The sequence below is a fragment of the Rana temporaria genome, chromosome 4 (assembly GCF_905171775.1).
Source record: "Rana temporaria chromosome 4, aRanTem1.1, whole genome shotgun sequence".
Lineage (NCBI taxonomy): Eukaryota > Metazoa > Chordata > Amphibia > Anura > Ranidae > Rana > Rana temporaria.
The window spans coordinates 438,140,963-438,211,932 of NC_053492.1; the positions used below are offsets into that span (position 1 = coordinate 438,140,963).

The following is a 70,970-nucleotide window of genomic DNA, read 5'->3' on the forward strand; positions in this document are numbered from 1 at the left end:
AGATCCGACGGCATAAGAGACTTACGCCGGTCGGATCTAATAGAAATCTATGCGTAACTGATTCTATGAATCAGGCGCATAGATACGACGGCTCAGACTCAGAGATACGACGGCGTATCTGGAGATACGCCGTCGTATCTTCTTTGTGAATCTGGGCCAATATGTTTTACTTTCTGCTATAAAACACACCCAATTTTTTCAAAATTGTCAGTCGTTTTTTGCTTATAGCGCAAAAAAACCCCAGAGATGATCAAATACCACCAAAAGAAAGTTCTATTTGTGGGAAAAAAAAGACATCAATTTTATTTTGGTACAGCGTCGAACGCAGTGCCGTATCGCAAAAAATGGCCTGGTCATGAAGGGGTAAATCTTCTGAAGTGGATATTAATAACTTAAAATACGGTGTCGCTGAAAATACCCTGCACTTTATTTGTACCTCCACTATAGGAACTCGGCAGCATCCTGCAGTTGTAGTGTCACATCACTGATAGTCGGTGATTAGTGTGACAGCTCAGTGTCTGTCTCTGACCTGCCCCAGACAGCCTGCTCCCTGCCTACCTCTAATCTGCATTAGACACAAGTGCTCCTCCAACTGACTCACTCCATATTATCTGCTTGTCACCGCTGCAAGCTCTCCCTGTGCTCCTGTGACAGCTCAGCCCTTCGGAGACTGTCTGCTGCCACCAGAGGTCCTCTTCTCTCTGCCTGCTGAGTGTGACTTTAACTCCACACCACCTTATTACAGCCCAGAGATGCTGCTTTCTTCTTTTTTCTTCTTGGATCTCACTTCATCTCTTGCAACATCATGAGCCTCAGGAACTGAGAGCGCTGCCAGCGCTGCTCCGGCGGAGGTCGTGCCAGGCCAGCCACGGTGCCAACTCTGAGATCAATATCGAATTTGGAAAGAGCAGACGAAACCAAAACCCTACATCTTTTTTTTTTTATTTCCTCCCCTTCATCCCTGATCTGATTGTTGTGTCACAAGTAAGTAGCATATTCTTAATATTCACTATTGAGCCGATCGGTGTAGAATTGTTGAAAATGTTTACTTTAAAATGTAGTTTATGGGGGTTATTTACGAAAGGCGAATCCACTTTGCACTACAAGTGCAGACTACGGGGCAGATCCTCAAAGAAATTACGCCGGCGTATCTGTTGATACGTCACGTAATTTCAAATTTTGCGCGTCATATCTTTGTTTTGGTATCCACCAAACAAGATACGACGGCATCTGTGTTAGATCCGACAGGCGTACGCCTTAGTACGCCGTTGGATCTAAGGTGCAATTTTCCGGCGGCCGCTGGGTGGTGTTTCCGTCGTATTCCGCGTCGAGTATGCAAATTAGCTATTTCCAACGATCCACGAATGTACGAGCGGCCGTCGCATTCTTTTACGTCGTTTCCGTTCGGCTTTTTCCGGCGTATAGTTAAAGCTGCTATCTGGTGGCGTACTCAATGTTAAGTATGGCCGTCGTTCCCACGTATAATTTTGAAAATTTAAATTTGTTTGCGTAAGTCGTCCGTGAATGGGGCTGGACGCCATTTACGTTCACGTTGAAAACAATGACGTCCTTGGGACGTCATTTGGAGCAATGCACCCTGGGAGTTTTGACGGACGGGGCATGCGCAGTTCGTTCGGCGCTGGGACGCGCTTCATTTAAATGAAACACGCCCCCTACTCGCCGCATTTGAATTCCGCGCCCTTATGCCGCTAGAGATACACTACGCCGCCGTAACTTATGGCGCAAATTCTTTCAGGATTCAAACCAACGCCAGGTAAGTTACGGCGGCGTAGCGTATATCTCAGATACGCTGCGCCGGTGCAGATCTTTGTGGATCTGCCCCTACAAGTGCAAAGTGCAGTCGCTGTAGATCTAAGGGGGACATGCAAGGGAAATAAAAAACAGCATTTTAGCTTGCACATGATTGGATGATAAAATCAGCAGAGCTTCCCCTCATTTCAGATCTTCCTCTCAGATTTACAGCGACTGTACTTCCAAGTGCAATTTCAAGTGCACTTTGCACTTGTAGTGCAAAGTGGATTTTCCTTTCGTAAATAACCCCCAATGTGTCATAAAATCTGTCATAAGAGAAACATGATCAGCGGGGGGTGCTGACCCGCTTGCCGCCCCAGACCAAGGATGCCGAGGTTGCCATCTGATTTTTATTTGACTTTCCCGCATACTAGCTTCTGATCAGTGGCTTAAAGAGTATGGAAACCAAAAGGTCAACTTAAAAGCCAGGAAACTGGCATTTTTAGAAGGAAGACAACCCGAGGGCATAACTACTAATCATGGGGTCCCACAGAAAAATGTTGATGGGATTCCTCTGGCTAACCTATTGGTTGAATTAGATGGACTTGTGTCTTTTTTCAAACAGACTATGGGCCAGATTCACAAAAGAGATACTCCGTCGTATCTCTCAGAGTATCTATGTGACTGATTCATAGAATCAATTACGCATAGATATCCCTAAGATCCGACAAGTGTAATTGTTTTACACTGTCGGATCTTAGGATGCAGTACCGCGGCCGCCGCTGGGGGGAGTTCGCGTCGTAAACCAGTGTCGGGTATGCAAATTAGGAGTTACGGCGATCCACGGCGGTTTTTCGCGTTCGCTACATTGCCGCTAGTCTAGTTTCCCGTCGCAAAGTTAGTCGTCGTTTTGGGTGCCTTAACTTTACACAGCAAACGTATTGCTGTATAAAGTATGGCCGTCGTTCCCGCGTCGAAATTTAAAAATTCACGTCGTTTGCGTAAGCCGTTCCGGGAATACGGAATTACGATACGCGCGTCGCCGTTCGGAAAAATGACGTCACTGCGCGCAAAGCACGGCGTGAATTTCGAAATGGAGCATGCGCAGTAGGTCCGGCGCGGGAGCGCGCCTAATTTAAATGGCACACGCCCATTTAAATTACGCGGGCTTACGCCGGAGGCCGCCGGCGTAATTTTTCGCGCAAGTGCTTGGTGAATCAGGCACTTACGATGAAAAATTGCGGCGGTGTAACGTATCTACGATACGTTATGCCGCCGCGATTCTACCTGAATCTGGCCCTATATAACTAGGTAACCTGCATGCTTGCTCCTGATCAGTGACATAAAGAGTAAGAAAACCAAAAGGTCAACTTAACAGCCAGGAAACTAGCATTTTCCAAAGGAAGACAACCAGGGGCATAATCCATAGCTCTCAACTGTCCCTGATTTTGAGGGACTGTCTCTGATGTCCCTCATTCCTCTTCATTTGTCCCTAATTATGGTCTGATCTATATAGTTGTATATAAAATGCACTATTTATCTTTCAAAAAGTGTTTCCCAGAGCTAAACCTTTCATCCAATTTCTAAATTGTTTCTTTTGTAAATTTTAAAAGCCAATATAAAGGAATAGGAGTGGTAAAAAAAAAGTTAATTTAAATAACCTTTTTTTTTTGGTTAATTCTTCTTTAAGGGGGTGTGTCAGGGGGCGTATCTTATGCCCACATACGTTTGCCAGTAGGTGTCCCTCATTCCCATCTCAAAATGTTGGGAGGTATGGCATAACTACTAATCATGGGGCACCATAGAAAAATGTTTATGGTCTTCCCCTGGCTAACCTATTAGTTGAAGTAGATGGATTTGTGTCTTTTTTTCAAACAGACTATATGGGCCAGATTCTCATACATTTACGTTGCTCCTGGGCAGCGTAACGTATGTGATTTACGTTACACCGCCGCAGGTTTACAGGTTTACATCCTGATTCTCAGAACACTTACCTGTAAACTTGCGGCGGTGTATCGTTAAATCGCTCGGCGCAAGCCCGCCCAATTCAAATGGGGCGGGCACCATTTAAATTAGGCGCGCTCCCGCGCCGAGCGTACTGCGCATGCTCCGCCGGGTAAATTACCTGACGTGCATTGCGCTAAATGACGTCGCCCTGACGTCATTTGCTTAGACGTTTACGTAAATGGCGTCCAGCGCCATTCACTGACGTCTTACGCAAACGACGTAATTTTTTTAAAATTCGACGTGGGAACGACGGCCATACTTAACATTGGTTGCCCCTCATAATAGCAGGGGCAACCTTACGCGTCGCGTATGCTACGGAAACGACGTAAATTCTCAGCGTCGACCGCGCGTATGTTCGGGAATCTCGCGTACTTATCTCATTTGCATAGACGACGGGGAAAACGACGATGCGACACCTAGCGGCGGGAAAAAAAATTGCTTTTAAGATCTGACAGCGTAAGAGCCTTACGCCTGTCAGATCTAATGGGTATCTATGCGCAACTGATTCTAAGAATCAGTCGCATAGATACCCGGGGCCAAATGAGGAGTTACGATGACGCAAATGGTGTTGCGCCGTCGTAACGCCTTTGAGAATCTGGGCCTTTAAGTAGATAACCTGCATGCTTGCTCCTGATCAGTGACTCAGTGTGTATGAAAACCAAAAGGCCAACTTAACAGCCAGGAAACTAGCATTTTCAAAAGGAAGACAACCAGGGGCATAACTACTAATTATGGAGCCCCATAGAAAAAAAAATGATAGGCTTCCCTTCCCCCTGGATCACTTGTATGCTTGCTTATGATCAGTGACTCGGGGAGTATTAAAACTAAAAGGTCAACTTAACAGCGAGGAAACTAGCATTTTCAGAAGGAGGACAACCGAGGGCATAACTACTAATCATGGGGCCCTATAACTGATCCTCTCCATATTCGACAACACCTCTTTTACTGACACTTGTTATTTGACTCTCACTTTCTATTTCATATACATTGTCTGTGTCTTGCCCTTAATTGACACCTGACATGTTATGTGACATTGCCGAGATTTTCTCATGCACCGCTTTGTTGGACACTTGTTTGTATCAATAAAGAATTTGAAAAAATAAATAAAAATTTGACAGCCCCTAGGCATGTGCATTTCGTTTCGTTCCGAAATCGAAATTCGGACAAATTTTTCATTATTCGGACATTCGGATGCATATGAGTTCCCGAATTGTAATATTAACAAATTTACTGAACGAACGTTTTCGAATCGAAAACCCGCAGACGAAATTCGATCGAACATCGAAAACAACTTCTATTCGTATCGAATTCGAAAACAATTCGATTCTAAAACAAATTCGAATGAAAATTGAAAGCAAATTTGAATCAAAATCTAAAAAAAATAAATCGATTTCTAAAAAAGAATACAATAAAAAAGAATATAAAATAATAAAACAATACAATAAAAATCAAAGAATAGTAAAGAACAGAATGGAACAGAATGTAATCAAATACAATAGAATATGACCTGGCTTATTCTATCTATCTTCCATTTTCTGAAATTCGAAATTCATATAGAATGAACTCAAATTCGAATAGAAAAATATTAGAAGAGTAGAATAATAAAATATATATATATATATATATATATATATTTTTTTTTTTTCTGCTCTATTCTTATATTTTTCTATTCGAATTTGAGTTCATTCTATATGAATTTCGAATTTCAGAAAATGGAAGATAGATAGAATAAGCCAGGTCATATTCTATTGTATTTGATTACATTCTGTTCCATTCTGTTCTTTACTATTCTTTGATTTTCATTCTATTGTTTTATTATTTTATATTCTATTTTATTGTATTCTTTTTTAGAAATCGATTTATATTTTTTAGATTTTGATTCAAATTTGCTTTCAATTTTCATTCGAATTTGTTTTCGAATCGAATTGTTTTCGAATTCGATTCGAATAGAATTTGTTTTCGAATCCGATTGAAATATTATCGAATATTTTCGAATTCGACCGGATTTTTCGAAATTCGTTAGAAAACGAACGAATTCCGAAAAACGATTTTAACACATGTAACAAATCTAACTTAACGAAATTAATTAAATAACGAATTAAAACGAAACAAAACAAATTTTTCCTTTTTGCACCTGCCTAACAGCCCCCCATCTCCTGGCTAATCTCTCAGTAGCTGTATGAAGTGTTATCTGTGACAATCCGTGTCATTCATGTGAATTTGTAGCTAAATCACAGACAGGCAACAGGAGAGATCAGCATAGTCAGTCCACTATAGATAGCAGTGCTGGGGGTGATAGTTATGAGATTTTATATTATGACCACATTTGTAATACTGTTGCACATGATTACTCAATAACCCGACAAACTTTTTAAAACTCTGGCCGTTTAAATTGGAGTTCCACCCATAAATATAACATTACATCAGTAGTTTTAAAAAAATGTCATCAGTCCTTTAAGTAATTTTTTTTTTTTTTTAGATGCCTTCAAAGTGTTGTTGCTAGGCAGAATAGTTAATCTTCCCTCTTCCTGCACCTAGGTGCTTAAGCTTCCTAACCTACACCGCACAGACTCCTGGGAATGTAGTGGGTGTAACTTTCCAGGTCTGTGCATTCCTCAGTCTCAAAGAATCATGTGACTTGGACAGCACAGGTGCTGAAACCTGATCTGAAACCTATTACACTGCTTGTGCAGCACTGAGCATGTGCGAGATCTGCAAGGCTGAAATCCAGGAAGTCATACAGTCTGGCTTCATGATGCCCACACTTAAGATGGCCCCAGTCAATTTCTATTTTATAAAGTGTCTAAATGCTGTAACAACCTAACAAAACGGACCTTAGTTTACAGACTAACTTTACTAGAATACGTTAAGCTTGCGTATTACAGGGGTATTTATATTTAAAAAGTGAAATTGTGGCCGGAACTCCGCTTTAAATGTATTTCTAGATCTACAAACCTCAGCTGTCCTATACTGACAGCACGAGGAAAAAAGAAGAAAGCTGTTTACCGGCTTCTGTTACAGGGACATTGGTCCCCTCGGTGCCATCTATAAGTGCCCATCAGTACTGCTAATCAGTGCCCACCAGTGGCACCTATCAGTGCCCATCAGTGCCATCTATCAGTGCCCACCAGTGCCACCTATCAGTGCTGCCAATCAGTGGCAGCACTGATAGGTCACTGTCACTAGTCACTGTCAGAAGTTGAAAAGACACAAGGGTTTACAACCCCTTTAAAACTCCCGAAAACTAGTTATTTTTTGTAACTTCAAGAATCTCGTGCCAAATCACTATTGATCCCAATATCTGGGTGTCAATACAAAATTATATGCAAACACCTTCTGCTAAAATCAGATTCTGTATGATAACAACCCAGAAGCAACCACAGTCCATTGAGGTCCTTGAAGACGTTTTCTATCGTATTGAGAAACTTTTTTTGTTCTCGGCAAAGGCCTGGTGTCCAGGCTGTTGATGGTTTCCCACTACTGAGTGAATATCTGCCAAAGTGTACCTATAGGGCTAGATTCATCAAAGAAATTCTAAGCTGCGCCGGCGTATCTACTTTCTGTATTCAGAAAGCTAGATACGCCGACATTAGCCTAAGATACGTCTGGCATAAGTCTCTTACGCCGTCGTATCTTAGGGTGCATTCTCACGCTGGCCGCTAGGTGGGGCTCCCGTCGTTTTCGGCGGAGAGTATGCAAATTACCTAGATACGCCGATTCACAAACGTACGTGCGCCCGGCGTTCGTTTTTTACGTCGTTTGCGGAAGGTTTTTTCGGCGTAACGTTGTGCCTGCTTCTATGAGGCGCACTCAATGTTAAGTATGGACGTCGTTCCCGCTTCGATTTTTTTATTTTTTACGTTGTTTGCGTAAGTCGTTCGCGAATAGGGCTGGACGTAATTTACGTTCAAGTCGAAACCAATGACGTCCTTGTGACGTCATTTGGAGCAATGCACACTGGGATATGTACACGGACGGCGCATGCGTCAATCACGTCAGGTCAACACACATTAACATAAAACACGCCCCCCCCTTACACATTTGAATTACGCGCGCTTACGCCGGCCCCATTTACGCTAGGCCGCCGCAACGTACGGAGCAAGTGCTTTGTGAATACTGCACTTGCTCCTGTAAGTTGCGGCGGCGTAGCGTAAATACGATACGCTGCGCCGCCGTTAGATTGCGCGCCCCTACCTGAATCTAGCCCATAGTTGGTAAATTTCCATCTAAAAAAAGTCAGAAGCGTATTTTTATGAGATCTCCTAGAACTTTGTGTACTTTGACAGCAAGAGCGGAAGATAATCAGCGTTTTGTTTGTATTGCGCTTGGAAATAGGTCAATCTGTGACAGATATAGATGGTTTAATCTGCTTGTTGTATTGTGTTCAACACATTGTTTTTCATAAAGAGGACTCAGAGGAAACAAGGGTTGGTTTCAGGATAAGGACTCATTGTCCACGACAAAGACGCCACTCTTGTTCACATTCATTTATTAGAAGTAAATAAAATTCCCCAACACTCACCCGCTAGCTGGCAAGAGGGCATAATTAAAAGCTGCTTCTAATAGATCAATAGAAGGGGTTGATTTACTAAAACTGAGTGCAAAATCTGGTGCAGCTGTGCATGGTAGCCAACCAGCTTCTAATGCCGCGTACATGCGATCATTTTTCAGCATGAAAGAAAACTTTGGGCCAGATTCAGAAAGAATTACGTTGCGCAGCGGCGGCGTAACGTATCCCATTTACGTTACACCGCCGCAGGTTTACAGCGTAAGTGCCTGATTCACAAAGCACTTACCTGTAAACTTGCGGCGGTGTAACGTAAATCCGCTCGGCGCAAGCCCGCCTAATTCAAATGGGGCGGGCACCATTTAAATTAGGCGCGTTCCTGCGCCGAGCGTACTGCACATGCTCCGTCCGTCAAATTGCATTGCGCTAAATGACGTCTCAAGGACGTCATTGGTTTGATGTTAACGTTAATGGCGTCCAGCGCCATTCACGGACGCCTTATGCAAACAACGTGAAATTTAAAACGACGGCCATACTTAACATTGGTAGACCACCTAGGAGGCAGCCTTAACTTTACGACGCATACCGCTACAGAAACGACGTAAATTTAGATCGACGAGCATCGCGGACGTTCGTGAATCACCGTAACTAGTCATTTGCATATTCTACGCCGACCGCAATGGCCTCGCCACCTAGCGGCCGGCTTAGAATTGCAGCCTAAGATCCGACGGTGTAACACAAGTTACACCTGTCGGATCTTAGGGCTATCTATGCGTAACTGATTCTATGAATTAGTCGCATAGATACGACAATCGTATCTCAGAGATACGACGGCGTATCAGGAGATACGCCGTCATATCTCTTCTCTGAATCTGGCCCTTTGTTTTTCAGCATGTCTAAAAAACAAAGTTTTCCCAACTTCATCATTAAAACGATGTTGCCCACACACCATCATTTTAAAAAAATGCTCTAGCAAAGCGCGGTGACGTACAACACGTACGACGGCACTATAAAGGGGAAGTTCCATTCACCTTTGGGCTGATTTAGCTGATTCCGTGTTAGTAAAAGACGATTTGCGCTTTTCTGTCTGTTACAGCGTGATGAATCTGCTTACTCCATTATGAACGGTAGTTTTACCAGAGCGAGCGCTCCCGTCTCATAACTTGCTTCTGAGCATGCGCAGGGTTCTTTCGTCGTTTTAGCCCACACACGATCATTTTTTACAACCCGAAAAACGACATAGTTTAAAAAGACGTTAAAAAATTCAGCATGTTCGGGAAAAAAAATTGTCGTTTTTCAGAACCTGAAAAATGATGTGAAGTCCACACACGATCATTTTAAATGACGTTTTTGAAAAACAACGTTTTTTCATGCTGAAAAATGATCGTGTGTACGCGGCATAACTTCTGCTTGTTTAATTAGGCTTTGAAAAGAAACTGAAGGCTGATTGGTTCCTATGCAGAGCTTCACCTGGTTTTGCAGTGTGTTCCAGTGTGTTTCTTTAGTGCTATGTTTGTACTGTTTTGTGCTGTAAAAATTCAAATTTGTCTCGCTTTTATTTTTGAGATATTACCCAGTTGCCCAACAACAGCCAAAAGACATGAAACTGATCTGGTTGGTTAGTGCCATTTAAATCTCAGCTCTATCTCCTTTTATTTTTGAGTTATTAACAATTTAATAAAGGTCACCCAGCCCCCATCTCTGTTCAGAATGCCTCCAAGTTGCCATATTGAATTGTACGTTACAGAAAATTACAGAACTTCAAATTGAAAAAAAAAAAGGTAATTTTGCAGGGCTGCTAGTAAATTTACCTGCCATGTATAGTTGCCTTGGCCAATTGTTAGGGATCAATTGATCTCACCTTAAAGGGGTTGTAAAGGTAAATGCTTTTTCACCTCAATGCATCCTATGCATTAAGGTGAAAAAACATCCGACAGCACCGCCCCCCATAGCCCCCGTTTTACTTACCTCACCCCTCAATGACGGGGGCGGGGCGGGGCCGAGTGATACAGTCGGCGGCTATGCCCACCGCTGTATCACGGGAGCGTGCCCGCAAGAGCTTTCCACCATGCTCGCTCGCTCGCATGAAGGTGGAAAGCTCTTGTGGAGGGGGAGCCATGACAGCCCCAGAAGACGTGAATTGGGGCCACTGTATGCAAAACGAGACACACAGTGGAGGTAAGTATAACATGTTTGTTATTTAAAAAAAAAAAAAATTACTTTAGTGTCGCTTTAAGTCTGGAATTGCTGCACTTCTCTCTTTTGTCACTGGGTGGCCAGGTACCTGGGGGCATTAGATAAGATAAGAGCGATGCAAGGACAGATTATGAGTATATGGGGTGTCTTAGTCAGTGGGCAGGGGTTTTCTTGGCCCTGCTGGGAGAACCTAATTATTTGGGTGGAGTCAGGTGATTACAGTTTGGTGCCATCTGGACGGCTGTCTGGGTGGACGCATTGTTGGCTTCCCAGGCTGCTAGGCCTGAGTTTGGGCCTATCCCGGGTACATCTGGCTTCTAGGCTGTCTGAGGGCCTATCCAGAAGCAAGCAGGCTACGTAGGGTTGGGACTGCACAGTAGAACCAGAAGTGACGATTCTGTTGGCAGGAGAACCTGTCGTGGTCGGAGGTTGAGGGGAAGCTGTCGCCACTAAGGGACCAACCACCTTATTACTAGGGACCACAGTGAGTAGCTAAAGCAAGTACCAGAGCAGAATTCTCACCAACCGAGGACGGTGAAGAATCGGGAAACTTCAGCAGGAGCCAAGCCAGGGACCCAGCCAGTGGAATTGACGCTTGAGGACTATCTGGAGTGCCAAGCCAGGGATCCAGCAGGGAAGCAGTGGTGACTTTTGAGGAAGATAATGAGTAAGAAGATTGGAAGAGCTCACAGGATTCAATGGCAGTGAATCAGCAAGTCTAGTGAGAGAGACTGGGAGCTCAGTGGACTAAAATCTACAAGGAGTGTTTTAGAGGAAGTAAAGGAGTTTGTTACAACTTGTGTTAGAAATTGTTATAAGACTGTTGCCATGGGAGACAGCGATCCTACACATGCAGATGTGGAGTCTTGCTGGACGTCTTTCCCTGCAAATGTTTTGGGACAACTGCCTTTACACACACATGAACTTTAAAGCGGAGGTTCACCCGAAAAACAAGTATATAACATTACATTCAGTATACCTCAAACATGTACAGTATGCCGTTTTTTTTTTTGGGGGGTGTACATACGGTATTATCGGTATTTTCCTCCCGACTTCCGGGTACTCGCTCCCGCGGGAGTGGGCGTTCCTGTGCAGTGCCGCAATGTCATCTGGGACTTCGCCCATATGATTGACGAGCCTGAGAAAAACTTCCCGCAGTGGATAAGGCGCGTCACGACTTTCCGAAAGTAGCCGAACCGCGAGTCGGCTCTATACGGCACCTGCGCAGTCAGCTCTACACGGCTCCTAGCCGGTGCGCAGGCGCCGTTTAGAGCCGACTCGTGGTTTGGCTGCTTTCGGAAAGTCGCGATGCGCCTTATCCGCCGGGGGGAGTTTTTCTCAGGCATGTCAATCATACGGGCGAAGTCCCAGATGACATTGCGGCACTGCACAAGAACGCCCACTCCTGCGGGAGCGAGTACCCGGAACCTGGGAGGAAAATACTGATAATACCGTATGTACACCCCCCCCAAAAAAAACGGCATACTGTACATGTTTGAGGTATACTGAATGTAATGTTATATACTTGTTTTTTGGGTTAAGTCTTAGTCCGTAGGGTTCAGTATTGAGTTGGCCCACCCTTTGCAGCTATAACAGCTTCTACTCTCTTCTGTGAAGGTGGTCCACAATGCTAAGGAGTGTGTCTATGGGAATGTTTGACCATTCTTCCAGAAGCGTATTTGTGAGGTCAGGCACTGATGTGGACGAGAAGGCCCAGCTCGCAGTCTCCACTTATTAGCGGCAGCACAATGACCTTCAAATCTTTCTGTTGTATGAGAAGACCCACTAACCCCAACAGGCGCACTCTTTATGTCTAGTCAAGGTTGTAAAACACGTTGGAAGCCAGCAGACAGGTAGAGTGAACAGTTCTGAGAAACAGGCTTAACCAGATCCCAGGACAATGGGCCCCTAATGTGGCAGCAGAATGCCCTGACTGTATAAAGGGACAATTACTAAATGTTTGGAAAGGCACAGGTGCGTTTGGCAAAACCCCAATAAATTGTTTAGGTTGGAGATAATTGTCTAGCTGTTCGCGTGCCACAGACTAAAGCACCGGTTCTGTCTGGTGAACATTACTACCATGCATTTGTGAACTAATAGGAGATTAGAAATGTTGTACAGTGATCTACCTCCAACAATTAGGAGCTTAAAGAGGAGTTCCACCCAAATTTGGAACTTCCTCTCAATCCACTCCTCTCCCCCTTACATGCCACATTTGGCATGTAATTTTTTTGGGGGGGGAGTGGGGGCTTCAGCACGAGTGGGACTTCCTGTCCCACTTCCTCCTTCCTGTAGGCGACTAAGCTTAATCGCCTTCAGGAAGTGGCTGCTGTAGGCGATCGCCTAGGACACGTCACAGGTCCTAGGCGATCTCCTGGCCAATTACACGGCGCGGCGCCGGGCCGCGCCGCTCGCGCATGCGCAGTGCCGCGCCGCTCGCGCTCGCGCATGCGCAGTGGGTGCCCGGCCGTGAAGCCGAAAGCTGTCACGGCCGGGTGCCCACACTGAAGATGAAGACGCCCGCCGGGGAGGGGGGGAGAGGAGCGGAGCCCCGGCCGGCGCGTCGCTGGAGCGCTGGAGCAGGTAAGTGCCTGTTTATTAAAAGCCAGCAGCAACACTTTTTGTTGCTGCTGACTTTTAATAAACATACAAATGGCTGGAACTCCCCTTTAATATAAAGAAGACAAAAGAACTTGTTGTGGATCTTAGGAGGAATAGATGCCACCCAACCCAACTGAGTCACTTATAAATAACAGAGAGTCTATGGAGAGGCTTTCTTCCTTTAAATATCTTGGCATCCATGTTTCAGATGATACCACTTGGAAGATGAACACAGCATTAGTAATTAAAAAATACAAACTACTGTACTTTTTGCGAATCTTGGAATAGACAAAGATAACAAAGGAGTTTAGTGTCTTTCTACCGTTATGCAATAGAGAGTGTTCTCATTTATGACATCATGGGTTGGTACGGCAGTGGTACAGTTGAAGACAAATAGCCAGATTCAGGTACGGCGGCGCATCTTTCCGGCGGCGTAGCGTATCGTATTTACGCTACGCTGCCGTAAGTCAGAGAGACAAGTGCTATATTCACAAAGCATTTGCCTCCTAAGTTACGGCGGCGTAGCGTAAATGGGGCCGGCGTAAGCGCGCCTAATTCAAATGAGGATGAGGGGGCGTGTTTTATGTAAATGGGTGGTGACCCGACGTGATTGACGTTTTTTACGAACGGCGCATGCGCCGTCCGTGTACATATCCCAGTGTGCATTGCTCCAAAGTACGCCGCAAAGACGTATTGGTTTCGACGTGAACGTAAATTACGTCCAGCCCCATTCACGGACGACTTACGCAAACGACGTAAAATTTTCAAATTTCGACGTGGGAACGACGGCCATACTTAACATTGACTAGGCCAGCCATTTGTTCGACTAACTTTACACCGGAAAAAGCCATACGTAAACTACGTAAAAAAAATGCGCCGGGCGCACGTACGTTCGTGAATCGGTGTATCTAGTCATTTACATATTCTACGCCGAACTCAACGGAAGCGCCACCTAGCGGTCAGCGGAAAAATTGCACCCTAATATACGACGGCGTAGGAGACTTACGCCGCTCGTATCTTAGCCTAATTTAAGCGTATCTGGTTTCCAGAATACGCTTAAATTAACGCCGGCGTAGATTCAGAGTTACGACGGCGTATCTACTGATACGCCGGCGTAAATCTTTCTGAATCCAGCTAAAAGTCACTTCAAAGGGTTATTTTTGGTGGTTTAGAGAAGCGTTGGTAGTCGGCTTTCTACTTTGCAAGACAATTGATCATTTTCAATGTATCAATAGAGCATTAAATATAGCCAAGGATCCATCTCATCCCTGTCATTGTCTATTTACCCTCCTGCCATCTGGGATGCATTATAGGACAATGAAAGCCACACAGTTAAAGCGGTTGTATAGTTCTAAAAAAATATTATTATTTTTTTCCCACCTGTAAGGTAAAAGGCATAATGAGCTAGTATGCACCGCATTACCTTAGAACGAGACGTCGGTATATCTGCCGGTCCACGCCAAGGGAGATTACATTTTCCCTCGGCGTGTCTTCCGGGTATCGCGGCTTTTTACAGTTTAGGAGATTTTTTTTTACCTACAGGTAAGCCTAATTATAGGCTTACCTGTAGGTAAAAGTTAACAATTTCCCTATACAACCACTTTAAGGCTGGTACATACTAGTTTTTTTACTGACAGCTCCAGTCAGAGCCGCTGTTCTAACGATCCAACGTTAGTACAACGATCTCCCCTGCTGAACTGTTGTACAACGATCTCCGCCGCCAGAACACTTCGATCAGCGTGCTCAGCCAATCGGGAGCTGGTTGGCTGCTGGTTTTCCAGCATGCTCATCCAACAGAAGCCAGCCAAACGAATGTTGGATGTTTTTTATTGAGCAATCCCAACATCTGTACACTAGGCATTAGGTTAAGCTGGAATTCCAGGCTATTCCTAACTATGCTAAACCCTGCCCCCCCCCCCCCCTCCCTTTAAATTCTATTCCAACTACCCTGTGAAAGGAAGATGCTAATACTTACCTATTCTCCTCTGAAGCAGTGTCTTTAGAGGAGAGGAGGGACAGGGGACAACCGATTCCTCATAGTAAGCCTGCCGGTGACATCACCACTCAGGCATTGAATGCATTGTCGGTGATCCTTCCTCTCCCCTGAAGCTGGCTACTGGATAGATCATGTGACCAGACCAGAGCACCCTGAGTGTAGGTACGTATATTCATCTTCTTTTTACAGGGTAGATAGACTAGGGTTTAGTAGAGGGGTGAGTGCAGGTTTAACCACTTACCCCCCGAACCATATTGCTGCCCAAAGACCAGAGTACTTTTTGCGATTCGGGACTGCGTCGCTTTAACAGACAATTGCGCGGTCGTGCGACGTGGCTCCCAAACAAAATTGGCGTCCTTTTTTTCCCACAAATAGAGCTTTCTTTTGGTGGTATTTGATCACCTCTGCGGTTTTTAGTTTTTGCGCTATAAACAAAAATAGAGCGACAATTTTGAAAAAAATGAATATTTTTTACTTTTTGCTATAATAAATATCCCCCAAAAATATATAAAAAAACATTTTTTTTCCTCAGTTTAGGCCGATACGTATTCTTCTACATATTTTTCGTAAAAAAAAAATAATAAGCGTTTATTGATTGGTTTGCGCAAAAGTTATAGCGTTTACAAAATAGGGGGTATTTTTATGTAATTTTTATTAATATATTTTTTTTACTAGTAATGGCGGCGATCAGCGATTTTTTTCCGGTATTGCGACATTATGGCGGACACTTCGGACACTTTTGACACATTTTTGGGACCATTGGCATTTTTATAGCCATCAGTGCTATAAAAATGCATTGGATTACTATAAAAATGCCACTGGCAGTGAAGGGGTTAACACTAGGGGGCGGGGAAGGGGTTAAGTATGTCCTTTGTGTGTTCTTACTGTGGGGGGGGGGTGGCCTCACTAGGGGAAACACTGATCCTCTGTTCATACATTGTATGAACAGAAGATCAGCGTTTCCCCCGCTGACAGGACCCGCTCTGTACCGAGCGATCGCGTGTGCCCGGCGGCGATCGCGCCCGCCGGGCACACGCACGGGAGTCGGGGGCGAGCGGGGGGCGCGCGCGCGCGCCCCTAGTGGCGGCTGAGAGAGAGGACATTATACTACGTGCTCTCGCCCAGCCGAGCCGACCTGCCGACGTAGAACGGCGGTGCGCGGTCGGCTAGTGGTTAAGTATAGTTAGGAATAGCCTAGAATTCGACTCTAAGGTTCCTTTCATAATGGGCCATGTCCATTCTGATCAGCAGAGGATCCATGAACAGATCCTCTGCTGAATCATAGGAGAATGGATATGGATTTTTTTTTTACATCTGTGTCCGTAAATTTTTTGCTAATTTAAAAAATGTGAGCTTTCTGGTCCATATCTATGGGTGGGGAAAATGAGAATTTCATTGTATGTTTTCATATAATGAGAATAAAGTCTTATTAAATTATTATAAACTACTAAGCATCTTTAACCACTTCCATACAGAGCACTTATACACCTTCCCGCCCAGACCAATTTTTAGCTTTCAGCGCTGTTGCACTTTGAATGACAATTGCGTGGTCATGCTACACTGTACCCAAACTAAATTGTTATCATTTTGTTCCCACAAATAGAGCTTTCTTTCTGGATGGGCACTGCTAGGCGGCATGGATGGGCACTGATAGGTGGCACAAACCTACTAATAGTATGTGTTGTACTAATGGATGCCAATCAGTGCCAAACAATAATGCATGCCAATCAGTGATGCCCATTGTGGGCACTGATTGGCATCCATTGTGGGCACTGATTGGCATCCATTTGTCATTGTCATCCCTGGCGGTCTAGGGTGGCATACCTGTAGTGGCCATCCCTGGTGGTCTAGTGGCATCCCTGTTGGTCCAGTGTGGGCATCCTCGAGGGGCTGTGCTGATAATCGATCAGCACAAACCCCCTCTGTCAGAGGAGCAGCCGATCGGCTCTCCTCTACTCGCGTCTGACAGACGCGAGTGAGGAAAAGCCGATTACCGGCTTTTCCTGTTTACATCATGATCAGCCGTGATTGGACACGGCTGATCACGTGGTAAAGAGTCTCCGTCGGAGACTCTTTACCTAGTTTGGTGTTGCGGGGTGTCAGACTGATACCCAGCAACAATGATCGCCCCGATACGCGCTAATGATAATGACCACCAATGTAAGGGGCCAATGTACGTTACACCGCCGCAAGTTTTCAGCGCAAGTGCTTGATTCACAAAGCACTTGCCTGTAAACTTGCAGCGGCGTAGCGTAAATGCGTCCGGCGCAAGTCCGCCTAATTCAAATGGGGCATATATCATTTAAATTAGGCACTTTCCCATGCCAAACGTACTGCGCATGCTCCGTTTTGTAATTTCCCGCCGTGCTTTGCGCAAAATGACGTCGCACTGACGGAATTTTTTGAACGGCGACGTGCGTTACGTCCTTTCCTATTCCCGTACGACTTATCCAAAAAAATAATAATTTAAAATTCGACGCGGGAACGACGGCCATACTTTAACATGGCTGGTCTAAATATTAGCCATGAAATAGCAGCTTTAACTATACGCCGGGAAAAGCCGACTAGCGACAACGTAAGAGAATGCGACGAACGCGCGTACCTTCGTGAATCGCCGTAAACAGCTAATTTGCATACCCGACTCGGAAAAACGTCGCGAACTCCACCCAGCGGGCGCAGAAGAATTACACCTACGATCCGAATGCGTACTAAGCCATACGCCTGTCGGATAGAAGCCAGAAGCCGTCGTATCTTGGTTTGAGAATTCAAACTAAAGATACGACGCAGCAAATTTGAAAATACGCCGGAGTATTTCCACTGTGAATCTGGCCCGTGGTGAGCTATAGATGCAGTAATTATTAGAAAGAATTCTCTGAGACCTAAATGCCGTTTGAAGGTTTCCTCCATTATTAAAAAGATTGAGAAAGGCTGCTTTAAAGGTACCAACAATAAAAGTACTGTACATGCAGATTTTATCCACATACGTAAACCAATGCTAATGCCAACTGCAAAATCCACTGTCACCTTTGGGCCTCTTAACAATTACAAGGTCTCCTCTAGCTATAGTTCTGTCCTTGCTTAAAGCAAAACTTCACTCTCTAAGGCTGGATTCACACTTATGCATTTTTAGTGCTTTTTGCATTTTGCAGATTTGCACTACAGTCCATTTAACATGGTTTCCTATGGAACACGTTCTGTAGTGCAAATCTGCAAAATGCAAAAAGCACTTAAAATGCATAGATGTTAATCCAGCCTAAGGCCTCGTACACACGGCCGAGGAACTCGACGTGCCAAACACATCGAGTTCCTTGGCCAGTTCAGCCCTGAAGCCGCCGAGGAGCTCGGCGGGCCGAGAGCTCCCATAGAACAACGAGGAAATAGAGAACATGTTCTCTATTTCCTCGCCGAGGTCCTCGTCGGCTTCCTCGGCTGAAAGTGTACACACGGCCGGGTTTCTCGGCAGAATTCAGCCAGAAACTCGGTCGGAAGCTGAATTCTGCCGAGGAAACTGGTCGTGTGTACGGGGCCTAAGTCAACATTGACTATCTTTAATCCTTATGCTGCTAGCATTAGTAAAAATTTAGGAAAGCAGTGGCAGGCGGTGCTTGAAATTTGGCAAACAAACCTGCCCCCTCCGGCACTCGATTGAGCGATCGGGAAGGCGGTGATCCATGGCCTTACTTTATGTGGGGAGGTGCAGGGAAAAGGTTGCCGAGTGAAGAGCTGACCCGGGGATGTTGCTTCTCCTCCCGTCCAAACAGGAAGTCCTAAGATTCCCAGGCCAATCAGGTCTCAGGACCCGCCTCCTGATTGGCCAGAAGGAGAAGCAGGAAAATATTAGCCCACACGAGCCCACCCTTTTTGAATCCAATTAGAGCTCTGGCTTTAATAACGTCCTTAAAAAAAACAACCCCATTGAAATCCATGCATCCGGCGCCCTGCATGGAGATCAGGGGCTGGGCGCGTGGATTAGGGGGGTGCACCCCTAATGAACGAGCCACCACTGTAGGAAAGTATATCATATTTACTTGTGTAGCGCTCACCCCCGAAGGAGCCGCTGAATAGTTTGGGATCGGCGTATTAAGTTACCAAATTCTCTTGTCTAAGGGTATAACTTGTGAGTGTGGATAAGGAGCGAATGTCCAGACAACAGCGTGGTTTTTCCAATGCTTTATTCCAAGGCTAACATCAACATAACACACAGTAGAGAAAAGGTTGATGAGCAAGAGGTACTGTGGTATCAGGCCTTGGATATCAAATCATGGAGAGCAAGCCTGCTCTCAGTACAGATAGCTCAAACGTCGCCACTCCCGACGGGGTGGGCAAAGTGCCCCTGGACAGGTATTTAACTTTAGCCTGGCAGCTGGTGGGTCACTTGCAAATAAAGTCACTGGGAGGAAACAGGGCCTCTGGACAGGCCGGATAGGTATTTGGAAATGGTTAAAGATTAGGACTAACAAATCCTCCCAGTAAGCACAATTTAGGGTCACCCATGGACAGTTGCAATGTACCTGTCATGTGGCGTGGTGACCGGATCCCCGATGGTACGTCCCAACCTCGCAGACAACCTCTGTATCTAGGTTCTCCCGAGCAGACTCCTCATCGTACAGCTCCCAGCTTAGGATCTGGAACCCAGCAAGCCGCTGGGGTCCCTCTCAGCATCAAGGTGAGACTCTGCCTGGTATGCAGCTCCGGTCAGGCGAGTCTCGATGGCGGAGCCCATGGATGCGCGCACCCTGAAGGTGGATGCCGCACCTGGACTTGGGCCCCACATAGCACACCTACTCATGGCCGCTGCCACAGATATACCCCCCGCCAGCATGCCCAAAAGAGTGAAAAAGCCTTCTGATTGGCTGCTGGGAAATATAGGTCCATCAGAACCCCTCTAGTGCCAACTGTCAGTCAGGGGGTGACAACACACCCCTGGCACGCAGACCGACCCAGGAGGCAGTTCTAAACTAGCAACAGCACAAACTAAACATCTGTGAGTGGGAGCAACTTAAATCTCCCATTCCACTAACTTTAGCGTAGCGCCCCACTAACTAAGAAAAAAGGGGGGCGCTACACTTGTTTTAAACTTTCTTTTACATTTCTTCAGTTAGTTACTTCCTAGTTTCAAGGCCTAGGCAAATGATGTTATTCATCCCAAAAGTCTTCAGAAGTGGAAGAGGAGATTTTTTTTTAGCTAAGCACGCCCTCCTACCTGCGTGCCAAAGCTAAGGGCAGATGGATTCCAGGAAGTAAATGCTACATGAATCTTCTGCCCTTACTCATGATGACCAGAAATGCTAGGGGGTGTTTTTAAACATGATTTCTCAGCAAAATAAAGCATGGAGACATGGATGGGTGGGCGAGCTTGCTTTGAATATTAAAAATTAATTAAATAGGGTTTGTGGTGCTCAGAAGCAGTGTAGTTCCACTTTAAAGATAAACATTTCATAGCACTTCTCAGGAAAGGCAGCAAAAAAAAGGAATGAGTAGAATGTATAGTAGGCTTCAAAGCAGAATGCGTGAAAATACTCTCAGGAATAATGTAACAATGATGACGATCTTGAGGCCGTTAATGATTTTGCATATCTTGGAATAAGCCTTATGCCGCGTACACACCATCACTTTATGTGATGAAAAAAAATGACGTTTTTAAAAACGTCACTTTAATTGACTGTGTGTGGGGGAAAACGTCGTTTTATGTATTGTAAAAAACGACCAAAAAAAATTGAAGCATGCTTCAATTTTATGTGTCGTTTTTCAAAAGTGCACTTTTTACTTCACAGAAATTGACCGTGTGTAGCAAAAAACGTCGTTTTCTAAGACGTTTTTTCATCCACGCATGCCCAGAAGCTACTTATGAAGCAAGCTTCAATGGAAAAACGTGGTGGAACGTAACCTCACTTTGCTAGAACATTGTGAGAAAACGATGGTGTGTAGGCAACTTCGTCTTTGAAAATTGAAGTTTCAAAAACGTCATTTTTTACTTCACAGAAAGTGTCGTTTTTTTTCATCACATAAAGTGATTAGAGAATGACAATGATGGAAATAGAGAGGGTTGAAAGAGAATCATCTTCAGCACCTAATTCTCACTCCTATTTATTTTTAAATTGAGATGTGTTCATAGGGAAACTAAAATTAGACTCAACTAAATCCTTATATGAATGGTGATTTTTTTAATTTATTTTTTATAATAAAGTATAGATTATAGCAGGTAAGGTTTGTGTGCTGCTGAGCTTTTAGAAGCGTCCTTAAATTTCAATCATTTTATTGCATTTCATTAAAGAGAGTTTTACAGGCATGTGATGAAAGTTTAAAAAAAAAACACTTTATCAGTGTTTTATCATAGTCACGTGATAGTGAGAGATCACACGAACACTTGCAGGCAGTGTTGCCAACCTACCAGATTGAAATTTACTGACACGGCACCCAAAATTCACTAACACAGCCAAGTTTTTACTGGCATTTCCAAAAGTTACCAAATTACAGTTGTAAGTGCAATTTTCAGTATATCGGGTAGAAATAAATACAATATGCAATTAGCAATGTGATTTAAGGTAGATTAGAAGGTAAAAAGCATATTTCTTATTTTATTTTCAATATTGTAAGTAAGTGGCTCAGGGACTTGCTCGCGTCCCACAGACCCGCACACCAGGCTCTGGCCGCTCCGCTCGGCTCCCTTGCCCCATGACCAGGGCTGGACTGGGACAAAAATTTGGCCCTGGACTTCATCCAGACTGGCCCACTTTGACAGGTCTCTCCCATGGCGGCCGGACAACTCCAGCACCCCCCCCCCCGGCCACCCTCTCCCCCTTCACTAGCCACTAGCTGTTCTACTTTATTAAAGTAGAGCGGCTGGTACTGGTACTCTTATAGGCAGTACCAGTGGGGAAGCTAGACATTATTTCACCCGGGGCAAAGAATCAGTTTGGTGCCCCCCCTATTGGACAAGATTAGGCAGAAGTGAGAAACTCCCAGGCCATAGCTGCTGAGTCAGCTGTCTGTCCCCCTCCCCCATGCCTCTCTGTCATTCCCCCTGTTCCTCTGGTCCTCCCCCTGCTTCTTTGTTTCCCCCAGGTGAGTGCTGCAGGAGGGAGAGGAGGTGAGCGCTGCAGGAAGGGAGAGACAGAGGAGCGGAGGGGGGCGGCGGTCCGCTGTCACTGAAGCCGGCCCACTGAGCCATCGGCCCACCGGGAAACTCCCTGTAGTCCCAATGGCCAGTCCATCCCTGCCCATGACATCACATGACACGATCTCCGCCAGACCCGCCTCCGCCGGGACCACCCAAACACACTGTAGCAGGCACTTGGATGGTCCTGGCTGGCTCCGGACACGAGCTGCGCATGCCCAGTTCGGAGCCAAGCGTCACAGCCATATTTTTTACTGGCAACCGTTTTCTCTTGCTGGCATTTACTGGCAGGAAAAAAGTGACAGTTTTTTACTGGCTGCCAGTAAAAATATTGATGGTTGGCAACACTGCTTACAGGTAAAATCAAACTGTATATAACATTTAATTAAGAAAATGTAATAAGATACTTAGCTATAGATGCCTTTTCCAAGGAGTCCCTCCGTTTTTACGACTTGGCAAGATGATTATCAAAGCAGACACATGCTTGTTTCAGGTCTGGTGTGAGACGACCTTATTCCAATTTTGGCTGTGGTATATACAGGACTAATAGATTGGAGCGACCAATTGTAACCCTTGGAAAAGTAGTATTATCTTTTAAAGTGGGAGCAAACTCCCATGGATCATTTTTATCTATAGGTGAGCCTATAGTAAAAATTACCTATAGGTACAGTAATTACCTCTTAAACGTGCATCGTTTAGGAGATATTTACTTGTGAAGCCACTTGTGACGTCACTGGCGCATGCGCTCTGAAGGAATGGCATGCCCGTGCCGTTCCTTCAGAGCCCTCTGCTGTAAACAGCTGCTCCCGCTCGCATGCTCAGGAGTGACGTCATCATGGCTCATCCAATCGAAGGACTGGAGCCCGCCAACCTGGAAGAAAGACCGGGTGAAGATGCAAGCCCTGTGTGTGGTGACAGCTCACCACTGGAGGGCTTCGTTTTAAGGTAAGTTTCACATAATGTGCTAGTGTGTGATGCATACTAGCAAATTACAACTTTGCTCTGCAGGTTTAAACAAAAAAAAAAGCTGGTAGTTTACTACCGCTTTAAGGAATATAGCATCCATTCCTGAAGGGGCTTGGTGATTTGGTCTGTTCGTAATGACATTCCTATAGTAGTATGAAGTCATCTAAGGGTAACCGTGCTTAAGATGCATTCTTATATATTTGTGAGCCATAATAATAATAATAAAAAATTAAATCCCCCCATCAATTAGGCATATAACAGAGCTCCAAGAGTATATGACACAAAGCCGTAAAAGGCTAATGGGTCAGGTCAAATGAGAATAGCACCAAATGAATGCTAATGGACAGGCACAAAATCTAGAGGCATAGAGAATACTGCTTGCATGGGCGTAGCATAAGGGGTTGCAGGGGTCACAATCGCAAACCCTGCCCCTAGCCCCAGAGGTCCCCTGCAGCCTGCCTGTTATATTATCCTATCAGATCCGATCTGCTCTAGGCGAGAATTAATAGAGGAGAAGAGTGCCGTCCTGTAGCCATGATGGGATCAATAGTCACCAGCTGGGATTCTCTTTACCCCACCCGTAGATGTCCGCTTATCCCACTTCCCTGACAACTGGGGAAAATACACATAACTCTGGGAGGTGACCTTCCCCAACACCTGCCAACACTCACAGAGAAATCTTCAGAAATTGCTAAAACAAATCCCTTAAAGCGGAGGTTCACCGCTAAAATGCTGTTTTTACCCTTAGAGTGATGCTTGTTGTGTCTAGGGGAATCGGCTAGTTGTTTTAAAATCAAACCTGTACTTACCTTTTTAGAGAGCGATCTTCTCCGCCACTTCCGGGTATGGGCTGTGGGACTGGGCGTTCCTTCTTGATTGACAGTCTTCCGACAGGCTTCCGACGGTCGCATCCATCGCGTCACGATTTTCCGAAAGTAGCCGAACGTCGGTGCACAGGCGCAGTATAGAGCCGCACCAACGTTCGGCTTCTTTCGGCTACTAGTGACGCGATGGATGCGACCGTCGGAAGCCTGTCGGAAGACTGTCAATCAAGAAGGAACGCCCAGTCCCGAAGACCCATACCCAGAAGTGGCGGAGAAGATCGCCCTCTACAACGGTAAGTACTGCTCGGGTTTTAAAACAACTAGCCGATTCCCCTAGACACAACGAGCATCAATCTAAGGGAATCGAAGTTAAAAAAGACATTTATGGGAGAACTCCCGCTTTAACACCTACTAAGGGGCTGCAGGCTCCAGATTTTGTGTCACATGGCTTTGCCCCCCCAGATATAAGTTGCACACCCCCAAAGCCCCTTGAACACCCCCTCCGCCCTGGATGCTATGCCTGGTTGCTGAGCTCCTTTCCCATTACAGCACCCTATACTGCTACTACTACTACTATACTATACTGGAAAAAAACTGAAGCCCTGTACACACGGCTTGACGAGATTCCTGGCAAGCTTTCTTGCTCGCCGAGTGAACACACACACCATTCAAAAGAACCGCCGTTCTTTTGAATGGCAAGAAAGCAGTGACGTCATTGACTACGACGAGCATGCACTCGTCACATTCAATGCCGTCGCCTCCATCTTGCTACACCCTACACTATGCCTTGTAAGCTACCGCGCATGCGTTGAAGTCTCATCGAGCATGCGCAGGCTTACAGGGGCCAGGGAAGCATACACACGCTCGGAAAACACTGCAGAGAATCCCGACGAGAAAAATAGAGAGCAGTTTCTCTATTTTTCTCATCGAGATTCCCGGCAGTTTTCCCGACGACAAACCATACGCACGCATAATTTTCTCGGCAAAAAGCTCTCCCGGCAGCTTTCTTGCAGAGAAAACCGTGCGTGTGTACGAGGCCTGACAGAAAAAATGTGAACGTGATGGGAGGATGGTGGGGCCAGAGATGCAAAAGTTGAAGAACTGGAGAACAATTGGGATGGTTGAAGACACAGAAATGAGGACAAAAACATTTCTTGGGTTGTAGTGTCCTTAAAGAAGTAGAGGGGTGATTGAAGCCCACCCAGGGCTTGGGTTTTGAGCTGGACATGAATGGATTGAAATTTGGCTGGCCGTTCTTGCGCGATAGAAATCGATCGGGAATATTTAACCATCTTCATACGATCAGCGGCTGCAGCCACTCTTGCTTCTGGTTTATGATTCCCACGAGGATGGGGAAATGGATGTTCCCAAGTCACCTCTTCCTCTCAAAGTTACTGCCGTTTTCTGTGGCCCTCCCATTCCTCCCTGGAGGAATGGGAGAGCCCGGGAACCACCCACGAGGAGGGAGGAGAGCACCTTTAGAGCCCTGGAAGTGATCCCTTTGCAGACTCTAAAAATCAATAACAAGTAAGCTGCTTTAACCCCTTCATTACCCCAGCATTTATAAACCTACCTTGGTAGACAAGGAGTTAAAGACACGAGGCATAGCAGACACTGGAAAACATGTTGTATTGGATGAACATAGTCTTTGTGGAAGTTTCTCTATTTATTTTTAGTGAACTGTTGTTTGTTAATCTCTCATGTTTCTCTCCATTTTACTGTTCCCAGTAGACAAAGCTAATAATCACCTATGTGATGCTGTACGCTTACCATTGGGGACTCCTACTTACCCAGCAGCTGAGGCCTCTAAAAAAACAGGCTTAAAGCTTCTTCCATAAGCTGTCTCACCACCTCCCATGAGATTTATCAAAACTAATGTTACTTTGCAAATTATTTTTATTAGGAAAGCACAGTTTTACTGCATAGGTATATGTTGTTTTTTTTATAATTAAATCTCATATATAGACACAATTCAATTGTCTTGGTGATAAGAAGAGTCTACACATTGCACTGGCCTTTGCAATCTTTGGAGTTGGGTTGTGTGTAGAATGGATGCGGCCCTACACAAACAGGCCCCACCCCCTTTTCCACCAAAGACGGGCTGTCATTATCGTAAAAAGGGAAGCCATAATTATCTACTGATGACAGCAGGTTTTTTGCTTAAAATCCAACTCCATCTTGGGAAAACGGTTAACCACTTCAATACTGGGCACATTTATACCCCCTTCCTGCCCAGGCCAATTTTTGTGCTTTCGGCACTGTCACATTTAAGCTTAAAGGAGTTGTAAATGAAAAAAAAAAAATTCACCTTGATGCAATCTATGCATTAAGGTGAAAAAACGACAAAAACAAAGAAAGAAAGGCGCACCAGCCTAGTGTGTTACCATTGACAGATTTAATAAAATAAAATGGTAATAAAAAATTACTTACAAGAGAACTGACATAGTAGGCTTGTCAACAACGTTGTGGTAGATACCCCTTGAACCGCACTCCAAAATAGGGGGGATAGAGGTGTGTCACTGCCAGCTGATGCGTTTCGAGGCAACAAGGACCTCTTCATCAGAGCGCAGCAGTCACTCATGTCGGTGAGTAATTTTTTATTACCATTTTATTTTATTAAATCTGTCAAAGGTAACACACTAGGCTGGTGCGCCTTTCTTTCTTTGTTTTTGTCATCTTCTACTAGGACATTCCCCGTCCATGAAGGGCAGCAAGGCCACTGTTACTGGTTTTGACACTGTTGGTGTGTTCCATGTGGAATATTGAATAACTGTTGGACAATCCACTCGTGCGCAGGAGTTTGTTTTCTTTCTGTATATCACTTAAGGTGAAAAAACATCTGATGTTGGCGGCCCCCCCTCCCCCTGAGCCCCCGTTTCACTTACCTGACCCATCTAAAGTCCCGCGCGGTCCCGAGATCCTCTTCGCCGCTCAGCCTGTCCGCTGATTGGCTAGAGCGGATGGATTGTGAGCAGCGCAGCCATTGGCTGGCGCTGCTGTCAATCACATCCAGTGACGTGGTGCGCCGAGGGGCGGGGCCAAATGATACAGTGAGCGGCTATGGCCGCTTGCTGTATCACGGGAGCGCGCCCGCAATTACTCACCACCATGCGAGCTCTCGCATTACTGTGGTCAGTAATTGCGGGGAGGACCAGAGACAGCCGCCGAGGGACCCCAGAAGACGTGGATCGGGGCCACTCTGTGCAAAACGAACTGCACAGTGGAGGTGAGTATAACATGTTTGTTATTTTGAAGGAAAACATTTTTTCCCTTTACAACCACTTTAAGACCCGGACTATTTGGCTGACCAATGACCAGAGCAATTTTTGAGATTCGGCACTGCGTCGCTTTAACTGACAATTGCGTGGTCGTGCGATGTGGCTCCCACATGGCGGACACATTGGACACTTTTGACGCCATTTTGGGATCATTGTCATTGATACAGCGATCAGTGCTATAAAAATGCACTGATTACTGTAAAAATGACACTGGCAGTGAAGGGGTTAACCAGTAGGGGCGCTGAAGGGGTTAAGTGTGTCCTAGGGAGTGCTTCTAACTGTAGGGGGGATGGGCTATGTGTGACATGACACTAATCACCGCTCCTGATTACAGGGAGTTGTGATCAATGTCCTGTCACTAGGAAGAACGGGGAAATGCTTGTTTACGTCAGCATTTCCCCGTTCTTCCTCTCCGTGAGACAATCGCGGGGTATCCCCCCGCGGGACCCGCGTTCGGACTCTGACTGGTGACAGTACGAAAAAAAAATTTATATCTTTTTTTTCTATTACGTTTTTTTTTTTTTTAACATACTGTGACCAGAGCAATATAATGTTACCAAAGTAACTTTCTACTACTCTGGGGAAGTGATCAGGATTTATTTTATTTTTTTACACATTATGTTTGCTTATAGCAGTGAATTTCATTGCTATAAGCAAGCATTTTACTAAATGAAACAGCAAGCATTTTACTAAATGAAACAGAATCATTTAGTCTGTTTTGTTGTGATTAGCTGTGATTGGTCAAAGCCAATCACATGGTACAGATGGGCTGTGATTGGCCTTGTCTGTACCATGTGATAAAATTGACCAATCACTGCTATCGTAGCAACACAATTGTACACAATGGATGGCATGAAAGGAAGCCACCCATTGTGTACAACTGTCATGTGACCTGCTGTGATTCATCACAGCGGTCACATGGTACTGGCAGCGAGGCGATCGGGTCCTCTTCCTAGCTGTGTATGGATACGAGTAAGGGAAAGATGGCCCCCACCCGTCACCATATCATAGCAGGGTGGAAGCACCGTCAAAACGTCACTTCCGCCCATAGCTCTTAAAGGGAATTTTTTTTGTCATTTTTTCAAATGACAAAATGTTTTATTTATTTTTTTATTGCATTTTAGTCTAAATATGAGATCTGAGGTATTTTTGACGCGTGACAATTGATACCCTACATGTCAATTTTGAAGCGTGACATGTTGGGTATCAATTTACTCGGCATAACATTATCTTTCACAATATAAAAAAAATTGGGCTAACTTTACTGTTGTCATATTTTTTAATGCAAAAAAGTGATTTTTTTCCAAAAAAAGTGCGCTTGTAAGATCGCTGCGAAAATACAGTGTGACAAAAAGTATTGCAATGACCAACATTTTATTCTCTAGGGTGTTAGAACAAAATATATAATGTTTGGGGGTTCTAAGTAATTTTCGAGCAAAAAAACTTGTTTTTAAATTGTAAACACATAGGGCCAGATTTACGTTTCTGGGCGCATCTTTGTGCGGGCGTAGCGTATCCTATTTACGATACGCCGCCGCAACTTAGACAGGCAAGTGCAGTATTCACAAAGCACTTGATCCGTAAGTTGCGGCGGCGTAGCGTAAATGGGCCGGCGTAAGCCCGCGTAATTCAAAGTAGGCTGGTAGGGGGCGTGTTGTATGGAAATGAATCGTGACCCCACGTAAATGACGTGCCTAACGAACGGCGCATGCGCGCGCATGCTCAGTATCACGTCGAATTTTCTCCCTAACTTACGCCGGCTCAACGTTCAGTCGACGTGATCGTAACCTACGCCCATCCCCATTCACGGACGACTTACGCAAACGACGTAAAATACGACGCTGTTCCGACGTTTCCGACGTCCATACCTTAACATGACTTACCCCTGCTTTATGAGGGGTAAAGTTACGCCGGTCGTACGCCTTATGTAAACAGCGTATTTTAATACGCCGGGCGCAAGTACGTTCGTGAATCGGCGTATCTAGCTCATTTGCATATTCAACGCGGAAATATACGGAAGCGCGACCAGCGTAAATATGCACCCCAAGATACGACGGCGTAAGAGACTTACGTCAGTCGTATCTTGGCAACAGTGAGGAGATACGCCGTCGTAAGTCCTTTGGGAATCTGGGCCAGAGTCTGAAAAAACAGGCACGGTCCTTAAGTGGTTGAAGGCTAAATTTAGCATGTTACATTAGCTTTGTAGGCTCCTGTGGGAAAAAATTAATATTAATTTCCTCATTATGTTTCAATTATTTGTAGTCTACTCCTATTATTCAAAGTGATCTTGAAGTTTGTAAACTTACTTTGTGATGATCCCCACACAGAGGCGTAGCTTGAAGGTTGTGGGCCCCGATGCAAAGGTTGAGCTGGGGGCCCCCACCACTTCCACAGCGCGCCAAGATACTCCAACTGGCTAAAGAATTATTTCCGATCTTTATTTCCATATTGAGAGGGTCATTCAATAGATTTTGAAGAAACCGTCCACATTTTGACATACCTCTCCAATTCTTTGAATACCTGTACACCTTGGCCCGGATTCTCGTACGAGTTACGCCGGCGTATCTCCAGATATGCCGTCATAACTCTGAGTCCGAGCCGTCGTATCTATGCGCCTGATTCTTAGAATCAGTTACGCATAGATTTGTATTAGATCCGACCGGCGTAAGTCTCTTACGCCGTCGTATCTTAACTGCATATTTACGCTGGCTTTACGCCTAGAAATATGTAAATCAGCTAGATACGCCAATTCATGAATGTACGCCCGGCCGACGCAGTACAGATACGCCGTTTACGTTGGGCTTTTCCCAGCGTAAAGTTACCCCTGCTATATGAGGCGTACATGAGGCGTACCAATGTTAAGTATGGACGTCGGAACAGCGTCAAATTTTGAAAATTTTACGTTGTTTGCGTAAGTCGTTCGCGAATAGGGCTGGGCGTCATTTACGTTCATGTCGAAAGCATTGGCTTCTTGCGGGTTAATTTGGAGCATGCACACTGGGATACTTTCACGGACGTCGGGAAAACCGATCGTGTGTACGGGGCATTAGAAAAAAGATCACATGGATTGATTTGGACCCTGTTTGTGAACCTTTTTTGCCTCTTTTTTTTACTTATATGTTCACAAGTTATATGATTGGAATATAGATCACAAGCACTGTCTGACTTTACATAGGAGGGTCTAGTTTATTTTTGGTTAGCACATGGCTCTGGCTGGAGGGTTTCTCTATTCTTGTCAATGTCTGATTCTTCAAACACGCTCAGTTAGGCTGAACATGTGGTGTTGAAGGTTGACCTGTCTGGGTTTTAAATCTCCTTAAAGGGGTAGGTATTATATAGTAGTATGCCTGGGTCAGGGCATTAGGACATGATGGGCCAGATCCACAAAGCAGTTACGCTGGCGTATCTATTGATACGCCGCGTAACTTCTAGGTTGCTCCGGCGTATCTTTGTTTTGTATCCACAAAAACAAGATACGCCTGAAGCTGGGCTAGATCCGACTGGCGTACGTCTTAGTACGCCGTCGGATCTAAGGTGCATATTTACGCTGGCCGCTAGGTGGCTCTTCCGTCGATTTCCGCGTTGAGTATGCAAATTAGCTAGATTCGCCAATCCACAAACGTACGTCCGGCCGGCGCATTTTTTTACGTTGTTTCCGTAAGGCTTTCTCCGGCGTATAGTTACCCCTGCTATATGAGGCGTAGCCAATGTTAAGTATGGACGTCGGGCCAACGTTGAATTTTACGTTGTTTGCGTAAAACGTTCGCGAATAGAGCTTTGCGTAGAATTACGTTCACGTCGAAAGCATTGGCTTGTTGCGGGGTAATTTGGAGCATGCGCACTGGGATACCCCCACGGACGGGCATGCGCCGTACAAAAAAAAACGACATTTACGTGAGGTCAAGACGTATTAACATAAAACACGCCCACGCACTTACGCCGACACATTTACACTATGCCGCCGTAACTTACGGCGCAAATTCTTTGTGGATTCAGGAAATACGCTGTAAGTTACGGCGGCGTAGTGTATCTGAGATACGCTACGCCGGACGTAAAAAAGCGCCGCGCTACGTGGATCTGGCCCCTTGTCTTGTTTGGTCTAAATAAGTGTTCTAAAAAACAGATTTTCTGTATCATGAAACAGGGTTAGTGTCTGGGAAATGGAGCAAATCCTGAACTGAACTGTCTAAAGCATCTGGGTTTTCCTTAATTACAGATGATGACAGTTGGAAGTAAATCTACTTTGGAGTTGATTGCATGTTTTATAAGATATTTTGTAGGTCAGGGGGCAGTGTAAGGAATGGGGAGGCGAGATAAAGGCGGTTAGCTGTTTTGCTAATTCCTAAAAGTGTGTGTTTTTAAAGAAAGCCCATGCAATAGGATATAAATAATGAAAGTATACTAATGCGCAAAACAAAAATAGAAATAAAAAACAGTGAGTAGCTGCCAACACAAAATACAGTCCTGATCAAAAGTTTAAGACCACTTACAAAAATGGCAAAAAATCATATTTTACATTGTTGGATCTTAACAAGGTTCCAAGTAGATCTTCAACATGCAACAAGAAGAAATGAGAGTGAGACAAAACATTTTTTGAGCATTAAATTAATTGAAAATAACGAATAAACTGAAAAGGCTGTTTTTCAGCTGATCAAAGGTTTACGACCACATGCCTTTAAAATAGGGCTGCGGAAATTAACGATTAATTGGTCGATTAATCGTTAATTTCTTTGGTCGATTAAAATTATTTTGATCGATGACGATCCGCGGAGTGAGCTCCGCGGTCTCGCCCATAGGAAAGGCCGCGGCTTCGGCCTAGCTCCGGAGCCGCGGCGCGCTGACGTCATCATCACCTGCCCGCCTGCTTGTATCTTCTTCCCTTGCGCACGTGTGTCCATCGGCTACTCTGCAGATGGGTCTGCCTGCCTGATAGTCAGGTAAGAAAGGACAACCATCTGTGTGTGGTAACATTATGGGGCAGATGTATATATTCCTGGAGTATGGGGACAGATGTGTATATTAAAGCATGGGGGCAGATGCTGTAATGTACACATCTGCCCCCATGCTGTAATGTACACATCTGCCCCCATGCTGTAATGTACACATCTGCCCCCATGCTGTAATGTACACATCTGCCCCCATGCTGTAATGTACACATCTGCCCCCATGCTGTAATATACACATCTGCCCCCATACTGCAAGAATATACACATCTGCCCCCATGCTGTAATGTACACATGGGGGCAGATGTGTATATTCTTGCAGTATGGGAGGCAGATGTGTATATTAAAGCATGGGGGCAGATGTGTATATTACAGCATGGAGGCAGATGCTGTAATGTACACATCTGCCCCCATGCTGTAATGTACACATCTGCCCCCATGCTGTAATGTACACATCTGCCCCCATGCTGTAATGTACACATCTGCCCCCATGCTGTAATGTACACATCTGCCCCCATACTGCAAGAATATACACATCTGCCCCCATGCTGTAATGTACACATGGGGGCAGATGTGTATATTCTTGCAGTATGGGAGGCAGATGTGTATATTAAAGCATGGGGGCAGATGTGTATATTACAGCATGGAGGCAGATGCTGTAATGTACACATCTGCCCCCATGCTGTAATGTACACATCTGCCCCATGCTGTAATGTACACATCTGCCCCCATGCTGTAATGTACACATCTGCCCCCATGCTGTAATGTACACATCTGCCCCCAAACTGCAAGAATATACACATCTGCCCCCATGCTGTAATGTACACATCTGCCCCCATACTGCAAGAATATACACATCTGCCCCCATGCTGTAATGTACACATGGGGGCAGATGTGTATATTCTTGCAGTATGGGAGGCAGATGTGTATATTAAAGCATGGGGGCAGATGTGTATATTACAGCATGGAGGCAGATGCTGTAATGTACACATCTGCCCCCATGCTGTAATGTACACATCTGCCCCCATGCTGTAATGTACACATCTGCCCCCATGCTGTAATGTACACATCTGCCCCCATGCTGTAATGTACACATCTGCCCCCATACTGCAAGAATATACACATCTGCCCCCATGCTGTAATGTACACATCTGCCACACAACTACTTTTAGCTGATCTCCTTGCATTGCAACTCTGCATTAGCCACTGGTAAATGTGGTGGGGGCAGTATGGGGGGCAGATGTGTATATTCTTGCAGTATGGGGGCAGATGTGTATATTCTTGCAGTATGGGGGCAGATGTGTATATTACAGCATGGGGTCAGATGTGTATATTACAGCATGGGGGCAGATGCTGTAATATACACATCTGCCCCCATACTGCAAGAATATACACATCTGCCCCCCATACTGCCCCCACCACATTTACCAGTGGCTAATGCAGAGTTGCAATGCAAGGAGATCAGCTAAAAGTAGTTGTATCTGTATGTGCGTTAATTAATCGAAATTAGTCGATTAATCGATTAAAAAAAAAACGATTAATCGAACACAAAAATTTTAATCAGTCACAGCCCTACTTTAAAAGGCCAAATCTGTGCAAAGATGTGGATTCATTGTCATTTTCTGTCAGGTAGTCACACGTTGTGATGGCAAAGGCAAAAAAACTCCCTTTTTGAACGTGGTCGGGTTGCTGAACTCCATAAGCAGGGTCTCTCATCAAGACACTGGACGATCCTCGACCCAAATTAAGGCCCTTACTGGTGCTGACTGCAGCCCCATAACCATCAGACGGCATCTGAGACTGAAGGGCTTCAAAAACAAAAAACGTCTTCAAAAACCTTGTCTCCTTGAATGCCACAGAACTGCTTGTTTGGACTTTGCAAGAGAGCACCAAACATGGGACATTCAAAGGTGGAAGAAAGTTTTATTCTCTGATGAGAAAAAATGTAACCTTGATGGTCCTGATGGTTTCCAATGTTACTGGCATGACAAGCAGATCCCACCTGAGATGTTTTCTACGTGCCACAGTGGAGGGGGCGCCATAATGGTCTGGGGTGCTTTTTCCTTCAGTAGAACAATGGAGCTTCAGGAAGTGCAGGGGCGTCAAACAGCCGCTAGCTATGTCCAGATGTTGCAGAGAGCATTCCTCATGACTGAGGGCCCTCGTCTGTGTGGCAATGACTGGGTTTTTCAACAGGACAACGCTACAGTACACAATGCCCGCAGGACAAGGGACTTCTTCCAGGAGAAGAACATCACTCTTTTGGCCCATCCTGCGTGTTCCCCTGATCTAAATCCAATTGAGAACCTTTGGGGATGGATGGCAAGGGAAGTTTACAAAAATGGACAACAGTTCCAGACAGTAGATGGCCTTCGTGCGGCTGTCTTCACCACTTGGAGAAATGTTCCCACTCACCTCATGGAAACGCGAGGCATCAAGCATGCCGAAACTAATTTTTGAAGTGATCAACAATAACGGCGGAGCTACTCATTACCGAGTTCATGTTTGGAAGTTGGATTTCTGTTTTGGGGGGGTTTAGTTTTTTTTGGAGGTGTGGTCCTAAACTTTTGATCAGCTGAAAAACAGCCTGTTTCAGTTTATTCGTTATTTTCAATTAATTGAATGCTCAAAAAATGTCTCACTCTCATTTCTTCGTGTTGCATGTTAAAGCTCTACTTGGAACCTTGTTAAGATCCAACAATGTAAAATATGATTTTTTTTGCCATTTTTCAAGTGGTCTTAAACTTTTGATCAGGACTGTATGTTCCCACACAGAGACAATGTAAAAGCTAATTAATGTGGTGCTTTCTCAATAACAGTGAGTAAATATTCTAAAGTGCTGATGCAATAATGTGTAAATGAATATAACATCCCAAAATATTCAATATAATGCAAATAAAGTGCAATATGAAAAGCATCTAAATGAAACAAAAAATGAAAAAGGTCCACAAAGTGCTTAGGGCCAAATCCACAAAAGAGATACGACGGCGTAAGTGCTGTTACTCCGTCGTATCCCTGGTCCTAACTATGGAACTGATCCACAGAATCAGTTTTCCATAGTTAGGACGAAGATCCGACATGTGTAATTGAATTACACTGCCGGATCTTAGGATGCAGTACCGCATCCGCCGCTGGGGGCATTTTGTGTCGAAATGCCGCCTCGGGTATGCAAATTAGCACTTACGGAGATCCACAAAGCTTTTCAGCTTCGTTTTTTCTCTGTAAGTTTTAGTTTGCAAACGCAAAATTAGGGCTGCTTTTACAAAGTGTAAAGTTAGTACACCTTGTAAAAACAGACCTTTCTGTCCAGCGACGCGATTTTTTTTTAAATTTGAATTTTTTTTTTCGCGCTGTATCTTTTTTTTTTTCGACGCAACTTTATTGACCCGTCGCAATCCACAAAGCTCGGCGTAACGTAATTTCGCGCTATGCATGTCTGGAAAATGACGTCACGAGCATGCGCAGTACGGCCGGCGCGGGAGCGCGCCTAATTTAAATGGGAATCGCCCCCATGAAAATAAGAACGCCTTGCGCCGGCGGAATTTAAGTTACACAGCCCAAAATTTCTAGGTAAGTGCTTTGTGGATCGGGCACTTAGGTAGAAATTTTAAGGCAGTGTAACTTAAATGGAAAAAATTAAGTTACGCCGGATCTTTGTGGATTTGGCCCTTAGTGCATAAAACTCTTAGTGCAAAATTAGTTTATATAGTGATGTCACCGTCCAAAGTGAAAACGATATATATCCAGTTCTTTAACAAATGTGCTTCCACCATCTGTGAAAATAGTGTGCTCCAGCCTCTCACTTCAGGTAGAGACCCCTACAGGTCTAGTCACCCTTGTAGTATATGTCCCATAGGTATCCAAAGCAGAAAACTCTTTCTCCTTGAAATCCTTTACCAGATCATAGAGACTCTCAAATAAAGGTAGGAAACTCCACTGGGCGTATTAATCTCCTCAATCCCTTCCACTTCCCTCCATTGTAAGCTCACAACATGAATCTCCATGTGTAGAATTCCAATAAAAGTATTTATTAAAAAGTAGTAACTCACATCTAAAAACAAAGTAATCAGCTTCACATATATCCGGGACTTACGGTCCCGTCCACGACCGGAAGTGACGTCACCCAGCTCCTCCCATACAATAGAATCAATTCACCAAGATGGATGAGTTTTTTCACCAGTGGCATGACAATTTTCTCCTAAAAATGTTCAATTCACAAACATAAATTTCATCAAATGTCATCTTTATTTCTTCATGTTAAGTAAACTTTATTCTGTATTTTTTCATAAACCTTTATTTTATCTCCTAAAGTGTTATTTTATATCCATCTAAAAAGGCTCCTTTCAATTTTTTCCTCCATAGACAGCTAACGAAGCTCTCCATTATCACCACCCTGAACCTGTGTGAAGCGGTTTCAGGTCCCATTTAGGGAAGGCTGAGCATGGTGCATATCAGCCAATCATTCTGTTTTTTTTTACTGGGAAGAACTTAAGGCCCTAGAGCAGGGGCCTGAAAACTTTTTAAACACAGGGCCAGTATTTTGTCCTTCAACCTTAGGGGGGCCGAACGGTGACCAGTGGGAGAAGAAAATGTCCTGGTATCAGTGGTATTGAACAATGCGCCTTGATTGGTATTAGGGGGAGTAATACTGCCTCATCGTTGGTATCACTGAGTCTGAGAGGAATAGTGTCCCATTGTTAGTGTCAGTCGGAGGAATAGTGCCCCATCAATAGTGTCAGTGAGAGAAATAGTTTCCCATCGGTGTCTGTGGGAGGAATAGTGCCCCATCATTGGTGTTAGTGGGAGGAATAGTGCCCCATCATTGGTGTCACAGGGAGGAAGTGTGCCCCATCGTTGGTATGAGAGGAAGGAATTATGCATCACTGTTTGTGTTAGTGGGTGGAATAGTGCCCAATTGTTGGCATTAGTGGGAGGAATAGTGCCCTGATGTTGGTATCAAATGGAGAAATAGTGCTCCATGATTGGTATCAATGGGAGGAATAGTGTGCCATAGTTTGGGTCAGTAAGAGGATTAGTGCCCCATTGTCATTGGCAGGAACTATGTTGCACTGTTGCTGACAGTGGGGGAAATAATGCCCCAAGGACAGGATAAAAGGAAGCAAAAGGCAGCAGTTTGGAGACCACTGCCCTAGAGGGATACGCCGGCGTAAATCTTTGCTGAATCTGGCCCCTTGTGTTAGAAAGAAGGTCTCTGGTTGAGTGAGGAACATTTAGGCCACCATGTAGGCAACTTGCTGGTGAGTGCTTTCCCCTTTGGGGGTAAGCAATGGACTCATCCCTGGGAGAAGGAATTTAGAAGAGGATATGTATTTTTGATGCCAGAGACAATGGAATTTTTTTTTTAATATCCTCCTTCTGTTGACTGTAAATAAAAGCACCATGAAGAGTTTCCTTTTGTTTCTACTGTGACTAAAGAATATGCAGCAAGGTGTCGACCTTGTTAAGGAATATAACCACTGTGTTGGATTTATATCAGACTCGCTCTCGGTAAACAGATTCATATTTAACTCTTCTGGTCCAGACATTCCTAATGCAAGAACTTGCAAAATGAGAGCAGGGTGGTTAGTTACAGAGAGGTTGAAGTGGTGGTGTAGAATAGTCTGACTTTGTCACACTGGAAGTTCTTCATGTCTAGGGCGCAGGTGTGGAAAACTATGTTAGGGCCTAATGTTATGACTATCAGTGTGCGGGATATTTCATCCTTGATTTGGGAAGTGAAGAGCTCCAGCTGGGATGGTCAAGAGGCCACTGCCTGGTCCTGGGGGTTTGAATTTTTCCCCATGGACCTGAAAGACCTGAAGTCCTGAGTTCGGGAAAGTAATTTCAGATTGAGCGTGAACAGGTTTGGATAGCCATGGACTGAACCATGGAGGTGCACCAAGCTATAGGTCGGTCGATGGCACCCTCCCACCCCTGGCACTTACCCCATTGAGGTGGCAGCCAGTTGCGGGCTCCTATGGGCAGTGGGCAGCGGCTCCTGTGTCTTCTCCTCCTCGGCTTTGGCGGAGGGCAGCGCAGCTCCTCTGTCATCTCCTCCTTGGCAGCATGTGGGTTTCGGGCAGCGGCTCCTGTGTTCTCTCATCCTCGGTTTCAGTGGCTTCCATCGGGCAGCTAGTCCCTCCCCTTCCTAGGCATCCAATAGGATCACCTGTCTTTTCAGCCAATGGGGTGACCGGTCTCAAGACCCGCTTCCTGATTGGTCATTCATTCGCTTTTGCCCACCCTTTTTTGAAGCCTATTAGAGCCTCTGGCTCTAATCACGTGCTTCAAAAAAACACAACCCCTGTATGTAGATCAGGGGGCCAGACAAATGGATAGGGGGGAAACGCCCTTGCACCCCTAATGGACAGGGCACCGCTGCTGCTCACAGAGCTGCATACTTAATCTGGCACAAATCTGGCATTCCCAGTGCGCATGCGCCGTAGACAACGGTGTATTCCTTTTGGCAAATATCTCCTAAACCGTGTAGGTTTAGGAGATATTGCAAACATCTACAGGTAAGCCTTAATCTAGGCTTACCTGTAGGTGTAACTTCAAAGAGAGGGTTTACAACCACTTAAATGATGACATTACTGGATCTAAAACAAGTAATATAATGAAAATTGAAAGATTTTATTTAAACATTTCATCAGCATGTTACAGAGGGGGAGAGTCATGCCTCGTACACACGACGGAGTTTCTCGGCAAAAAACAACAAGAAACTTGCTGGTTTTTTTTTTTTGCCGAGGAAACCGGTCGTGTGTACATTTTCGTCGAGGAAACTGTCGAAAAACTCGACGAGCCAAAAAGAGAGCATGTTCTCTATTTCCCTGACGGGAATGGAGAAAATTGGCTTGTCGAGTTTCTCGACGGCTTCACAAGGAACTCGACGAGCAAAACGATGTGTTTCGCCCGTTGAGTTTCTCGGTCGTGTGTACGAGGCCTAACAAATCAGCAAAGGCAAATGTAAGCAGGTAAACTTCACCATCAGTTCCCGGTCACACCTGAGCGATTTTAAAGCTTGAAGCTTGTAGCTCTAAACCGCTTAACAGGCCAAATCCTATTCATTTCAATGGCCCTTGTTCACATCTGAGTGTTCTGTCACCTGAAGCAAAATGCCTGTCACTCAAAAAAGTACATGAACTTTTTTTGGCAGATTATAAGCATTTTTGGCTCCATAGATGCCTGATTTGATCGTTTTACGAGCGTTTTCTGCTCAAAAAGCAGCTCTCCGCCCCTAATTTCCTCTCCCTCTCCTCCACCTGGTGCTTCCTATTGGCTAAATAAAATGCCTGAAACTTTAAAACGCTTGTAATACACTTCTAAAACCCTTTAAAAATGCTTGTAAAAAGCTGCAAAAAGTTAAAACAAATCCTAAAAAGTGGCAGTACAGTGCCAGTACAGGTTTAAATGGAGCCCTAAAAATGCTTGTAAAAAGCTGCAAGCTGCAAGGGCTCTCTGTGCCCATTGCAGCCGCCTCTGTGCCCATTGCAGCCGCCTCTCTGTGCACATTGCAGCCGCCTCTCTGTGCCCATTGCAGCCGCCTCTGTGCCCATTGCAGCCGCCTCTCTGTGCACATTGCAGCCGCCTCTCTGTGCCCATTGCAGCCGCCTCTGTGCCCATTGCAGCCGCCTCTCTGTGCCCATTGCAGCCGCCTCTGTGCAAATTGCAGCCGCTCCTCTGTGCCCATTGCAGCCGCCTCTCTGTGCCCATTGCAGCAGCCTCTCTGTGCCCATTGCAGCCACCTCTCTTGTAAAAAGCTGCAAGCTTGTAAAAAACGCTTTTAAAAAATGCCCTGAGAGCCGATTCACACGACATTGGAGGCGACTCGGCAAGGCGATCTCAAGACGACTTGAGAGGCAACTTGCAAAATGACTTCTGTATTGAAGTCAATGCAAGTCGCCCCTGAAGTCGTACAGGAACCATTTTTTAAGTCAGAGTGACCTGCGTCGCTCCTATTAGAACGGTTTCATTGAATAGAGCGGACCGGGACTTGCCCCTGTGTGAACCGGGTCTCTTAAGGTAAACATAACAATTACTTTTCTTTTCATTACTTTCTGCCACACATTAATCAAATTTGTCATGGTCTAAAATTCTGCTGCACCTTTTGATATTCTTGATGCTGTTTTAGGCAAGCCATTAATGATGTTTTTTTTCACTCAACCAGCGGGTTGAACCAAAAAAATGATTTGATAACCTCATCAATGCACTCAGTGTTGATGGGGGAATCCTTTCTTACAGAGCTATGGGGGTTAATTTACTAAAGGGAAATAGATTTTGCACTTTGCAAAGTGGAAATGAGGAAAGCTTCACTTTGAAAATATTATCCAATCACATGCAGGGAAAAAAAACAGTAGTTCTGCTTGCACATGATTGGATGATGGAAGTCAGTAGAGTTTCTGCTCATTTACTAAGGTTTGGAGCAACTGCTCTTGCAGAGTGCATCTGCACTTTGCAACCTAAGACCCCTTTCACACTGGGGGCGGTTTGCAGGCGCTATTGTGCTAAAAATAGCGGCTGCTGTTTCTCCAGTGTGAAAGCCTGAGGTGAAAGAGCAATGTGTTTACCGCTCCTTCACTGCTCCTTCCCATTGAAAGCAATGGGAAACCGCGGCTAAACCACACCGCTAGCGGCCGAATACCGCCATAATTCCAACGGTAAAGGGCCGCTAAAAATAGCGGCGCTTTACCGCCACCGCACCTCCCGCCCCAGTGTGAAAGGGGCTTTAGAGTGTAAGTTCCTTGCGGGCAGGGACTGATGTTAATGTGTAATAATATATGTAAAATACTGCGTAAATTGACAGCGCTATATACGTACCTGCAGAGGCGGCTCTTAGGCTTTGTGAGGCCTTAGGCAAATCTGAGACATGAGGCCCCATTCACATCCATAATGGGAAAAATAATTCAATAAATTGCATATATTAAGAGTTTTACATTTTATGAACTATGAATTCACCGTTTATAGAATTTTCTCTAACCAATTCTTTAGGCAAATTAGGTGGCCGCGAGGCCCCTGTGGGGACGAGGCCTAAAGCGACCGCCTAATTTGCCTAATTAGAGAGCTGCCTCTGAGTACCTGTAATAATAATAAATAAGTGCACAGTCTATTTGCCCTTAGTAAATCAATTGTATTCTGACAACAGGGAGAGTTTCAGCTGTCAAAACACAGTGGGGTAGATTCAGAGAGCAATTACGCCGGCGTATCTATAGATACGCCGCGTAATTGCTAAGTTGCACCGGCGTATCTACTTTCTGTATTCAGAAAGCTAGATACGCCGACTGTAGCCTAAGATACGACTGGCATAAGTCTCTTACGCCGTTTTATCTTAGGGTGCATTCTGACGCTGGCCGCTAGGTGGCGCTCCCATAGTTGTCAGCGTAGAGTATGCAAATTGCATACTTACGCTGATTCACAAACATACGTGCGCTCGGTGGTCGTTTTTTACGTCGTTTGCGTACGTCGTCTTCGGCGTAAGGCTGCTCCTGCTATTAGGAGGCGCAGCCAATGTTAAGTATGGACGTCGTTCCCGCGTCGCAATTTGAAAATTTTACGTCGTTTGCGTAAGTCGTCCGTGAATGGCGCTGGACGCCATTTACGTTCACGTCGAAACCAATGACGTCCTTGCGACGTCATTTACCGCAATGCACGTCGGGAAATTTTAGGGACGGCGCATGCGCAGTACGTTCTGCCTAATTTAAATGATCCACGCCCCCTACGGGATCATTTGAATTACGCGCGCTTACGCCGGCCCCTTTTACGCTACGCCGCCGCAACTTTACAGGCAAGTGCTTTGTGAATCAAGCACTTGCCCATAAAACTTGCGGCGGCGTAACGTAAATGTTATCTGTTACGCCGCCACAGTTTTGCACGCCCTTACCTGAATCCACCCCAATGATCAGTGTTGCCAGCTATAGCTATATACACTGATGGAGTAAAAAACCCTGACAGGCTGTTTGTACAGAAGACGATCAAGAGATGAACATCTGTACAACCAGCCTGCCTATAGATGTATCGGAATTCGGCCAGTCCCTGCTGAACTGGTTGAATTTTGATCCATCTATGGCCAGCTAAAACCTGCAACATTTCCAACAGTATCAAGAACGCTGGTTAAGTACGTGTTCATATAAATACACAGTTCATTAAAATCCAGTCTGTTATTAGTTCATCCCCCCAGTCTTTAACACCCAGCTTCTCAGTTCTGTGTCATGTGCAGGTGGTGCCACACGTGGATGGATGATAGTCTTTGACTGCGAACAAAATGGTTTATCAAAGCAGAGCTATAGCACTTGTGAGGAGCTCAGATATATATAGAAATCCAGGATTAACTGTAATTGCCAGGAGCGGAGAGACGTTCCAGACGGGGTCTGCTAACCCACAAAGAAGCTTAAAGAATCTCTCTGTATTAGATTGTTTAGTGGTTCACAGCTTCAGGTTCACAGAGTTTAATAGACCTCTAATACGTCCGTATACCATACCAGCCAAACACGTGGCATTCAGACATTTACAAACTGAAGTGCGCTATGTCGTAGGAAAAAGATTATGATTAACCGCTTCAGCCCCGGACCATTTGGCTGGCCGAAGGCCAGGCCACTTATTGCGACTCGGCACTGCGTCGATTTAACGGACAATTGCACGTCGTGCGACGTGGCTCCCAAACAAAATTTTGCGTCCTTTTTTCCCCACAAATAAATCTTTCTTTTGGTGGCATTGGATTACCTCTGCGTTTTTTATTTTTTGCGCTATAAACAAAAAATAGAGCGACAATTTTGAAAAAAATTTAATATTTTTTACTTTTTTCTATAATAAATATCCTCAGTTTAGGCCGATACGTATTCTTCTACATATTTTTGGTAAAAAAAATCGCAATAAGCATTTATTGATTGGTTTGTGCAAAAGTTATAGGGCCAGATTCAGGTACAAATGCGGCGGCGTAACGTATCGTCTTTACGTTACACCGCCGCAAGTTTTCATCGCAAGTGCCTGATTCACCAAGCACTTGCGTGTAATCTTACGGCGGTGTAACGTAAAGCCGTCCGGCGCAAGCCCGCCTAATTCAAATGGGGCGTGTACCATTTAAATTAGGCACGTTCCCGCGCCAAACGTTCTGCGCATGCCTTGTGTGAAAATTTCCCCACGTGCATTGCGCGAAATGACGTCGCCCGACGTAATGTTTTGGAATGGCGACGTGCGTAACGTACTTTCGTATTCCCGGACGTCTTACGCAAAAAAAAAACCTATTGAAATTTCAACGCGGGAACGACGGCCATACTTTAACATGGGCTGTCTAAAATTAAGCCATGAAAAAGCAGGCCTAACTTTGCGACGGGAAAAAACGACTAGCGACGACGTAACGAACGCGCGTACCTTCGTGGATCGCCGTAAAAGCTAATTTGCATACCCGACGCTGGAAAACGACGCAAACTCCACCCAGCGGCGGCCGAAGTATTGCATCCTAAGATCCGAAGGCGTACGAAGCCGTAAGCCTGTCGGATCTTAGCCAAATGCCGTCGTAACTTGTTTTGAGGATTCAAAACAACGCTACGACGTGGCAAATTTGAAAATACGCCGGAGTTACTATACGGAATCAGCTTTAACTGACTGTTACTTGTTGACCCCATGGGTCTAGATAGTGCCTCAAATGACAGACCCGGGGCTGGGTCTAAGTTATCCGTCCTGATAGATAATTGCAGTAGGAGCACTAAAAGTTGAGTTAATGATGTGTTTTTGACCTGCCAAAATTTGTATCTATGCTAGTCCTTCAAATGGAGGCTATGATCGTTTCCCCCCCCCCCCCCCCCTCTCCCTTTTTCTTTATTCTGTACACCCTATTTTTTTTTTGTCTTGAAAAAATTTAATAAAAAACTATTGGAAACGAAAATACGCCGGAGTATCAGTAGATACGCCGGCGTATTACAACTGTGAATCTGGCTCATAGCGTCTACAAAATAGGGTGTGGTTTTATGTCATTTTTATAAATATTATTTTTTTACTAGTAATGGCGGCGAACAGCGATTTTTATCTTGACTGCGACATTATGGCGGACACATCGGACACTTTTGACATATTTTTGGGACCATTGGCATTTTTACAGCGATCAGTGCTATAAAAATGCACTAATTACTGTAAAAATTTCACTGGCAGGGAAGGGGTTAACACTAGGGGGCGATCAAGGGGTTAATTATGTTCCCTAAAGTGTGTTTTAACTGAAGGGGGGATGGGACTGACTAGGGGCAATGACAGATCGCTGTTCATACTTTGTATGAACATACGATTAGTAATTTTTCACACACACAGCTCCCGGTTCTCGCTCTGTCACGAGTGATCGCGGTCATCGCTCCCGCCAGGCACTCGCATCGGCACCGAGCAGGGGGCAGGCGCCCCTAGTGGCCACAGAGCAAAATTACATTACATAACGTGATTTTGCGCAGCCAAGCCAACCTACCGCAGTAAAACCCCATTGTGAGTAACAGTAAAACAAATCTTAAAGCGGAGGTCCGCCTAAAAAATATATATAAATGGACACTTACCTTTCCAGGGTGCCTGCGATGTCGGCTGCTGAAGCCAATCAATCGCTCGTCTCTCGGCTGCCCCTGCCGCCATCCTCGGTGAGGGAATCAGGAAGTGAAGCGTTGCGGCTTCACTTCCCGGTTCCCTACTGCACATGCGCGAGTCGCGCTGCACGTCCTAACTGGTCCCCGCTGTCTGGGACCTGTGTGTTTCCCAGAAGACAGTGGGGGGGGCGGGAAGGGGCGTGACCCCCGCGGGAGTCTATTCCCAGAAGTGGGTGCAAATACCTGTATTATACCGGTATCTGCACCACCCTCCCCCCTGAAAGGTGCAAAATGTGACACCGGAGGGGGAGAGGGTTCCATTTTTGTGTGGACCTCCACTTTAATGCCTAAGCACAATTTTGAAACGTTGGGAAAACTGTACATATCATCACAAAAAAATTTGCGCAACCTTGTTTTTTTCAGGACAAATTGGTCTTTTTTTGGTGGTAAATGGTAATGGATATCTCCCTATTTTTTTTATTATTATTATCAAAGGAAAACTGAACCAAAATAGTAAAAAAATATTTATTTAAAAAATGTAGCTGTATATTTTTTGCTACTCCCATAATCCTACTTCCAAAGAACAACCCAACATAAATTCTCCTGCTCCTGATGATCGCATTGACACCACATATGTGCATGTTAGTTGTTGTTTGTACCTGTAGAACCGCCCAAAAAACAATCATGCTCATTAATACAAAAAATAAAATAAAAAATCCTGTAAAAAAAACACTGAGGCCTCGTACACATGACCGAACATGTCTGCTGAAACTGGTCCGTGGACCAGTTTCCGCGGACATGTCCGACCGTGTGTAGGGCCTAGCGGACAGGTTTCCAACAGACAAAACTTTCTTAGCATGCTAAGAAACATGTCCGCTGGAAAGCTGTCCGTCGAACATGTCCGATGGTCAGTACGACTCATCGGACATGTCCGCTGGCCCGAAATCCCGTGCATGCGTCGAAGTGATTCGACGCATGCGTGGAAGCATTGAACTTCCGGGTTCGCGCACGTCGCCGCATCATCGTCGCCGCCATGTCACCGCATTTTCAGTCCGCGGGGAATTTGGTCTGATGGTGTGTACACACATCAGACCAAATTCTGCCAGCAGACATGTCCGATGAAAACGGTCCGCGGACCGTTTTTATCGGACATGTAGGGACGTGTGTACGAGGCCTGACACTGACCTTGGACTTTGACCCTGACCTTAACCCAAACACTAACCCTGGCACTGATCTATATCAGAAACATAAAAAGAGAAAAGGACCGACCTTGTTCAAAAACTGTAATAGCAGTAGTCATACTCACAAAAGAGCATATACAAACATTAATCAAACCTTTATCTAGGTATTTATTATTTTATTATTATTATTATTTTATTTTTTTACACATACATTTTTTATGCAAAGAGAGAGAGAAATGATGCATCTCTCTCCTCCATTTGCAGAGAAAGGAAAAAAAAAAAAACGAGGGCGGGCGTCACAGTTACTGATCAGGTGATAAAAAATAAAAAAATAGAATTTCTTCATAAATTTTGGCCAAAATGTATTCTACTGCATGTTTTAGATTAAAAAAATCCCAATAAGTGTATATTGATTTGGTTTGCGTGAAAGTTATAGCGCCTGCAAACTATGTTGTACAGTCATGGCAAAAAATATTGGCACCCCTGTATTTCTGTCAGATAATGCACCACTACGCCCAAAAAAATGTTGTAATTATGTTTAGGCATTCTGGTGTTTATTTATTTTGTTTGTATTGGTATGACACAAAAAAGTGGAGAAGCAAAGAGCCAAATCTGACACATTCTACGCAAAACTCCAAAAATAGACAGGACACAATTATTGACACCTTCTCAAAATTGTAAAAAATAATTGCATTCCAAGTTTGTGACGCTCCTGTAATTTGAAATTAAACTCACCTGTATCAATTAACAGGTGCTGGCAATATAGAAATCACACCGGCAACCAGTTAAAATGGTGAAAATTTGACTCAACCTTTCTGTTGTGTGTCTCTGTGTGCCACAAGAAGTATGGAGAAGAGAAAGAGCAGCAAAGAATTGTCTGAAGGAATTTTTAAACTGACTGATTTTGCTGATCTTCTAAGGTTAGCAGATGACATCACTCATAAAATCACATGACAGAGGATAGTTGATAATGTCACCTGTGATTTGTTTTCTTTTTACATTATGGTGCTTTTGTTTGATTTAGGCAATGGCACTGACGTCTTGGTTCAGGTGGAATGAGTCCAATTTAAGACTATCTCAGAGGAACCCCTCAGACATGGTGGTGGATACACTTATGATGGAACTCAGCTGGCAGATGAAGCAGGCCGAGAAACAGCATCGTGAGAAGGAGAATGAGTATCGGAAGATCAAGACTGGGGTGGACTACAGCTGGCTGGTTAGTTACCCAAAGCATAATTTTGACATTAGCCCCGGAGAGAGGCTCCAGTTGGAGGATTCCTGCAGCAAGATCCACCCATCCTATTGCGGGCCAGTTATCCTCAGGTAAAAAGTCTTCCTTTTATGCTTGTGATTTCTAAAGCTTTGCCCGGCAGGTGGCAAGTCAACAATCGGAAGAAAGTGGTCCCTCTACCCCTCCTAATTTTTTTTGCTAAACCTAGCCCCAGGGCTGGATTTTCTCTCCCTGCCCCCCCAAGGCCAGGTTCCACAATGCACCCCCTCCCCGCCAACCGAACCCCCCCCCCAAATCAATGGAGAATGTGCGGCACGGTTAGATCAAATATGTTTTGTTTGTTTTTTTACTTTTTTATCACTTTTTTTTTTTTTTTTATTTGTAGCTTGTCGCTTACTTTCTTAAATGTTTGTATCATTTTCTTATTATTTTTCTTATTATTTTTCTTATTCTTTACTTTTTTATTTTATTAATTTAATTAATTATTATTTCTTATTATTTATTTATTTTTTATAAAATTTTTTTCACTTAACTTTTTTGCTATCATACAGGAGAAAACAATTTCCTGTGTGATAGCAATTGAAGGTGACATGTTCTCTTTATTGACCCTGTCACCTCCAAAACAGGAGTCCTAGCACCGTGCTAGAACTCCTGTCACAGCTGAGATGGGAAGAGCACAGCTCTCCCCTCTCACTGTGTACATTGGCAGCAGGGACAGGAGACAGACTCGGGGGGAGGACGGAGTCCCGAAGACAGAGCCAGCAGAGAGAGGTATGTGGGGTGGGGGGGAGAGGGGAGGACGGACGGGAGCACATATTTTACAAGTGATTTCGGCGACATCGCCGCAATCACTTGTTAACGAGCGAGTGGATTCCCCCATAACTTACCGCCCTTAACTGTATCTTCCGGGCGTAGGGGGACTCCATGCCACTGCCGCCCCTTGGAGCCCCCCCCCCCCCAAGGCCTGGCCTCAGTGGCCTTGTGGGAAATCCGGGCCTGCCTAGCCCACTTATGGTGCCAATATCCAGTGAGGGCACCCTGATTTTGCCACTGAGGGCTTTTCTTTGTAAAGTTGGAGTACAGATTGTTTGGCCTTGAAACTGGGTTCCAGAGTCAAGGAGGTCAAGCCCTTAGTTTTATGCCGCGTACACACGATCGGATTTTCTGTTGGTAAAAACCTTAATGAGTTGGTTTACAAATAAAGCAAATTAAAACTAAACACTAAAAAGTGGTATAATAAGGAATCAGGTGCCCCAGGGTTCAAATTACTGTCAGCTGTTGCAACCTCTCTTTCGTCTTAGGCCTTGTACACACGACCGAGTTTCTCGGCGAAAACCAGCAAGAAACTTGCTGTTTTTTTTTTTTTTGCCGATGAAACCGGTCGTGTGTACACTTTTCGACGAGGAAACTGTTGAGGATCTCGTCGAGCCAAAAAGAGAGCATGTCTTCTTTTTCCTCGACGGGAATGGAGAAAATTGGCTCGCCGAGATCCTCAACAGCCTAACAAGGAACTTGACGAGCAAAACAATGTGTTTCGCCTGTCGAGTTCCTCGGTCGTGTGTACGAGGCTTCACGCACACGTGGACCACCGTTTGTAAATGTCTCCTTATAGTCTAACTTTTTCAAATGGTGGGCCTTGTGGGGCAGTTAAAAGCGATCATACTATCAAATCAATTCTCAGTGCTACAGAGCTATATTTAGGACAAGAAAACAATCTTCCATTAAGAATCTTTTTTTGCAAATCATCAGGCTACAACTGTGGTTTGTAAATTGCTAACATCGTCATGGCAACCGAGAACTGGTCAGACTCACCATAAACATATAATTTAATCTGCCATCGTCCTCAGAACAAATACTTAAATTTTTCAGTATAATGAACACCAGTCCAGAGCATGATGTCTTAAAGAGGAGTGATACAGTGAGATGCAACCATGAATTTCCTGTTGATATACGTAGTTAAAGTGGAGGTCCCACAAAAAAATATATTAAAAGCCAAAAGCTACAAATACTGCAGCTGCTGATTTAATAATAATAATTGGACACTTACATGTCCTGGGTGCCAGCGATGTCGGCTGCCGAAGCCGACCAATCGCTCGTCTTTTGGCTGCCCCAACCGCCATCCTCTGTGAGGGAATCAGGAAGTGAAGTGTTGCGGCTTCACTGCCCGGTTCCCTACTGCGCATGTGCGAGCGGCGTGGCCCATCCTCACTGGTTCCTGCTGTCTCCTGGGACCAGTGTGTTTCCCAGAAGACAGCGGGGGGGGGCGCTAATTCCAGGAAGAGGGTGAAAATACCTGTATTATACAGGTATCTGCACCCCCCTCCCCCCTGAAAGGTGCCAAATGTGACACCAGGATGGGGGGGGGGGGGTTTGAAAAGCGGAGGTTCACTTTTTGTGTGGACCTCCACTTTAAAAATAGAAATTTCTGTAAGAAATTGAAACTTTGATGGTTTTGGGTCACTTTTTTTCAAATTTTAAGCACTTGTCGACCACCCCATAGCAGATTTACTGCTACAGGGCGGCTGCACTGTGCAGAATTGCTTATATATATATATATATATATATATATATATATATATATATATATATATATATATATATTTATATATATATGTGTGTGTGTGCTCATAGGTTTACACACAGAATTTATTATTTCTTGGCCATTTGTCAGAGAATATGAATAACACAAAAACATTTCTTTCACTCATGGTTAGTGTTTGGCTGAAGCCATTTATTATCAATCAACTGTGTTTACTCTTTTTAAAATCATAATGCCAACAGAAACTACCCAAATGACCCTGATCAAAAGTTTACATACCCTGATAAATTTTGGCCTGATAACATGCACACAAGTTGACACAAAGGGGTTTGAATGGCTATTAAAGGTAACCATCCTCACCTGTGATCTGTTTTCTTGTAATTAGTGTGTGTGTGTATATATAAGTGTATATATAAAAGGTCAATGAGTTTCTGGACTCCTGACAGACCCTTGCATCTTTCATCCAGTGCTGCACTGACAATTCTGGATTCTGAGTCATGGGGAAAGCAAAAGAATTGTCAAAGGATCTGTGGGAAAAGGTAGTTGAACTGTATAAAACGGGAAAGGGATATAAAAAGATATCCAAGGAATTGAGAATGCCAATCAGCAGTGTTCAAACTCTAATCAAGAAGTGGAAAATGAGGGGTTCTGTTGAAACCAAACCACGGTCAGGTAGACCAACTAAGATTTCAGCCACAACTGCCAGGAAAATTGTTTGGGATGCAAGGAAAAACCCACAAATAACTTCAGGTGAAATACAGGACTCTCTGAAAACATGTGGTGTGGCTGTTTCAAGATGTAAAATAAGGAGGCACTTGAAGAAAGATGGGCTGCATGGTCGAGTCGCCAGAAGAAAGCAATTACTAGGCAAAAGCCACAAAGTATCCCGCTTACAATACGCCAAACACGAGACAAGCCTCAAGCCTTCACAGTCATTTGAAGTGATGAAACCAAAATTGAGCTTTTTGGCCACAACCATAAACACTACATTTGGAGAGGAGTCAACAAGGCCTATGATGAAAGGCACACCATCCCTACTGTGAAACACGGAGGTGGATCGCTGATATTTTGGGGATGTGTGAGTTACAAAAGCACAGGAAATTTGAGTCAAAATTGTTTGTAAGATAAATGCAGTATGTTATCATATAATACTGGAGGAACATTTGCATTCATCAGCTAGGAAGCTGCACATGGGACATTCCAACATGACAATGATCCAGAACACAAGGCCAAGTCAACCTGTCATTGGCTACAGCAGAATAAAGTGAAGGTTCTGGAGTGGCCATCTCAGTCTCCTGACCTCATTATCATTGAGCCACTCTGGGGAGATCTCAAACGTGCCGTTCATGCAAGACAGCCCAAGAATTTACAGGAACTGGAGGCTTTGCCAATAGGAATGGGCAACTTTACCATCTGAGAAAATAAAGAGCCTTATCCACAAATACCACAAAAGACTTCAAACTGTCATTGATGTTAAAGGGGGCAATACACCGTATTAAGAACTGGGGTATGTAAACTTTTGATCAGGGTCATTTGGGTAGTTTCTGTTGTGATTATGATTTAGAAAAAGTAAACACAGTTAATTGATAATAAATGGCTTCAGCCAAACACTAACCATGAGTGAAAGAAATGTTTTTGTGTCATCATTCATATTCTCTGAAAAATGGCCAAGAAATCATTAATTCTGCCAGGGTATGTAACTCACAATGTCCCTTCTATTGCTCTCAGCCTCTACCAATTCTCCAAATTCCCTTTTTTTTATTGCTGTGATTTGACTTCCTGTTAGAGGCTACGTTCATCCTCCATTATCCTACCAGCGGCAGCTGGTGCTCCATTTTTTTGGGGGCCGTCCTGCCGCAGTATATATGTGGTGGGTGCTCCGGAACTGGTTACGCACCCCTGCTAGTGTTAAATGGTTTGTCGTGTTTTGTATATGTAGAATATTGGTGACTAGCTGCTTGAGTTCTGATAACTGGGCAGATTAATAATTTTGTGTTCATTAAAGTGGTTGTAAACCCTAATAAAAAAAAAAAACCCCTGCAAGACAAAGGCATAATGAGCTAGTATGCAAAGCATACTAGCTCATTGTGAATTACTTACCTGGGATCGAAGGCCCCACAGCCGTCCTCGTACACCGCTCCGGTGGCCGACATCTCTCCCGGGGGTTACTTACGGTATCGCGGCTCCGGCGCTGTGATTGGCCGGAGCCGCGATGATGTCACTCCCGCACATGCACGCGTGAGCCGCCGGTAACAACACATGGACTGAATCAATGGCAGTGCGCATGTGCCAATGACATCGGCACATGCAGGGGACAGGGAATATCTCCTAAACTGTGCAGGTTTATGAGATATCCTGGGAAGCTACTAGTAAGCCTTAATATAAGCTTACCTGTAGCATAAAGTGGTTGTAAAGGGTTTACAACCACTTTAATGTAACAATAAAAGGAAATACAGTTATGTTTTATGTAAGCCAATAAAGGTGCTGTGGGCAAAATTTTACCAAAAAATTGAATGGTGTCTATTCATTTTGGGTTGTAGCTGGGGAATTGATTTTATTTTGGGGGGTGTGGCTTACAATCTCAAGTAAAAAAAAATTAAAAATCAAAGTTGCTTTTTTTTGTTTTTAGTGCAAAAAATAAAAACACAGAGGTGATCAAATATCACCAAAAGAAATCTCTATTTGTGGGGGAAAAGAGACATACATTTTATTTGGGTACAGCAATGCACAATGGTCAGTTAAGGTAACGCAGTGCCGTATCGCATAAAATGGCCTGGTCATGGGGGGGGGGGGGTAATCCTTGCGTAGGTCAAGTGATTAATACTGCTTTAAAAAAAATAGGGTTGTCCCGATACCGATACCAGTATCGGTATCGGGACCGATACCGAGTATTTGCGGGAGTACTCGTACTCCCGCAAATACCCCCGATACTGAAATAGAATACTTGTTCCCCCCCGCCGCAAACCCGTCGCTGCAAACCGCAAAGCCGACGCCGTTAATCAGCGTGTGGGGAACATTACAGCTTTAGTTTGAATAGCTGTATCCCCGCCGCGTATAGACACTCCCCCTTGCGCAGGATTGGACGGATGATCTGTCCAATCCCGCGCAAGGAGGAGTGTCTATACGCGGCGGGGATACAGCTATTCAAACGAAAGCTGTAATGTTCCCCGCACGCTGATTAACGGCGGCATGTGCGGCATCATCAAGGTATGTAGGACATGGCTGCATTATGTGGGGGACATGGCTGCATTATGTGGGGGACATGGCTGCATTATGTGGGGGACATGGCTGGAATATGTGGGGGACATGGCTGGAATATGTGGGGGACATGGCTGGAATATGTGGGGGACATGGCTGCATTATGTGGGGGACATGGCTGCAATATGTGGGGGACATGGCTGCAATATGTGGGGGACATGGCTGCAATATGTGGGGGACATGGCTGCAATATGTGGGGGACATGGCTGCAATATGTGGGGGACATGGCTGCATTATGTGGGGGACATGGCTGTATTATGTGGGGGACATGGCTGGAATATGTGGGGGACATGGCTGGAATATGTGGGGGACATGGCTGGAATATGTGGGGGACATGGCTGGAATATGTGGGGGACATGGCTGCATTATGTGGGGGACATGGCTGCAATATGTGGGGGACATGGCTGCAATATGTGGGGGACATGGCTGCATTATGTGGGGGACATGGCTGTATTATGTGGGGGACATGGCTGGAATATGTGGGGGACATGGCTGGAATATGTGGGGGACATGGCTGGAATATGTGGGGGACATGGCTGCATTATGTGGGGGACATGGCTGGAATATGTGGGGGACATGGCTGGAATATGTGGGGGACATGGCTGCATTTGGGGACACATTTAAAAAAGTATCGGTATTCGGTATCGGCGAGTACATAAAAAAAAAGTACCGGTACTTGTACTCAGTCCTAAAAAAGTGGTATCGGGACAACCCTAAAAAAAATGTTAGCAGATAAAACCTTTATTTAGTGTGTATACAGTATGGAGCCAACTGGCTGGAGTTCCAGTGTACAGGAGGGACTATTGTGTAGGTAAGATACAGAAGGGACAGGCTCTGATGAAGGACAGTTGGAGACAATGTGACCGCTCTCCTGTTTTGCTGTCCAGGTGCTTATTAAAAAACAGACATAACATCCTTTGATTAAATTTGTGATTTGTGTGACAAAGAATCAAAAGTCCACGCTTTTGCGCTTCACCTTCACTGTTTATTTTGACTTCAATTAGATCGCTGGCGGCATCATTATTAATGAGGCTTAGACAGAGATGAATAGATTAATTAAAATCCAGTGTGAGATGAATCACTTCTTTTCTTTGAGAGACACAATAAAGTAGCAGTCTAATAGAAACATGAAATGTTGAGCGGTACCTTTATTAATCTAAGGGCCTATTCACACCAGGTGCACTGGGCTAAGATGGGCGTCGTTGCCCAGCACAGTCCCAACACATGGACCAGAAAAAGTGCCCTGCGTCCTATTTGTTCAGTTTGCACCACAGTTCTGCAATAGCGTGCCCTGATAAAAAGTTTCATTGCAATGTACTACATGAATGGAATGTTATTTTGTTAAATTCCAATGAAGTTGGAAAAAAACAAAGAAAATATAAAGAACTTTGCAAAGTACACACTATATTTGCCTTTACTAAATCAACCCCGAAGTTCCAACAAGTTGGCAAACAATCTTCGACAATGAGGCTTAACCCATTATAGTGGAGCCTTAGGCAGGGATGGACTGGCCATAGGGACTACAGGGAGTTTCCCGGTGGGCCGATGGCTCAGTGGGCAGTTTTTTAAAACAGAGATGCTGCTTGGAGGACTTTTTTTAACGCCCTGGCAGCGCCCCAGTGTGAAAGCAGGCTTTCACACTGGGACTGCAGCGGAATTGTTTTTCAGTCGCTTTACAGGCACCCAAAAGCGCCTAAAAAATGCCTCAGTGTAAAAAGGGGTCCTACACTCACCCCCTCTCTTTTACACTCACTCTCTTTTTCTTACCATCACCCCCCTCCCTCTCTCACCCACCCCCTCTCACCCCCTTTCCCTCCTCCTCCTTCTCTCTCTCTCTCTCTCTCTCATTCCCCTCTCTCTCACTCTCTCATGATATACAATAATGGATGTAGGGGCCTTTTGGTGGGCGTGATTTTTCAGGGGGGGTGGGGGCAGCATTTTATTGAATTAAAGTGGGCCGGTCTGGATGAAGTCCAGGGCCAAATTTTTGTCCCAGTCCAACCCTGGCCTTAGGCCTCGTACACACGCTAGGTTAACCAGAGGACAGCGGTCTGATGGACCATTTTCATCGGTCAAAATCGATCGTGTGTGGGCCCCTTAGGTTATTAACCCATTGGTTAAAAAAAAGCCAACTTGCTTTAAATTTAACGGATGGATTCCTAACCGATAGGACAAACCCGATCGTTAGTAGGCACAACCGTCGTTGTGTTTTACGTCACCGCGTTCTGACACGATCGTTTTTTTAACCGATGGTGTGTAGGCGCGACGGACCATCAGTCAGGTTCATCGGTTAAACGATGACAACGGTACTTCAGACCGTTCTCATCGGATGGACCGATCGTGTGTACGAGGCTTTACTGTAAAGGAATATACAACAGTCTCTCTCTTTCTACTGTAGAAGACACACCGGGTGGCTTTCTGTCCCCTGCAGCATCTGATAAAGGAGGAGGCTGTAGAGCGGGGTGGCGGTAATAGAACCTGAAGCAGCAGAAGTCCCAACCGATGGACCAGGCTTGATGCCCCTACCCTGTCCCTCCTCCACTGGAACCTCTCTCTACACTAAGCACACTGTCACTCACAAGCAATGTTCTGTCCTTTAGCCTAACCACTTGCACAATGAGCACCAAATGCAGTGAGCTGATGCTCATTATAAGCACTGCCCTCACTAAAGATGGCTGTCAGGGTCATCTAGGGTTGCAGATGACACGTACAAAGGCTTCAGACAAACAAAGTTCCTCTTATCCTCCATTCTCTTTCTGTATCAGCGCTGCAAAACAACAACGCCTACAGCGAGGAGGCTGCACTGCACCTGCTTATACACTTAGGCTTGCCATACAAGGTGCAAAATTCTTTCCTGCAACCACAGGTTGCAGGAAAAAATGTTGCACAATTCCCCCATCAGCACAAGCAGTGAATCAGCAATTCCCCCTGCAGGGCGAAGACAGTGATTATTGCTAGCGGCTATAGCAGCCGTTCGTGATAATCGCAAGAGAATCCGGCAGGCTGGTTGTACCCAAGTTGATCAATGAACTTGATACATTCAGCCTGCCCATTAACGGTTCGAATCTCGGCTGGTTCCTGCTGAACCGGCCAAGATTTGAACCGTGTAGGGCCAGCCTTAGGCCCATGTCACACTGGCAGTACTGATGCTGGTGAGAACTCAGGAGCAGTGAGGTGGTGCTCTCTTTTAGCAGCAAGGCAGCACTCGTGAAAAGGTGTTGGCAGGGGAGTGACATGTATTACTGATCCTGTAGGGTTGCTAGAGAGACATGGGACTTATACAAATGAATGAGCCAGAAGAGTGACTCCTCCCCCTCCCACTGTTCCGACAGCTTTGCATCAAGTTTCAATCAGAGACAGAGAGCCTAAAGGCAAACAGCTGCTTCTATGCCATTTCTTTAACAAACCTATATTGCTTTTTGGTTGTTTTGGCATAGGTGCATCTTGAGTTTATTTATAAAGCAAACATTTTATTGTATATGTAGCGCCTGGTTACTTTGGGTACTGGTGCTATTTAAATTTAGAGGGAGATCAGAGTGTAATTAAACTCTGATCCAAATTGTTATGTGCAAAACAGGGTCTCTGTCTCAGCTTGACTGTGCTGTGGGCTTATTCTCCTTTCTTCTTCAGCTTTACTTTCCTCACCACAAGTTTTATTGTTTTTACCCGGCTGGGTAATAAAGAGCACAGCAAAGAGCACCTGTTGCGCATATTCCTTTACTTCTACTAAATGCATCATGCACCCCTAGGAATTCGGAAGAGCCACGAGGTAAATGTGCCACCCAAAATAACCAGCAGCTCCTCCGGGGGTAGTGCTACATATTGTACAAGAATTAATCAAAAACATTTTATCAAAATTATGACCCCAAACTTTTAAAGTTTGTTTAACCCCCTCCCGCCCGGCCTACTGTAATATGAAGGCTGAGATGGAGCCCTGTTTTTCTGGGAGGACGTCATATGACACAGACACAGCCGATGACAGATCAGTGTCCCAGCCCGCTGGTACCATGTGATCGCTGTAGCCAATCACAGCAGATACTGTCCCCAGTGTGCCTGATCCCCGTCACACAAGTTATATAGATACACTGTACTGCACTAGTGACAGTATGTAAAAAATTAAACAAATTGTGAAAAAAATAAAAAAAACATTTAATTTTTCAAACATATGTGAAAAAAAATTACATCTTCAAAAAACTTGCCATGCCTCTTACCTTGGACTGTCTACTTTCCAAAAAAGGGGATATTTGGGGGATATTTGAACTGTCCTGGTATTTTAGGGCCTCAAGAAATTAAACAAGCCATCAGTACATCAGGAGGATTGATACATTTTCAGATATATACCACATTTGTGGACGCTATAACCTTCCTATAGACTAAATAATATATAGTGATTTGGATTATTTTTCACCCAAAAATTGTAGCAGCCTACATTTATTAAGAAAGATTATTTATTTTCAAAATATTATTTTTAGTTTATTTAGCAAGAAATGAAAAACTCAGGGATGATTAAATAGCGCCAAAAGCCTTATTTGTGTGAAACAAAATGATAAAAACGGTTTATATGGGTACAATGTTGCATGACCGCGCAATTGTCATTCAAAGTGTAACAATGCTGAGAATTGTCCTGGGCAGGAAGTGTCCGGTATTGAAGTGGTTAACCACTTGCCGACCACGCTATAGCCAAATGACAACTACAGCATGGCCGGCCAGTTCTGGGAGGGCGTCATATGACGTCCTCCCGTAATAGTGCCCTCCGGACACTGCTGATCACATATTGAGCTAAAAAGGGCCAATCAGTGACTCTTTACCACATGATCAGCTGATCACGATGTAAACAGAAGCCTGGTGATTGTCATTCCTTTCCTCATGCTGACAGGTGAAGAGAGCCGATAACCAGCTTGTGTAAAAGGGACAAGTACACTGATCATTAGGGCGCCGATTATCAGCGTCCTGATTATCAGTGCAGTCCCAACAGTGCCTACTGGTGCTGGCAATCAGTGCAGCCTATCAGTGCCCATCAATACTCACCAGTGCCGCCTTGTCATTGCCCATCACTGCAGCCTATCAGTGCCGCCTCATCAGCGCACATCAGTGAAGGAGAAAAATTACCTGTTTGCAAAATTCTGTAACAAACTATGAAAAATTTGTTTTTGTTTTTTAAAAATCAATGGTCTTTTTTCGTTTGTAGAGCAAAAAATTTAAAACCCAGTGCTCTAATTGTGTGAACAAAATTATAAAAATGTGTCATTTAAAGTGTGACAGCGCTAAAAGCTGAAAATTGGCCTGGGCAGGAAGGAGGTAAAAGTGCCCAGTCGGCAAGTGATTAAACTAGAACTATAGGCAAATCCCCAAAAATGACCTTATATGTCTCTTCAAAAGATACTTCTGTAATGGTTTAAATACATAGCGATCCTGCCGGTGATCAGTGTTGTTACCTTGTTCAGTGCAGCCTTGCCACGCTACTGAGTTAGGAGAAGGAGGGATGTCAGTGTGGATCTAAAGCAGTGGTTCTCAACCTGGGGGTCGGGACCCCCTTGGGTGTCGAATGACAATTTGGCAGGGGTCAACAGATCCTGGGCTATTCCTGAAGACCGCATTGCTTTCCCAGCCTTTTCGCAGCCGATAGAAAAAGATAAAAGGGAAAATAAGGAGAACAAAGAGAGAATAGTAGATCCTAAAATGTACCATAAGTGGTTTTAATACTGTACGAGTGGAAGGCACTCAGGGAGCGCTAAATGTCCGTGGGTTAGGGGCACAAATTACATGTCTTGCCTGACAACTCACGCTACGAAAATTTTACTGTTAGGGGTCCCCACAACATGAGAAAATGTATCAAGGGGTCACGGCACTAGCAAGGTTGAGAACCACTGATCTAAAGGAAGATATAAAAAGCTAGTAGGAAGTCTACTTGTGAGCACCCATGTAGGGCCTCCTGCCCATGGACATCTAGAGCAGGGTTTCTCAACTCCAGTCCTCGAGGCGCCCCAACAGGTCATGTTTTCAGGCTTTCCATTTTTTTGCACAGGTGATTTGATCAGTTTCACTGCCTTAGTAATTACCATAGCCATTTCATCTCAGGGAAATCCTGAAAACATGACCTGTTGGGGCGCCTCGAGGACTGGAGTTGAGAAACACTGATCTAGAGGCTGCAAAGGCCTTTAGTTTAAAATCCCCAACACTTACCTGCACCTGGGGAGCCACAGGTTTCACTTACAGCTGTTCATACAAGTCAATGGCCGTACACACACTGCACTGATGTCTAGCACATCAGGGTTTACCTGCAAATTTACCCAAACGTGAAAGTGCCTTATGCGCATGTCAACACCGATGTACAAGCCATTGCATACAGCCATTCACGTGTAAGGGTGGCTGCACACTCTACCTGCGGCTCCCTTTGGTGCTGGAAAGTGCAGGAGTTTTACACTAGAAGATTTTGCACCGGTGTGCATGAGGCATGAGACTTTAATCAAATATCAGCTTTGGGTGGAATTTTAGAACCCAGCAGGTTATTCATACATATATAATACAAATAAAGTTGAACCTTAGATTACGAGAATAGTCCTTTCCAGGAGTATGCTCGTAATCCAAAGTACTCGCATATCAAAGCAAGTTTTCCAATTGAAGTCAAAGGAAACGAAAATAATTTGTTCCGCATGACTTCAATGGGATGCAATGCCGAATGCGGCCAGAGGTGGGGGGGCACCAGAGAGTGCCGAAAACAGACGAAAAGGCCAGATGACACTTCGACTCGTTTCCTGCGCCACCGTACCTCAGGCCAAATGAGGTACTGCAGGCCAATGTTCGGCTTTGCTCGGCTCCTGCGCCCCCGTACCTCAGGCCAAATGAGGTACTGCAGGCCTATTTTCGGCTCTGCTCAGCGTCTGCGCCCCCGTACCTCAGGTCAAATAAATGTACTGCAGGCCTCTTTAGCTTGAATTCTGCTCGTCTTTCGAGTCAACACTCGCATACCGAGTCAGAATAAAAAAATAAAAAGTTGCTCGCAAATCAAAACACTCTCAAACCAAGTTACTCTTAAACCGAGGTTCCACTGTACTTGAAATTATTACTTTTGAGTGGGCTAAACCATTTATGATCTTCCTTCTTTTTTTGTCAGGTTTCGTCAATTAATAGCAGAGTATGAGCCTGACGTCCAGGAAGTTCCTCGTCTTTTCCGATCGGTCTTACAAGAAGCGAATGAGAAACTGAGAGAGGAGGAAGAAGGAAAGAAACTGGCCAGGCAATGGAACACCAAGCGAGCTATGAGCTTGTCCCTCACTACCTTCAAGTCTCGAGCCAGAATCTATCCATTTGCCAGTGATATTAAGACCATTTCTGAGGATGTTGAACGGGAGATAGAGCCAACCAGACGTGTGTGGAGCATGCCTGAGTTTCGTACTACTAAAGAGGACTAAAGCCCCTTCAGAACATCGGGGTGCAGAGAATGTGAAAAACAATATGAACAATTTTGGCCTTTTTAGCACTTACTGAGAGATAAGGGTTACAAGGAGACAATAGAAATAATGTTTGAAGAAGACAATAGACATAATGTTCTTATGAACTAAAGTGTTATTTTTAAAACTATTATTAATTTTCATTTGTTCTGTCATAGTGTAGCCTCTTAGCGTTGGAAGTGGAACCAAAAAAGGTGTTCTATTTTTTTTTTCTGGGGGGGAATGGACAAAGTGTGATGTGTGGCCAAGTCTTCACAACTCTCTTAATGCCAGAGATGACTTGCGCTTGGCTGATAGCTGAGCTTTCTGTGTCATATACCTGTACATAGGGGCATCGTCGATATATTCCTTCCCATTTCCACCGATGGGTGTGTGAAACTTACATAGGGTAAACATCATTCAAAGAAACCTGTGTAGAGAGAAATACATGGACTGACCTCTTTTGGAAGATGTCCATTGAATGGCTGCCATGCTCATCAAATTACTTCAGTTCTTTCTGGTAGACCCAGCTCGGGAGTGGTTACAGTTGTCCTTGGTCATTGACTCAAAGTATTGAATGTTAAAGTGGAAGTAAACCCATCTAGTAAACATTTTTATTTTCGGCTTGTGCCAGAAATGTAACACTCCCATTAGTTGTGCCCTCAACCAAACTGTCAAACCATCCAATGGCTGGTGTCATAAATGATCACATGTGCAGCATCATTGATTAAACAGAGGTAAAGTTGGCAGCTTCCTTGGCTGAAAATGATAGGGGGGTTTACTTACACTTTAAGGATGACTCTAGTAGCTTGTAGATAGAGGGGAGGGGCCCCCCGAGGCTTGATAATTGCTGTCCTGACAACTGGCTATGATCAGGATGATGGTAGAGGCTTTCTTCTCATACACATAAATATGTAGTTGTTTACATTGTTTTTACCTACAGGGCTCTATTATGTGACACTGCTATGCACATTAGGAGAGAATGTATGTTATTTGTATGAGGTTTGATTGTTGGCAGAGCAGCAACCATTAGGCTTTAGATGACCTCTCACCTCTGACGCGCAGGGCCTAGTCTTCCTCAGTAAATTATAATAAATAGGGGCCAAATATCTGTTGTCTTGACAGTTACATTGAAGTGGAACTAAACCTCCCAATCCATTACAGCCAGGGAAGCTGCCATCTTAGCCCCCATTCACACCTAGGCGTTTTTACGCCTGTAGTGCTACGCCGCTGCCGCCAGAGGGATGAAAACACATGTCCCTCTATGGAGATGGTTCACATCTCCACGCTGAACGCCGGACGCCTGAAAAAAGGTCCCGGACCTTTTTTTCAGGCGGCTTTCGGCGTTCGGGTAGGAGATGGGAAGCATCTCCATAGAGGGGGTCAATCTGGGGCACATCTAGGCGGACAATACCGGCATTTTGCAAATCGCGGTACAAAACGCTGCTATTTGTACCGCGATTTGCGGCGACAAAACGCCGCGAATTTGTCTGCCTAGGTGTGAATGGAGCCTTAGTCTCTGTTTGATCTGCAGTTACCATGGTGCTTTACATTATCAGTTATGACACCAGCCATTTGATTGCTTGACAGATCTGTTAAGAGAGTAACTGAAATGTGACAGTTATCATTCATAGCATGCCTTGAATGTAACTGTTAAATTGATGGGTTTAGTTCCACTTTAAGGTTTAAATATTTATATTTCTGCAAAACCCGTATGTGATCCTATAAAGATCTCTACTCACAAACATAAAAGTAAAACTCGCTCAGCAAGCCACATGATTGGTGATCTCCCATACAATGCTTGGACTACCCGGCCAAGGGATGGGGTCCCAACTCAAACCCAGCTGACTGACACGTTTCAAAGGACCGACCTTCTTTTCCGACCCTCTTTATGGTTTTATCTTAATCTTTTAATAAATCTGTTGAATAATGCACTAGGCCAGTGCGCCCTCTTTTTTCTTTCAGCATGGCCAGGACGACCCTAGTTCTAGAGGGCAGCAAGGCATCTCGGGAACTATCCACTGTTTTATCAGATACTACGGACCCTATAGAGTCGGCCCACTCATGTGCAGGATCTTGTTGTTGTATGTGATCCTTTTTAACCCGTTCCTGCCAGCTGTCAAAAAAATCTTAAATTGGAACCAAACCTATCGATTTAACAGTTTTAAAAAAGTTAAATTTCCGCCATGTGCTGGGAATTTAACGGTCACATTGGTTGTGCTCTCAACCAAACTGTCAAACCATCAAACGGCTGGTGTCATAACTGATCACATTCGCACCACCATGGCAGTTAGAGACAGGGCCGTCTTAATAGCATCATGGGCCCCTGGGCAAAGTAATGCTCTGGGGCCTCTACAATGGAGACACCACAGGTAAACAGACCAGATATCCCCCCAGCACTCTGACCCCTCTACACCCTGCTTTGGGGAAAGTGCAGGGGCCCCCATGCAGCTGGGGCCCCTGGGCAGTGCTCAGGTGTGCACTCATTAAGACAGCCCTGGTTAGAGATCAAACCAAGGCCAAGATGGCAGCTTCCTTGGCTGAAAATGATAAGGAAGGTTTAGTGCCGCTTTAACACCTGAACCCAGAAGAGATGTTTCATGGGCTTCCTGATCACATGATGATTGTAAGTGCCTGTCACCATCACCGCAAGATCGGTTCCTGTTCTACCTGCTCCCAATCGTCACTCCGTGACTGGGAGCTATTGGTGAAAGCGTGGTTACAGTGTTGGCGATGCATGATTGAGCACAAAATGGTAACACTTAGGCCTCGTACAGACGATCGGACATTTTTTCGGACCGTTTTCATCGGACATGTCCGCTGGGATCATTTGGTCTGATGGCTGTACACACCATCAGACCAAATTCCCCGCGATGACGATGCGGCGGCGACGATGACGCGGCGACGTACGCGACCCCCGAAAGTTCAATGCTTCCACGCATGCATCGAATCACTTCGACGCATGCGAGGGATTTCGGCCGAGCGGACATGTCCCATGAGTCGTACTGACCATCGGACATATCCGGCGGACATGGTTCCAGCACGCTAAGAAACATTTGTCCGCTGGAAACCTGTCCGGTCGGCCGGAAAATTGTCCGGTCGGCCCTACACACGACCGAACATGTCCGCGGACCAGTTTCAGCAAACATGTTCGGTCGTGTGTACGAGGCCTTATATGTGGCAGCACAGAGTAAGACCCCCACCTTTGTGTTGATATATATCTATGTACAGGACGATCAGGATCAAGCAAGATCAAACTGCACTCCATGGCACAATGAGAAGGGTTTTACATGGCATTATTCTTTGAAGTATGTTAACCGTACATATATACATAGACATTTTGTCTTCACACTGCCTATTGTACTCCTATCATCTGATTTCCAATTGTTTTATACTTTGCTGGGTGTTCTATAGGAAATCTCCAGTCATGTTTTTATATATTAATGTCAATTTGGTTTGTCAAACTGAACAAAATAAATCTGCGAAAACATTGTATAGAAAGTATTACTGTGATCTTGAAATGAAAGCCTAACTTTAGGTCCTCCACCTTACAAAAACCTCCCACTCTGCAGGACTGCCCCCCACCCATTCAAAAAGGGGTTCTTTCTAGTAGTGGAGGAGGGCACTCTTCTCTTCTTTAAAGTACGCCGCTCAAGTAGTGATGTGGGTGTAGTTATTTGCAGCATTCTGCTGGGGGGAGAGGTGTCCATGACACCCCAGGCTCACAGGAAGTACCGTATTTATCGGCGTATACGCGCACTTTTTTCCCCTTAAAATAAGCTTTTTCCCCTTAAAATAAGCTTCCCGCTTCCTGCGCTGAGTTTGAACTGCGCCGCCGACATATACCGAGCGCAGTACACTCGGGTACATTCGGCCAGGCTCGGCTTAGCTCGTGGTCACGCTCTGTGACGCCTCCTAGCCTTTATGCGTGAGAAGCCGAGCGTGCCCGAGTGTACTGCGCTCGGTATATGTCGGCGGCGGCGTTCAAACACAGCACGGGAAGCGGGGATTCGACTCAGAGACAGCACGGGAGGACACCACCGAGGCCGCAGATGGACGCCGGACCGAACAAGGCCACCGATGGACGCCGGGCAAGACACCGACGAGGGGCATTCAAAGTAAGTATTTTTTTTTCCTGAAATTTTCCTTCCAGGTTGGGAGTGCACACTATACGCGGGTGCGCGCAATACCCCGATAAATACGGTAGGTTGAACGATGTTGGCTGTCATCCAACTGAGAAGGTGGCTGGTAAAGGATTTAAAGAAGACAACATTGGAGTGGCAGTTCACTGCAAACTTTTTATTTATTTATTTGACAGGGAGGCAGGGGGAATTTTTGGGTTTAACTGGAGTTCGCTTGGAGTTTTAAAGTTTAACTAAAGGTTATATTTTGATGCAGGCCTCTTCATTTGACCATTTCCTATTTGCAGATTCCGTTCCTCTACGAGAGGCCTTAATGGTCCAATTATGGCTAACAATGCTTACGATTCTGAGCACTGCTTGTGACAATCACTGTGACTGTTCCTCAAGAAAGATAATGGGTCATGGGTGGTGCAATTTGCTCATTATAGCACATGTAGACTTTCCGGCTTGTTAAAAATACTTCCCCCTCCCCGAGAGGATTTGAATCCTTCACATGTGGCCTTATACCACCTTTACTCCAGGGCAACTATCACAGCAGCTTTAGTGTTGGTACAAGGAGTTCAAAGTCAGGGGGGGAAATCTCATACAATATAAAAACTCCTCATTAAGCCTGAAAATTGACCTGTAGACCGGTGCAGACTTTTAGGAAAAGCAGGGAGCCGTGTGTGCGTGCGTGTGTGCTGACACCTTTCTATGGGAACAAACATTAACTCTATCCCTTCTCCCTCACTACTTGTTTGGAACCCTTCTCCCTGTCGCATGGACTATTCCTGAATCCCACCCGCCTGAGATGTGTAAAAGACTGGACCACTGAAGGAGATCACGCTGCACACAGCCATCCCACTCCATTGTATCTGATGTGGTGCCTGCCTTACAGGATCTGCTGAGACTTGCAGTCCTTCTGTATCTCTTCAGCCCAGCAACCTCTGTTTCTTTAATGTGAGTGGATTTTAATAAATAAAATTACTTTTATGATATATACCGTATATACTAGAGTATAAGCCGACCCGAATATAAGCCGAGGCACCTAATTTTACCACAAAAAAATGGGAAAACTTATTGACTTTAGTATAAGCCTAGGGTGCCCATCTGCATGTCTCACTGTGTCCATGGCTAGACTGACATTTAACATGGGAGTCTATGGAAGGGGTGCCCGGCTTTGAAAAATCGGTGCTCCCCAGCCATAGGTCCCCCAGACAACAAACTTTTCACACTTGAAGAGTAGAAATGGTGCTATTTTGTGCCAAGATCTGGGTCCAGCGGGCCTACGACCGGCCGGTACTGGGTCCCCAAAATCACCGGAGAAATGACCGTTTAACATTGGAGTCTAAGAAAGGGGTGCCCAGCTTTGAAAAATCGGTGTTCCCCGGACAACAAACTTTGCACACTTGTAGAGGCAGAGTGGTGCTACATATGTGCCAAGTTTGGGGTACAGCCGGTATCGGCTCCTCAAAGTCCAAGAGATCAGGCGCAAAAAGGTGACTTGAGTATAAGCCGAGGGGGGCATTTTCAGCACACAAAAAAAAATGTGCTGAAAAACTCGGCTTATACTCGAGTATATAAGGTACTCAGAGGCGCCTCTTTTCCTTGCTCTCAAAAAAATAAATGGCACTTTAAGTGTGTGCAGGGCATCGGACACACAGGTTCTATGGGAAGCTTGATGTGTTTGCAATCACATGGTTGCAAACAATAAACTCTATTGGCCTCCTTTGGAATGTCCTTGGGGCGCAGAACTCTGCGCCCTGAACACTCTCACTTTAGCATTGTTTTCTGTTGTGGTTAGTGATTGGCGTCACTTCCAGTTTCTGCGTGGTCTGAAGGTGGATGCTGTGAGTACAAGGGGGCAGGGAGAGGGGTGTAAAAATCCTTTGACTGTAATAAGATAAAAAAAAGATTGCTCTTACAACAGCGATTATGGACATTTGGCTTTCATATGTAATTTTTATTGTGAATAATTTGCTTTTTTTTATATACCATTGTTCAACTGTGATTATGTTATAAAGGAGAATTGCAGCTTGATCTATTTTATTTGTAATTTCCCAATAGCACAGTTTTTTAATTTCTTCTTTATGGAAGAGTGGCAAGAAGAAAGCCATTGTTGAAAGAAAGCCATAAGAAATCCCGTTTGCAGTTTGTGAGAAGCCATGTGGGGGGAAACAGCAAACGTGGAAGAAGGTGCTCTGGTCAGATGAGACCAAAATTAAACTTTTTGGCCTTAAAACAAAACGCTATGTGCGGCAGAAAACTAGCACTGCACATCACCCTGAACACACCATCCCCACTGTGAAACATGGTGGTGGCAGCATCATGTAGTAGGGATGCTTTTCTTCAGCAAGGACAGGGAAGCTGGTCAAAGTTGATGGGACGATGGATGGATCCAAATACAGGGCAATCTTAGAAGACAACCTGTAATGCCGCGTACACCCGGTCGTTTTTCGGCATGAAAAAAAACGACGTTTTTAAAAACGTCATTTAAAATCATTGTGTGTGGGCTTCACATCGTTTTTCGGCTTCTGAAAAACGACAAAAAAATTTTCCGAACATGCTGCATTTTTTAACGTCGTTTTTTGTGTTGCTTTTCGGGTTGTAAAAAATGATTGTGTGTGGGCAAAAACGACGTTTTAAACCCACGCATGCCCGGAAGCGAGTTTTGAGACGGGAGCGCTCAATCAGGTAAAACTACCATTCATAATGGAGTAAGCACATTCATCACGCTGTAACAGACAAGCGCGAATCGTCTTTTACCAACGAGGAATCAGCTAAAAGCAGTACAAAGGCGAATAGAACTTCCCCTTTAGAGTGCCGTCGTACGTGTTGTACGTCACCGCGCTTTGTTCATCATTTTTTTTAAACAATGGTGTGTGGGCAACATCGTTTTTAATGATGAAGTTGAAAAAACATCGTTTTTTGGACATGCTGAAAAATTTCGTTTTTTTTCATGCTGAAAAACGACCGTGTGTACGCCGCATTAGAGTCTGCAAAAGACTTAAGACTGGGACAGAGGTTCACCTTCGAGCAGAACGACCCTAAGGCCCCTTTCAGACTGGGGCGGGAGCCGCGGTGGCTGTATAACGCCGCTAAAAATAGCAGCGCTATACCCCAAGGATCGCCGCGGGAATCAGCCGCTAGCAATGCGGTATTAACCCCTGCTAGCGGCCGATAAAGGGTTAATACCGCCCTTTTATAGAGGCGCATTTCGGGTGGTATTGCCGTGGTTTTCCATGGGAAGGAGCGGTATACATGCCGCTCCAAAGATGCTGCTGACAGGAGATTTTTTTGTCTCCCGCCAGCGCATCGCCTCAGTGTGAAAGCCCTCGGGGCTCTGATATTTGTCTGGCTCTTATTGGCAGTAATAGTATTTTAAATGTTTTTATTCAGGGAAGCCTATCCCACACCCACCTAACAACTGTCCCAGAGCCACCCCCATCAAATCATTCTCCGCAGCCATTACCTTTTGTACCACCACCCCGTCGTCCCTTTAGAATGCTAGCTCTACTAGCAGGACCCTCCTGTGCCTTCTATATTGAACTGTACTGTAAATTGTGCTGTCCCCCCATACATTGTAAAGCGCTGCATACTACTGCTGGCGCTATATAAATCGTCTATAATAATAATGTTTTTAGTTATTATAGGGTAAAACCCATACACAGAGGAACCAAAACTAGTTTTATTTCGACACCGATTTCCTTGAAAGCCCAAAGTGTAAGAATGAAAATTTATTAGACTTTAGAAAAAGTAATTTCTTTTTTTTTAATGAAAAGTATAAAATATTTACACATGGTGTCACAATCTTCAACTCACAGAAAGAGACACACAAAGAACAGCAGGAGGAGGAAAGGATCACATAACCCAATTCTCAGATATGTTAAACATTTTGGTGATCTGGCACAATTACAACATACAGACATACCTAGTACAGTGCTAGAGTAACTATTGTTATCATCAATACACTTTGTGAGAGATTTTGGGCAGTTAAAAGTAGAACTCCAGACTAAATCTATCGAATCTTAAAGGATATGTTCACTTTTGAGAACGTGTTACATGCTGCACCCGTTCTTAGGGTGGACCACGTGACCTGTTCCCAATGCTGCAGCCGCCCCCCCGACCCAATGCTGCAGCCTCCCCCCGACCCAATGCTGCAGCCTCCCCCCGACCAAATGCTGCAGCCTCCCCCCGACCAAATGCTGCAGCCTCCCCCCGACCAAATGCTGCAGCCTCCCCCCGACCAAATGCTGCAGCCTCCCCCCGACCAAATGCTGCAGCCTCCCCCCGACCAAATGCTGCAGCCTCCCCCCGACCAAATGCTGCAGCCTCCCCCCGACCCAATGCCTCCAATGACAGCGAGCCAGGGATCTTCTTCAGAATTAAAGAAAAAAAAAAAACTGCAGCCGTGCACCTGGCCATGTAATTCATTCACAGAGTTCGGTGAATGGGAGAACTACAAGCACGGACAGCCTTGGGCCTTGCGGCTGTCGAATTGTAGTTCGCAATGAACTACCAGGGCGCTGTTGAGCACTCTGGTAGTTTGTTCCTTTCTGTTATTGCGCAACTACCTGCCCATGAGGTACAAGCAGACAGCTTACACCAGGGATCCTCAAACTACAGCCCTCCAGCTGCTGTGGAACTACACATCCCATGAGCCATTGTAAAACTGACAATCACAGACATGACTAGGCATGATGGGAATTGTAGTTCCTGAACAACTGGGAGGGTCATAGTTTGAAGACCCATGGCTTACACCGACGGTCTGCAGAAGTCCTGCATTGCACCCGAGATCTGCTGATCGTGGGTGCAATGCGTTACAGGCTTCTAGTAAAAAAAAAATAGATGCACATTTTTCTACCTGAAAAAAGATGTGCATTTGTTTTGTTCTTTTACAAAGGTGAATTATACCAGGGATCTCCAAACTACGGCCCGAGGGCCAGATGTGGCCCTTTCTAGCCTTTATCTGGCTCTTGGGGCACGGTTCCTCCCACTGATAGGAGGAACTATTCCTCCCACTGATAGGAGGAACTATTCCTCCCACTGATAGGAGGAACTATTCCTCCCACTGATAGGAGGAACTATTCCTCCCACGGATATGAGGAACTATTCCTCCCACTGACACCAACAATGGTGCACTATTTCTTCCACGATACCAATGATAGGATACTATTCCTCTTACCATCAGGGACACCACTCATAATCCTATTGACCACCAACCCTAAGGCTATATTCATTCTTACTCATGCCGAGCCCGTGACATTTTCTGCCCCTGCTGGCCACATTCCGACCCGCCTCAAGTCTAAAAGGACAATAAACTGGCCCTTTGTTTGAAAAGTTTGGAGACCCCTGATCTACACTAAGCTGTAGAAAAAAAGATGCACATACTTACCTATTCTCATGGCGCTCCATAATCCCCCACCCGGTATCACCAATCTCTGGCTACAGTGGAGGAAAGAGAATTCTGATGATGGCTGAAATGCCTGAATGGTGACATCACCCATAAGCTTATAATGGGCCATCTGTTGGCTCTCCCCTGAAGCTGCTGCTAGCTAGAGAAGAGCCGAGTGCATGACCAGAGTGGAGCACCCCCTGAGAATAGGCAAGTATAGGCATCTTTCCTCTACAGCAGGGGTAGGCAACCTCGGCCCTCCAACTGTGGTGAAACTACAAATCCCATCATGCCTCTGCCTCTAGGTGACATGCCTGTGATTGTTAGGGTCTTGCAATGTCTCATGGGACTTGTAGTTTCAACAATTGTAAATTAGATCTCCACGAAGAGCGGACATTCCAGTTTAGAGCGAAGGACTGCGGTATGAATCTTATTTGCTCAACTTTAGCTTCTGATAAGTTGGGGTTGATTCACTAAAGATTAAGGTGTGGCCTACTTTTATTATTAGTTATCTGCTCATTTTTGCATTTAGAAAATATGTTTTCATTTCCCTAGACAATTTTTTTGCCTTGAATTGTCAAATTTATGTCATGCATTAACCTTTTACAATTTAATCTTTGTGGTACTTACAATGCAAGTAAAAATTTACTGCACAGATTTTGCTCCTTTAACCACTTCAGCCCTGGAAGGTTTCACCCCGTTAATGACCAGGCCATTCGGCACTGCGTTACTTTGACAATTGCGCGTTCATGCGACGTTGTACTCTGTGTGGGGGATGGTTTAACTAGAGGAAAATAGATCTGTGTTCTTGATAAACAGGAACACAAGATCTCTCTCTTCCTCTCTACCAGACTGCCGTTCTGTCTCTCCAGTGAATGATCGGCGGCCATCGTGGCCGCTTGACCACTGATTGTCTCCCGCTGTGTCCAATCACAGCCGGAGCGGGATGCCGGCAGGGCGTGCTTCATAGACACCGAAGACGAACTATAGTACAGGTACGTTGTTTCACGCAGCCGGGCCATCCTGTCGCAGTAAATGTGCATTGGGTTTTCCGGAAGCAGGTATACCTAGCCTAAC

The 70,970-nt window shown here is 45.0% G+C and overlaps 1 protein-coding gene across 2 annotated transcripts; it reads left to right on the forward strand.

Moving 5' to 3' along the window:
- Nucleotides 1-574: 574 nt before the first annotated feature.
- On the forward strand, nucleotides 575-60,453 carry RD3 (RD3 regulator of GUCY2D). Of its 2 annotated transcripts, none has more exons than XM_040351486.1 (3): nucleotides 575-984; nucleotides 46,944-47,242; nucleotides 60,062-60,453. In XM_040351486.1, the coding sequence occupies exons 2-3, from the start codon at nucleotides 46,947-46,949 to the stop codon at nucleotides 60,357-60,359; spliced, it is 594 nt and encodes a 197-aa protein (XP_040207420.1). In that variant the 5' UTR covers nucleotides 575-984; nucleotides 46,944-46,946; the 3' UTR covers nucleotides 60,360-60,453. The 2 variants fall into 2 exon arrangements, with proteins under 2 accessions (XP_040207420.1, XP_040207421.1); XM_040351487.1 differs by lacking the exon at nucleotides 575-984 and adding an exon at nucleotides 46,656-46,839.
- Nucleotides 60,454-70,970: the final 10,517 nt, after the last annotated feature.

What these genes read in the sequence shown, in the direction of transcription:
- RD3 (XM_040351486.1), top strand. Translation starts at nt 46,947, where the DNA reads ATGGCACTGACGTCTTGGTTCAGGTGGAATGAGTCCAATTTAAGACTA. An exon ending in TGCGGGCCAGTTATCCTCAG is followed by an intron (nt 47,243 to 60,061) that starts GTAAAAAGTCTT and finishes TTTTTTTGTCAG; the next exon opens with GTTTCGTCAATTAATAGCAG.